This window comes from Nematolebias whitei, chromosome 7 (assembly GCF_014905685.2).
Source record: "Nematolebias whitei isolate Nwh7 chromosome 7, NemWhi1, whole genome shotgun sequence".
Taxonomy (NCBI): Eukaryota; Metazoa; Chordata; class Actinopteri; order Cyprinodontiformes; family Rivulidae; genus Nematolebias; species Nematolebias whitei.
This window is the reverse complement of record NC_056504.1, coordinates 7239183-7311271: the sequence shown is the minus strand read 5'-3', so window position 1 is coordinate 7311271 and position 72089 is coordinate 7239183.

Genomic DNA, 72089 nt, shown 5'->3' with positions numbered 1-72089 from the left:
ACGGTCACAATGTCACAAATCACGTCCCATAGATTATATTTTCTGTCACCCTGATCACTCTTTAAAGTTTGCTATAGATCTTTTCTGTAAGTTTCATTCATTCTGTCTGCTTTGGTAATGTTTGTTTATGTACGTGAGTTTTAGTTTGTCTTCTTTGCATGCTGGTGGAGGGTGACGTCACGGTTGTTTAGTTTTGTCTTCACTGCAGCCATCAGCAGCTGATTGAACTCAACTGGCTGCACCTGTCTCTCTCACCCTTTAAAAGCTGCACGTTTTCTCCTCTTCGGTGCCCGGTAGTTGAAAACAGTTCTCTGCAAGTAAATACCTCACGTTTATGATCATCCCTTGTCCCCCCATAGCCTTTCATGTTCCCTTGTCATAGTTTACCTGTCTCCTGGTTCCTGTCCTGCTCCTGGTTCCTGTCCTCCCCTCTTGGCTTGACCTCCCGGCTCCTGGACCCACGACTCACCTGAACATCTCCTCTCGCTCGACCCTTTGGATTATTACGTCTCCTGCTTTCAGTTCTGACCATCGCCTGCACGACAACGCCTCCTCGTCTCCTCCTCCGGTACCTCCTATCTTCTTCTCCCCGGTTTTGGACCCTGGCTTGTGTGACCACGTCTCTTCGCTCAACGGACTCACCACCCACTTGTTGCTGTGGCCAGCTGCAGCCCCTCACCGGACTCAGCCTCTCCTAAACTCATCCGAGACGGTTAGTGGTCCTCCTCATTCTGACTTTTGCTCTCCATGTTCTCCTGCACGACCACTAACTGATCTCTGCCTCAGACTCATTCCGGAACCGGAACCCAGAACCGGTCCAATCTGCGACATTTCACCTTGAAAATAAATATTATTTAAGTTTGACTTTTTGTGTGGTGATTTTGGTCCAACTGTTAGGTGGTTCGTTACACACAAGTCTTCTCCAGGTCCACAAAGCACATGCACACTGGAGAGGCAATCTCAAATGATCCCCTCAGAAACTGCAAGAATGACGATCCGGTCCACTGTTCTATGACCAGCCACATTAATTTCAAATTCAATAAAATTTCAATTCAGTTTATTTATATAGCACCAACTCACAACAAAGATATCAGGTCACTTTACAGGAACATTCACATGCATAGAAAAGCCAATTAGTAAAGTTCTCTAAGCCAGCAGACGCATTGAATCTTTACTTTGTCGCAGTCTCCCATCCTGAGCAAGCACAATGCAACAGTGGAAAGGAAAAACTCCCTTTTTTAAAAGCAAGAAACTTGCAGCAGAACCAGGCTCAGGACAAGCGGCCATCTGCTTTGACTGGTTGGGTTTGCGAAGACAGGAAGGAGAGACAAATGAACACAGAATGGCAGGTCCAGATGTAGGTGCAGATGTACCTGAAAGACAGAAATGCATGTCAAGGATATTAAAAACAAAAAATACAAAAACAAAACAGGTTGAGCAGAGTAAGTAAAGACAGTAGCAGAGTGGAAAAATGTGCTCAGTTTGTCTTCCAGTAGTCTAAGCCTATAGCAGCATAACTAAGGGACAGTTCAGGAAACACAAGCCAAACCTAACTACAGGATTTATCAAAAGGAAAGTCTTAAGCCCAGTTTTAAAACTGGACAATGTGTCAGCCTCACGGACAGAAATTGGAAGTTGGTTCCACAAGAGGGGAGCCTGATAACTGAAAGTGCTGCATCTCATTCCGTTTTTAGAAACTCTAGGAACCATGAGTAAACATACTAATTACTAATAACGTTACTCTTCCTAAATTTGAGGCTTAACAATTGCTCAGGGTTTCCTTTCCAACACCCCGAAGAAAACTTTCCACGGAGGACAAGAAATGTGATCCACAATCCCACAATGGCTGGAACACACTCTGCAGTGTTTCCCCAACCGTTATCCAAGGAGGGTGCCCCTCCCTGTCAACAGAATCAAGCGCCTTGCCTACCAAAATGTTCTTCACCCACAGCTCCCCCCTGTCTAACTGCTGGCACCGATGAAGCGCTAAGCTAGCGGCATGCAGTACAGATGCACTAGCTAACACGCTACTGACATAGCGCTCCGCCTCTCTCACGCATCCTAGCCCCCACCTCGACAGCTGCCGGCACTAACGTAGCACTAAGCTAACGTGCAACACAGAAGTGTCTCCACCCCCCTACCCCTCCATTTAAAAAAATGAAGCAATGAGTGCCCTGCCTGCCAAGGCAAGTGACCTAGGGATAACACTGGTCTGGTCCCCATTTTTAAAAATGGAAATGATCACCCTGGTCTGCCACTCCACAAGTGTTGTCCCAGTCTTCCATGCGACACTGAAGTGATGTCAACCATGACAGCCCCACAACTGCTAGTTTTCAGCCTTTCAGGGCAAATCTTATTCACTCCTGGCCCCTTTTCACCAAGGCAGTTTTAACTACCTCTATGATCTCTGCCATGATAATGGACTTGCCTTCTCCCAAGTCCTCAGAGGTGGACTAGGTGGCTGGATTAAGGAGATCCTCAAAGTGCTCCTTTCACTGCTCAACAATATCCTCAGTCTGGGTCAGTGGTTCTCCACCCAAATCAAGCACAGCCTGGGACAGGGCTTGCTTTCCTTTTCTGAGTCACTAAACAGATTGCAGGAATCTCCTCAAGGCCAACTGGAAGTCCTTTTTCATAGCCTGCCCGAATTCAATCAGGAGGCAACTCAAATGCAGATCCAAGACATGGGATAGCGAAATAACTAAAAGGTTCATTAACAAAGATACTACAGGACTTACAACTGGCCTGGCAAAGTACTCACTTGGAACAGTGAGGAGGAAAGGAAAACCCATGCAAACAAAGATAACGCACTGACAAACAGTGAAGAAACAGGACATATATACTGTATATACAGACTAGTCGAGGAAATGGGGAACACCTGGGGAGAGGAAACTGAGCACAGCCACACAGAGGAGGAAAACAGGGTGGGAGAATGAACTGAAACAAGAAAACCAAAAGGTAAGTGATAAACCAAACAAAGAAACTCATAATGTGACATCCCATGCACAAGTTTTTGCATCTGCAACAGTGTGAAAACATTTTTTTTTTACAGATGAAAATAAACATCGAGTAACTTTATATTTTAACCTTGAAAGAGTTTACACATCATAATGATTTTGGAGCAAATTTTACCAAGTATAATTTTAGGTACGCTTATTCTCAAAACCTCCACACAACGTTTTTAGCCGACATTTTTCCTTTATGTAATTTTTTTAGAAAATCCAAGTCGTGTGGACATGAGTTCATAATGCTTCTTAAAAATAACTAGGTGTCAGTGATACAGTAAAGTAATAAGCTGCAGGAGAAACGCTTCACTGTCACCTTTCCTTGTTTATATCTTCTTTCTCAACCAGGACGACCCTCAGATAATTACAAGCAAATTCCCGCTGGCTTAAAATCTTTTCTTTCTCCGTCTTTTCTCTTCTCACTTTCTGTCTCCCCTTTGATTTTCTCGGCTCCACATGTCAACACTGTCAGGTCCCTTGGCACCGACAGAGCTATCCGCTGTTGCACCCTCCCTCCCTCTGCCCTGTCCCATTACAATGACAATAACAGATAAGAATATTTATTATGTTGGCTCACCACTCCCCGTTCTTACAAACATCTCTCGGGGGAGCGCCTCCTCACTATCATCCTCAAAAGCTACAGTTAACAGAAAAACACACACACATCCACCCTTGGCCTTGATGCTTTTCTTTATCAGTCCAATGAAAGAAGAGCCAGAGCATGAAGGCGTCTCATCTCCTTTTCTTCTCTCTCCCCACCTTTAATTTTCATCTCTCTTTCCCTGCTTGTTTCACAGAAAGGGGAAGGAAAAAACGGGGGGGAACAGAGGGTGAGCAAATGAGAGTGGGACGCTGGCTTGTGATAACTGTCATGCAGAATGGACATCTCCCTTGTTTATTGGCTTTTGAAATTCAATCCATTGTCTGGGATGGGAAGTGATAAAGAGAGTGGAAATACAGACACTCTTATCATGCCAGCTCAGTGAAAGAAACTTTTCCCCCCCTCCTTTCTCCAAATGCCTCATTTTGTTGTGTGGTATGCTTGTTGTTGGGTGCGTATTGCCAAATCCGAATAATGGTGTCTGAAAAATGCATTCATTCAGCTGATAATTTGAATTCGGTTATGCCACTTACTATTGTGCTGCATGGTTGTGTGTAGTCATCACATTTGGAGGAAACACACAATTGAAAGCGGTCACACTTGTCTCACAGGCTTTTATTAGGATGTGTCCTATTCAGAGGACAAAAATGCCCTCGTTACCCAGATATGTTGTAGCTTGGGTTAAACTCTTTGTGAATATTGTAGCCATTTTGTTGACCTCTCTATCTTGACTCAGAATAAATGTCAGACTCATCGTCACATCTTATCTAATTTTCTTTAGAATAATTATTGTATTATCTCAAGATTACTAAGTTAGTTCCATCTCATTATCCCACCAAAGCCACTTGTTTTCCTGAAATATCATGGTGATTCTCATTAAGGTAAACAAAATTTACAAGGGAATCCAAAGACTGTCTCGTGAAATTCGCCGGGGTTCTTAAGCTATCTACTTGAGTCGCAGAGGTTCACATTCTTGTCTCAAATTTTGTACGAGTTCCAAAAGAATTGTGTGACAAATTTTCATTGAAAGTCAGCTGTTGTGGGTGTCTTAGATTAGTTTCAAGAGTGCATGGACTCTGTGATTTGTCTCCTGCACAGGAGCTCTAACAAACAAATTGATGATAACTAACTTATACAAATGACTGGACTAAACTGGGGGTATTGTGGCACAGTTAGTAGAGCTGTCTCCTCTAAGAAGGTTACCATATCGAATCCCAACCCGGGGGCCTTTCTGGGTGGAGTTTGCATGATCTCTCTGCACATGCATGGGTTATCTATGGTACTCCAGTTTCCTCCCACAGACCAAAAACATGCAGGTTAGGCTGATTGGTAACTCTAAACTATCCCTGGGTGTGAGTGAGAGAGTGAATGGTTGTTTGTCTCGTTTGTCTCTATGTGGCCCTGTGATGGACTTGCGACCCGTCCAGGGTGTACACCGCCCCTCGCACAGTGATTGCTGGACATGGGCACCGGCCACCCCCGTGACCCAAAATGGAAGAAGCGGGTAAAGATAATGGAAGGATGGATAAATGTTTTTGTAGAATCTGGTTCATCAGATTTCATTCAATTCAGTTTATTTATACAGCGCCAAGTCACAACAGAAGTTGTCTCAGGGCACTGAACAGAAACATTCATATAAAAAAATATAATTTAACATTATCTGAGGAGCAGACTGTTTTGAGTTTAACTCATCGCAGAACTCTCATTAGCAGGACTTGGACTGTGGACACGCCTCCAGAATCGGTCCTGAAGTGCAGGTGCAAATCCAGGCTGAGCTGAGCCAGGCTGAGCAGGGGTGTGCAGGGCTGAGTAGAGTTGGGGCTGATTAGTAGCAGTGAAAATGGGGCATATGTGCAACCTTTGGTGAACTCACGACCTGTCCACGGTGCTACACATTGACTGCTGGACATGGGAATCAGCTCCCCGTGACCTGGAAAGGAAGACGCAGGTAAAGAATATAGATGGATGGATGGACTGACCCAAATTTAACGTTCTTTGTTTTAAAAAATGTATTCCAATATATAAAAATCATATATTTAGGGGTATCTCCAAAGGGGTATCTTAGTCCGTGGCGATCGCAGTAATGAACCAGAGAACTGTTTCATTCTCTGAGTTCAAATGTTAGAAGCTAACTGCTGAGAGATGAACATGTTCTATTTCGTATAGGCTTCGCCCTTTAAGAGCTGTCGCTGATGGGTTTTATCCCGTTATGCGAAGCATCACACTGGGTTACAGTAAGTAACCAATGATTTTTGTGCAGGGATGAGTTTATGGCCAAAATATGTTAACAGAGAAAATGTGTCATGTCATGAGATGCTTGTGCAAGCTGGAATACGGAACTAAGTGTAAGGATAAGCTAAAGAACATACATGTGGTCCCATCCCAGTGTTAATCCAGTTATTAGGCTGTGACGAAAGTCCTTGTTGTCCACACATGCATTGTGGGTTAAAGAGGCACTAAGCAATTGTTAGAAATCAGAGGTTAATGTAAATGTATTTCATTAAGGGTGGACACAAAAGGAATACAGTAAAAGAAAATGGTTTAAATTAGGTTTAGTTTAATAAATACAGTTCATGAGTTCAAAATGTAAACTCAGGGTTAGCCCTATAAACTGTATACATATAGACAGTAATGTCATTGGTTATAATAGAGATGTTTACAGTACTACTATCATGTTTTTTAGTATAAGTGTATTGCGTTCTGGTGGTTGTAATATTGTCAGAAGTCTAGTCTGTACATGATGAGGCAGTGTACAGAGACACACACTGACTACACTTCTGTTAACCTTTTTTCTATCCTTACCATGTGTTTTTTTGTCTTTCAGGTACACCTGGACCTATACCTGGACCTATACCTGGACCTACCATTCTGTGTTCGTCTGTCTCTCCTCCCTGTCCTCTCAACCAGCCGGTCAAAGCAGATGGCCGCTTGTCCTGAGTCTGGTTCTGCTGGAGGTTTCTTCCTTTTAAAAGGGAGTTTTTTCTTTCCACTGTTGCCACTGTGCTTGCTCAGGATGGGAGACTGCAACGAAGCCAAGATTCAACTTGTCTGCTGGATTCCTTAGATAGAGAACTTTACTAATTGGCTTTTATGTATGTGAATGTTTCCGTAAAGTGTCCTGAGACAACTTTGTTGTGATTTGGTGCTACACAAATAAACTGAACTGAACTGTATTTTTCTGTTCTTGCAGTTTTTGCAAAAAGTAAATGTGTTGCACAAAAGATGACTTGGCTCATCATTTTCTACAGTGCAACACAACCAGAATCAGATGCTCACAGATTCTCTAGGTCAGGGGTGACTAAGGTTGTTTTCACACCTGATAGTCCGGTAGACTCGGTTCGGTTCGGGACCAATATTCATGACCTTTTGTTACATTTGAGCTGGTGCGTTTGCATTCACACTGCACTGTGCAGTCGAGTCAACCTGTTGAACCAACCTGTTCCCCCACTCGTCTGTGGGGGCGCTGCACCAAGAACTACTGAAAGAAACGACACAAAAACCTCTGAAGACACATCTTCTTATTCTGTAAATAAAAATAAAAACGAAGTGGCATCAAGTTTTAACAGTTTTAGGAGTTATGTTTTGTAATTTTTCAAAAATGGACTTAGCATGAGCAGAAGATGAGACGGAGAATATTGTTTTTCACACAAGGCAGCTGACGGCTCCATATGAGGTCAGAGAAATGCGTGTTTGTTTACCCTGCGGAGCGGGGCCTGGTCTGTTTACATTCATACTGTACTCGAACCTCGCTGGAGTTCGCTTCTACCGGACCGAGACCTAGGTTTTAGCCCGGGCCAGAGTTCACCTTTTTGTTTCGTGACAGAGTTCGATGGCGCGTTCACACCTCCCTAAACGAACCAGACTTTCAAGGAAAACGAGCTAGAGTTCGATTAAAGCGATTAAACAGGGCTGGTGTGAATGCACCCTAACTCAAAAGGGGACCAAAATTAAAACCTTTTTCAAACTATGGGCCAATTTCAGAAACTACATTAACTCAAATCAGATACCAAACATATTTTCTTGGTCACAGGTTCCTCAACAAGAATGTGATTGGTCTCATTTGATGTTCTCTATTGTACTTTCAACATCATAATCAAAGATTACTGAAAAAAATTTAAGAGATAGAAGTATTCTACATTTCACAAATCATCTTGGGAGCCAGATAAGAAGTCAACAAGGGCCACATTTGGTCCCCGGGCCTTGAGTTTGACACATATGCTCTAGGCTATTTCATGCAATGATTCTGTGGAATGTTCACACAGACCACACCGTCTTTAAGCTCTCTCTGGCCGTCCATGAATCACAGACTGAGCCACTTCCTGCACAGACGTGTTCTTTCAGAAATGATGTGGGCAGTGTGGAGCCAAAGGAGGCGTGGAGCAGAACTCAGCCAGGTTGAAGTAAAGCGCAACAACTTACATTTGTATATAGGATGTCTCCCTCATGTTAATTACAAAAAATGTGAATTGAGGCATCTTAGCTCCCCTTTGAGGTTATTTTTTTTAAAAACTAACTACAAAGTTGCTGTAGTTGACAAGTGATATTACTTCAACAATAAATATGTTTTTTGTTTAATCCCATCAGCTGCAGGTCGAACAGTAAAAAGTCACCTGTTCATCACATTACAGAGTGATGCAATGCATTCTACTTTTTCAAATCAGCTGTGTTGCCATCACTACCTCACTTGGTGGCACAGAACAGAAGTGCACCAGTGGTGGGCTGGCTTTGACCCCCCCTTGCCACCTCAGCCCATTCAGAAGCCACACCGAGAAGGCCAGATTGCGTTTCTGTCCCAGACTGAGGTGTCTGAAAGAGCCTTCTATTTGCATTAAAACTGAACCGATATTTGTTGATGAACTTTGACATTTAAGCCTCAGCTGGTTGAAACAGACGGCAGCACGTCCTGAGGATGATTCCACTGAAGGTTTTTTAAAAAGGGAGATATTTCTTTTCACTGTTACCTTCTGCCCTGGGCTTGTTCAAAATGGAGAAATATGACAAAAAGAAATTTCAACATATTCAAGTGGTTTCTTTGTCAACCTGCTCTCTGGCATTTTGTGATAAATTTAGAATCATCTGTATCTAACTGTATTTTAATCTTGACATGTTTTGGATTAAACTGGACTGAATGTAATTTGATTTGGACTTTTTGTAAAGTGCACTGACTGATATTACTTTTGTTTGTAATTGGTGCTAAAAGAAATGGAATAGTATAAAGATAAACAAAGATATATGGTTTAAGATAACTAAAATGTGTTTTTAAATGTAAAAGAAGGCTCGTTTATTAAAATATTAGAAGTAAAAAAAAACAAAAAAACCCTACAGCTATTTATTTAATGATTAATAACATGCGGTTGCTGCGTGACCCAGCATACTGTCTACTGTTTGTTCTACTGTACTGCGGGAGTTTTGTTTAAATTCAAAGATAGTTCAAAGCCTTAGCTGACGGCCAAAAACCTTCTTTGAGCTTCTTTTATCTACAAAATACACGAGCTCACACACACAAACAACAAAGCCAACAAAGACAAAAAAAAAATGTAAAAACAAGTGGAAAATAGATAGAGTATGTAAGCATAAGCAAACTTTTGACCGATACTTCATAAGAGATGGATGCAACTTTTGACTCAGAATAGAAATCAATACAGAAGATCCTTAAATTTGTTATCTGTAACGATGCGTTCTCCAACCCTGTCCTCAGAGCCCACCGCCCTGCATGCTTGAAATGGTCCCTGCTCCAACACACTTGATTAGAATTACTGTGTGATTAATAGGCTGCGGCTGAACTTGACGACCTGCTCAGGCGATAATTCAATCATGTGAATCAGGTGTGTTGGAGCAGGAAATATTTCAACAAGCAAGATTTTATCCTGCATGTTTAGATTTATTCTTCTCTAACACATGCTATTCAAATGACTCAATTTGATCCCCAGTAATTCTGCAAAAGCCTGTAAATCACCTGCTCATTTAAACCAGTTGTGCTGAAGGAAACATCTGAAACATTCAGGGTAGTGATCCAGTACCAGCGCGGTCTGTTGACCTGAAACAGTTTTCAGTTTTCAGTACCCCCAAGGACCGACAAGGTCCAAAACACCCCAATAAAGTTCTGTAAAATGAAATCTAGATTTACAAAAATCCAAATATGTCACCAAAATGTGAAAGTCAGAATAGATTATTATAATATTATTATTACATTTTTGGGGACTCAGTTCAGTGTTTATGCACTTATAACTGAATGTAGTAATGTTAAATCTCAATCAAATTTAAAGCACACGCTTATAGCTAACTACGTGATAAGGAATTATAATAAAATTACTATATTATTTAGGAAAGAAAGCTATAACCGTGTGAATATGTACATTTATAAACCACAATAAATTCCAGTTGACGGTGAAAATGTATACCAGATTTGTTATTAACCATAACACAAACCCAAAAGAGAAATATGCGCTTACCCCTTAGTTTTCATCAGTCAAGCACAAAACTAACACAAATGGCATTCGTAACTTATTTGGCATTTGTAGCTCATTGAAAAACAGCAGTATGCTAAGTGCTGGCAGTAAAGTGAAGGTGCCATTGACTTACAATGTAAAGTACTGCAATAACATAGAAACAAACATTGTGCAGTAAAATTAACTGAATACAAATAGATGTGTTTATGACGCAGTTTGAACTTTTTTTATCAGTTTCTCAAAAGTTATACAAACCTTTCATATTTGGTTTACAGTATTATTGTGTACCTCAGTTTTAACTGCTATATAGTACAAACTAAGTATTGAACTAAATTCATAGTAATATAATTTGCGTAAAAAAAAAGTCTAAGTGATAAAAGTGGAATAAATATGAAATATAAAAACTCTTATTAGAAATGTATTATTTTAAAAACAGTTCATATGTGGTCAAGAAAATCTAGTTTAAGCAGGCTGAAACAAGCAGTTGTCATTTTTACTACGTTCCTTGAATGTTACATAAGTTTGTTTAAGGGGTACATGCCATATGGCAAGATTCAAAACATACTGTTTGAGTTGTGCTAAGTGTCAATCTTGTTCAGTTTTGTTTTGTATTGGATTAAGCATTTTATTTTGCCCAATCAGATGGGGAGTGGGCGGAATTAATGGTGCGCTGCATGAAATGTGGATCAGTGTGAAAACCAGACAAGGCAGAGCGCACAGCAACACAGACGTGGGACAACAACAGAGTAAAGCTGTCCATTACAACGATTAATGCAGAGCTGCCAACTGTAACGGACTTTAAGAAGCATAATGGACCAGGAGCTAATCTTTGGACCTGCTGGTCGAGTTAGAAGCTCCCCATTCAGCTGTTGGGTTCCCACCTGCGAGGCTGCTGCCAGGAAGGATCTCGGTGTTCGTCTGACATCACCTGCCTACTTTATTCAGTGCCACGTTAAAAGGATCTCCACATCTATCCTTTCCTGATCCAATCTCGAACTCTGAAGGATTTGCGAGTACAAAACTAAACCAGTGCACGTGCTTTTTATTTTATTTGCTCAGTGAGGGAACGAGCTGTTTGTTTTTAGCTCCCACGCACCCAAGCATCGATGCAGGCCTGCACCAGTTTATTTTGGGGTTGAGTTTTATGTTTGAAAAGCTTTAGCTGCAATTTTAAGGGGTAATATGGACGGCAAATATTTGGGTAAAATCAATAGAACTGAAAATACTGTAAAAAGTTATTTTTGTTTTTATTCTAATTTGTGCAACAAATTAGTTACTTTATTTACTTTTTTCTCACTAAAAGTGTATTTTAAATTTAAATCAGGCATCAATGTCTTATTTGAAAGTTACTTTAAGTGGTTTTTTTTTGTTTTTTTTTTGTATTCCAAGGGAGTGTAATTAATATAAACATACAATTTTCAGAATTAAATTCTTAGTGGGTCAAACAAGGTATAAAGTTATGATTCCATGCTAAGTGGAGGCACCACCATTAAATTAAATATAAACAGTAAGTTGTATATCCTGTAAGCTGTTAGTACGGCTGTCTTTAAAATAATGGTCCGAGGACCCTGACCAATGTACCACATTTCAATCTAACCTATTTGTTAACTCTTTAGCTGCATGGTACGGGCACTAGAATTGAACCTTCAATAATTAGGTAGTCTTCATCATCCATATATGTTTGCTTTAACTATACATAAGTAAGCAACTTAGAAAGGCGGGGCTAAAGATCAATATTTGTTGACAGGTGGGAACTTCCATATTAAAAATGCTACACAAAAGCTTCCATGGACTCAGTTTTTTCAGAACTGCAGAAGATCTCATCTTGCACTAAAGACTACGTTATATTAATCATCAGTATCGCATTGCTTCACCAAAACCCCCATGAGGTTATATCATCCACTCAGCATGCAGCGATGAATATTTAACCATTTACCTGTGGGGATGAGAAACAGAGGAACAACATACAATAAAATATTCATGGATACATTCAAATAGACAACCTAAGAAGAGTGTGGACGTGCATAAGCAGACATATTCAGTTTACACTATAAATAAATTAACAAATTATGCAATGTTTTATTTTCAACCAGCCTTCTTCATTAATGGTCAATGCTGAATTTGATTTATTGTTCCCAGTTTTTTTTTAAATGCCGGTGTAAATATGGATTATAAGATAGGTTTTGTTGACCTAATCTACTTATAGTGTAGACGCCTGAAAAGTCTCTGATAGACTCAAGTGGCTACAGTTAGCATTAACTTCCTATGTAGGGAAAGATCCCAGTGGGAATAAAATAATCTACCCTGCTTATTATTTATTCCATGTAAACAGTGAGGTTTTCAGCAGACACAATGATTTAAGTGAAAAAATAAAAGGAAAGTAACAACACTCAGTCTTCTCAGTGCCGGAGGCCTGCTATTCCCTTCCTGTCTGCTGTGGGGCTCTGTCGCACAGCAAATAACTCCCTGCTCTCTCTCTCCCCCTCATTCTACCTTACCCCTCAGCCTCCTCGCACTCTTCCTCTCTTCTCCACTCCCTTTTTCTTTTGTCACCTATCCTTCTGATCAGGGAGACTTTTAGTGTCTTTCTCACTCATGCAATTCCTTGAAATATCCCTTTTGACTTTACCAAGATCAAACTGACTGGATGCTATACAACAAAAGGAGCAATAATATATATATATATATATATATATATATATATATATATATATATATATATATAAAAGGTGCATTTTTATTGATTGACAATCATGTTTTAGAATACGAACGCCCTAAAATTATTTTAATTATTGATTCTTTTACAAAACAACTTGTTGCCGTACTAAGTAGAGTATATAAAAGAGCTGATGACCTTTCTAATTGGTTGTTAACAGAGAAGAATTAAACAAAAATCCCTTAATGTTGTGTCTGGCCTTAAGGTATTGTGTCACAGTATTGTAGCGAATGGTGCAGAGTCAAGAGGACTTAAGTATTAATTACCCTATTATTACATAGGATTCAGTATATCGGGCCAGGCTTTTGTGTTAGCGCAGGCTGTGGAATTAACAGAGGGCTGCATTAATCCCCTCCTATTTTCCACATCAGCTCTGGCACATCTAAAAAGCACGGTCCGTTCAGGCGTTAATTACATAAAGTTCAACAGTGTGTGTGTGTGTGCGCGCGCGAGTGTGTGGTAAAAGCCATTTGTTTTCCACACGACATCAGAAATACATTAATCAATTAGTCCTAGGTGATAAACATACACAGCACACCATCGTGTTTCACATGGGACTCCCAGGTTTCAAGGTTGCTGCCGTCCACTGACAAGCATGCAGTCCTATACACACACACGGAAAGATACCGTAGTGTAAGCACACACACACATATCTAATTAAAACCATTGTTGTGCATAGATCTGATTCTATTTCAGTGTGGTTAACAGTCCTTCATGGATAAGTAATGAGCTGGTGCAGACAGAGGGAGAGCTCCTCAACCCTTAAACTCTCCAGCTGAACTGCAGAGACTCCTCCGAGGGTTTTAATGGCAACAGCTTTTGTCTGTAGCAGCAGACTGAATGTGACTGTAAAACAAAACTCCAAATCCTTCCTATCACAGAGTTGTGTCCTACTTACATTAATCATTTGCTAATCGCTAAGTGGAATTACAATTTGACAAATACAAATCAGTGCTTTAATTTTCGCCTGCATGCTGCGTATACACCAGGGACGTGAAAACTAACCAGTTTGTACTGATTTATGGACAGGTGTGATCACGACAAAGCGCATCAATAAAGCAGACATGAAAGTACAAAGTACACCTTTTTAGGGGGAAAAGCTCAATCTAGATGCATCGTTTTTATGCCTTTGACTAGATCATATTTGATTAATTAATTATTAGATGATGAATTTGTTAGCAGGTTAATTTCTGCAGTTGAACGTAAGATAAGTGGAAACTGTGTGATTGTGTTTGTGTTGGACTCTTCCTCTGATTCTTGCAGTATAGCAGCCTTACTTTTTTAATAGCGTCACCTACTGTTAAGCAGGAAAACTGCAGCTCAGATGATCGTCCACCTTTCAATACATAGGTCAATAATCAGTTTATTTTGACTGTCACAACTCGTATTATTCAAATGATGCTTTTTACTCACAGCTGCTTGTGAATGTCAGTAAGCCTTAACGTTCCCCCCTTTTGTTAATGCAGTTACAGTATACAGACCCCTTTCTGAAAGGTTAACTTATTTTTCATTGTTCATAAACAGAAAATGGATTTTGCTGCTCGCTGCTGAGTTACTGACAGTGTTTACAGAAGTACATCTGCTGTCTCAAAGTTTTTCATATTGCACTATTCATTTTATTTGGCAAATGTAAGCAAGATGTTACCAAAATGCACAAAAATATTGATCAAAGTCCATTTGTTAAAGGTTATATATACTGGGTAAGTGATAATTCATCTCATTAATTTGCATTTGATCATTCTTTCACTTTATTATATTGTACTGTGGGTGGCACGGTGGCGCAATTTATTAGAGCTGCCACCTCCCAGAGAGAATGCCGGCCGGAGGGCCTTTCTGGGTGGAGTTTGCATGTTCTCTCCGTGCATGCGTGGGTTTTCTCCAGGTACTGTACTCTGGTTTCCTCCCACAGACCAAAAACATGCATGTTAGGCTGATTGGTAACTCTAAATTGTCCCTAGATGTGAATAAGAGAATGAATGGTTGTTTGTCTTGTTTGTCTCTATGTGTCCCTGTGATGGACTTGTCGAGGGTGTCTCCCGCCTCTCGTACAGTGATGCTGGATATGAGTCCCTTGTGACCCAAAAAGGAAGAAGCGGGTAAAGATAATGGATGGATGGATGAATCAAACCCAACAAGGGCTGTGTTGTGTCCTGTTGAATCAGTTCATACTGCTCATGTATCTTTAATGTATTTGTTGGTAGTGTTTCAATATGTGTAGCAAATCAGCTACAAACCAGAGGTGCACAACCCTGAAATACATCATAAGCAAGAAGTTTCCTCTACTTCTAAACTGACTCAGGGAATACAAGGTTGTAAAAATGATACAAAAGTAACATTTTTATTTTTCTATTAATGGCTGCCTACTGCCACTTAAAGAAGGATGAATTGCAGTTGCAGTTAAATTACTAAATTAATAATTTTAGCATTTGAAGAAACATCTACCTTTGATGTGAGTGTACTGGCTATAGCATGCTGAATTACCTGTAATTTTATTGGTCATGGACTATATTTAAAAAGTGCATCGATATCGTAGCATCTTTCAGAACTGAACATGGCCTTGTGTTAGTTATTTCCCTGACAGATGTTGAAATAATAAAAAAAAAAAACAATAAAACACCAATCAGGCACAGCATTAAAGCAACCTAGACAGGAAATAAACAAACAAACAAACACTGATATCTCGTTACAACGCAAAGCTTCACTGAATAATCCTGGATCGTGGTATTCATGTGAACATTACTCTGCCATTTACCACCATCTCGACATTGTAGACCAGCTCTGGCCAGCAGCCTGACTCACTGGAACAATCCACTGGTCCCTGCCACTAAACAAACTGACTCATGGATGATTTTTACAAACAACACTGACACCTCACAGAATGTATGGCAGTGAGAGATAAGATTTTTTTGACAGAAAGTTGAATGGTTCACTTCAAATATGACCGGATCATTTCTTTGACTGCTTAGGTTGTCAAGCTTTAACAGGGATCAATCTTTATTTCAATTTAAATTATTAGTATGCTTTTTAACAATAATTTTAATTGCAATTTCAACAGCTTGAATGATGAGCAAATACATTCTGACTTCTCTAATACTTGAGCGAGTCAAGCTTTTTTGAAAGTCTAATACTATGTAAAATATCTTTGTAATTTCCAAAGTAACATTTTCTGTTTCTCCAATATTGTGAATTTTCTTTAACCTGACCTGAAATATTTGCTGATGTAGTGTGTTTTGAATGTAGACCATTTCTTGATAGTAAGTTGTAGACAAGTAGTTGCTAACAGGCTAATACTCTACTAGCTTAGCATTTAAACAAATCCTTTTTTTTTTGGGGGGGGGGGGGGGGGGTTTGAACACATTTATGTGAAAAGCTCATGGCTGATTCAAGACAAATGTGATAGCAAGCAATTAGCCCGATCTATATCATCTGCTGCCTTGTATGCTAATGTTTTGAATTAAGATGTCATCTGATCTGTTAGCTCTCAGAGTATGTGTTGAGGATAACTTCCAGCTACTACCACACCGACGTTTACCTCGTATTCTGCAACAATGACTGAATTGTAGCCATTTTAGCATTTTCTTAGTTGTAATAACTATGGTAGCCATTTTAGATTTTGTTGATGAGAAAGTCCCTCAATTCAATCTTTCAACCCACAACAAACTTCTTAACCTACGTTCCTCTTTTGATTGAATACGCTGTGTTTTTGTTGCAGTACAATTCTACTGTGGGAGTTCAGTTCCCTCAGCTTCTTGCAATTCCAAGATGGCACCAACAAGCCACACCTGTGGTTCATCTCCTTGATGAGCTGCAGGAGTACAAAAGGCTGCAGAAGACCTCCTTTCGTCGCTGGAGCATTACATGCCTTACGGTAGTAGTGTTTCTGGTGGTTCATTCATCTGATGATGAATAAACTTACCTTGTGCTTTTACAACATTAACTTCTGCTGCCTTCCTGTTCCTGGACTCCTGCTGCATGACCTCGAGCCACCATTGGGACTTCCTCAGCTGTCTCCTCGCCTTCCAGACACTTGTCTACCTCAACCTGGAACTTTACTCGGACGTCTTCCTTCGCTCACTGGGACCATTGGATCCCCTGCTCCTTCGACAATCCACAACGTTTATCACTGTAAATAAGCACTGGTAACTTTTACCTGGTTTTGAAGTCTGTTCTGTCCATATTCTCTGGGTATTCTGTTAAACCTTACGTCTACGCTCCTTTTCCATTAAACTGTTGAAGAAAGCTGCTAAAAATAGCTTTCCCCATTGCTGCAGTGAAGTTTTCATCCATTTGTAAAGACATGCATTTCATTATGTTGATTTTATTATGTAATGTTGCAGGCCAAACACACGCGTATGTGGAGGCGATGCATTAAAGTTGCTACATTAAGCTCTAACTATATACTTAAGACTTACTGCACAGCATAAAATTAAAATCTCTTCTGAATTTAATTGTGTAGAAACTATCCTGCTCTTAGCAGGGCTTTTATTCTGAATTACGTGCATGTGTACCACACGCAGCAGCTTTCTGGTCTGATCCATCTTTAATGAACTATTGTAGGATTAGGATGTCCAGTCTAGAAATGCTCATCTGAATTAAAAAAATAAATAGAAATGTTCAAAATCTTAATGTTTTAATAGATCATAATAAAATCTGGTAGCTTTTTGTCTTATTTATTGCTTCCTCACAGCTTACACAGTGAACTAGACATAGTTTTGTTCAAGTCAGCCCCAACTTTGAATTGGATAAGAGGCTTGATTTATAATTAAATTCCTGTTTTTTATTAAAAGAACTACAACTTTCAGTTTTTCCCTGTAAATACAGAAAGGGGCGAGATAAACGCTAGCAGGTATAATGTATTGGCCAACATTTTGCCTCCACTCAGGTAGAATTAGAAATTCAAACAAGTGTTTTATGGCCTCTAAAATTAGTACAAGTCCCTGAGTGATGGATGAGTTATTGGTAAATTTTAACCATTAGATAGTAAATGAAGAACACCCATGTTCCATTAGAAAATCCAACAAAACAATTGTTTTCTTGATATAACTTGGCTAAATATTTGAATATTACAATTTTAGTAAACTATAATGTGATTTTCTTTGTCCATGTGAGGTGATCAATAGCACCAACTTTACACTGCACGTTTTGTGCACACTTATCATTTTAAAATTCAGCTAAGAGATCACAGCATGGATAAAAATATGCATGTCCAAGAGAGATAAACCATGACAGGGTTGTAATTCAAGAAAAGTGCACGCTCCTTTAGGAAGGAGGTTTTGTTCTTGGTCTGAGCGAGCCTGATGGACCCTGACAGGACGGCGTGGAGTGAATTCTCTCCTCGGGTATTGACAGCAGAGCTGTCGGAAAATAAAACAGTACAACCATTTGAATGTCTTACTAGTAGCAGAGATAGAAAGTGTGACTTGAGGCTGTGTGAACGCCGAGTCTCTTCCTTTACCTTATTTTCCTCTTTCGGTGCCTGTCAGAGCAGCTGGGACACTTTGATCAGAGTGTTATCTGCACTGCTGCGGCCTAATCCGTGTATTTGCTTCAAGTCTTAGCTGGATCACCGCGCTCAAATCAAAGCACTGCAGAAGCAGACCAGGAAAGGACAGAAACATGCAGGAACACACATCTAGAAATGCTCCATCATACAGAAAACCCCTTTATTCTCATACAGACACAGAATATACACCTATAGTAGAAAAACTTGTAAAATATACTCACACTTCCACTGACAGCAATAATACTACTCATATTCCTCAGAAGTTTCAATAACAAGATACTGCCACTTTTTTTTGGTGGGGGGGTGGGGTCTAATCTCTATTTGAATGAAAGGAATGGCATTCCTTGATGCATTCTTTGAAGGAATGTGTATCACACACAACCTTTCAGGACAAGGTTTTAAACTAAGATCACTTTGTGAGGAGCAAACAGAGTTATTGGCATTTTGGTCAAATCTTTAAAATAACGTTATCGCATTATAACCCTCTCATACAATCGGCGGCTGTGGCTGGTTAGAAAAGTCGTCCTCCAATGCAAGAGTTGGGGGTTCGAATCCACCAGCAGTCACATGTCGAAGTGTCCCTGGACAAGACACTGAACCCCTCGATGCCTCCGATGTGTGTCCCATCGGTGCATGAATGTGATAAAACTCTGATTAGTCTCTTTAGAATGTTTTTTTCAATTTGTAGAGATCTAGTAGAGAGCTGTATGAACGGGTAAATGAGGACACAGATTGTAGTGTAAAGCGCTTTGAGTATCTCGATAATGTAGTGAACCTGATCTGACCCTGATCTGACCCTGATGACCTCAAATCTATCAGATGGACAGAGACTGTTATTTTCATTGATCTGAATACAGTCTGAGCCATCTGGTGACTTTCTTTCTTGAATTAATCAAGCAGAAAAGACAATTTTTATAATCATTACTGTTTTACAAATGTTTGATAATCAAATTGTGTTAGTTCCATTCAATGCTTACAGGTTGGAAAGAACTACTCATTTTTATTTTACATAAACAGTAAGTAATGATTTTTATTCCTCATTCAAAGAAGAAATCAGGTTAATATGCATTTCTTGATTTTCTGTCTGAAATGAGCTAAGTAATGTAAGTATGTGAAAGGTCGAGTCTTGGTCAACTAAAATGTTTACTGAGAAGAAATGTCATGTTTTACTATTTGAGAAGATACAACAGCGTGAGACTCCACGAAGTCTGGTCGTCTGCAATAATCTTTTCTGTATGTTGAAAACAATCCTTGACTTATGATAACATCTTACATCACAAACCACACCTCTCTTTCTGGTACATCCACGAATCAGAAAGCTCTAAATTGAACCGGAAGTCGACCCATTTAAAATGTGGCAACTTCCCAGTTCATGTTAGAATGGTGAAGAGTTCTGAAGGAGTTCTGAAGAGAATTCAGGAGAATTCATGAGAGAGTCTGGAGTCTGATAGTTCCAGAGGCTGAGGAGATGAAGAACTAGAGAGTTGTTCAGAGTTCTTGGATGCAGAACGCGTTCAGGATGATCCAGAGACGTTTGGAATTATAATTTCTGTTTGAACGACCCACGCACGACTCTCGAAGGATTTCAGCTGCTCTCAACGGAGACGCTGAAAGGTCTGGAGGATTCTCTATCGAGCTGATCTATCATCAACCAGGTAACGGTCTCTTCTTCGACTAAAGTGTACCGGAGGCGAGCTGAGATCTGATGAAGCGTGCACGTTCTGGTCAAACAGATTAATTCCCTCACATAGTTCTCTGTAAGATAAATCTCCATGTCATCTTAAAACTCTCCTCTTCCTCATAAAATCAGTACAGATATTTTAGAAATATCTGAAGCAAAGTCCTCGTTCACCGCCGAGTGATCGATGCTCATTTTCTGTGAAACTTGTCTGTTATTATTTTCATATTTTGCCAAATTAATGTAAATGTTTGATGTTAAACTTTGATTCTGAAAATAAATGACCGCATTGATTTGATGGGTCAAAGATAAATAACGTCTCTCGTTACATTTCTGTTAAATTCAAGGCACGACATTACACAGTCAGAAAGATGAGGAACTCGTGAAAAAGTATGCATATATCTCATATATTTGTCATACTACAACTAGTGACACGTACCCACGTGACTCACTACAATAAGATAGAAAGGCGCTATATAAGTATTTACCATTTATTGTAATTCAAACTATGTGTTGGCAATGCCTCAGTACAGTGACAGTCCTGAGCAAAAATATTAGTGGGACGGACATTGATATCCTAAATCACTAACCACACATTTTTTTTTTTACCAATTGTGTTACATTTCCTGTGTTTGAGCTCTCACATCAGGTCTAGGTAGAAGTCATATCAATGTGCTAAAACTAGCCCAATGTGTCTACAGGTCAGAAAATCAGACACCCCAAAATAAACTTTTGGACATGCCTGTTCAGATCACTGGCCGCAGGTTCGATCCGCTTGATGAACGTGGATCGTTGAACAGTACTGCCACACAAAATAGTAAAAGATCGAGGACGAATCGCTAAAATTCCACGTAAAATTGTCAAAATAGTTGAAAATACGCAGAACAAAACAATATACAGCAAGCTCAGTAAATAAGTAATGTACTTTGTTTATTAGGAGGAATTACTTTGTGGGGTGAAGGATTTTTTTGTTCCCATGGACCATCTGCTGCTACCTCAATATCTATAATTGGACTTATAGCTCATTTTTGTAGCTAAAGTTATTTAGCTGTGGTGTCCATTTTGAAATGGGTTGGCTCCTAAAGCAAATTAGATATAGATGTACATCCAGCTGGAGATAGACACCAAATTGGATGGATGCATGGATGTCAATCAAATGATCAGTTGCTAGAAGTTTTAATAAAATCTGTACAGTGGTTCATGAGATATTTTGCTAACAGAAAGAAAAGTCCAACAGTTAATTTCAAAGTTTAAGCAAAGATGTTGCACAATGTGTAGTTCTTGCATGTGTTGGATGACTTTCAGCTACTACCACACCACATTTTAGTTCAATAATCCTGAGTACTAGTCATATTTGTGTTGGCTGAGCTGGCTGTGGCAGCCATTTTGATTTGTGTTTAGTCCAAATGTTGATGCACTTGGTTCGTTAAAATTCATCCAGTGGTTCACAAGATATTTTGCCGACAGACAAACAAAAACACCATCGCTCCCCTTTTGCTTTTCAACGGTGGAAGATAATAATGACCACATTAAGCTTTAATTGCAACACTTTTTTTTCAACATACCCCTTCTGAAATACTTGTTTACCAGAAAGATAGCTCAGTGAGGTTGTATCAAGAGGTGCCCTGTAAAAACAACAACATAGTTTAGTCTCTCACAGATTACTAAGTATCACTAATTACAATACAACTGCCTTCTCCACATTATAAGACAATCAAAATATGATGATCATATTCAACAGCTCCTTGTAATTTCTCCTATTTGCATCCTAATGGCACTCTGAAGCTATTAAACATCTCTCAGCAAAGAGTCCTGTGGATTATTTCACTATCAAATAACAAAGTAGCCAAATATCTTGCGCTCCGTGAGAATTTAATGACTATTTCTTATGAAACTACAGTTCTGCCATTGATTCTCTCCGGAGTCATTCTGACACTCCAAACTGTTCGATTGTTGAATGTTTCATACTTAATGTTCATTGACTCTTCAAGCAGACGTCATGACTTTGATTTAACTTCATACCAGTTCAGATTTGCTCCCAAAATTTAATCCACACTCACAAAATGAAAAGAAAATCAAGTCATTTGACAAAATGTGAACGCTGTAAACTCGTGGCAGCTTGGAGTCTCATCTTGAATATTTTGACAGCAAACTCTTCCATGGATTCCACTCTATTTACCAGATAATCCTTATATGCTTTTGTTTGACTTCTCAGTACTCACACAGAAATATGGCACAATAATGAAATATCTCGTAGAGACAGGGTTCCCCTCTCCCATTGAGTGAAAGTATATAAAGAGAGAGGTGCTCGCTCTTCTCCTCAAGCTTAAATCAGTCTGGCTGTGAGGGATGATCTTTAGGACGTATTATTGGGTCTCACAGGTTAGTGGTAATCCAGACAGGATTATGAATTTTCTGGTTTAGTTGCAAATAACTTTTTTTTTTTTTTGTCTGAAATTTGATTTGAATACATGTTCTTCAAGAACTCACGCGAGCCCACTCAAATTTATCAGAAACTGCTGCTAAGGGTAAATTTTACTGAAATTTATTTTTTATATTTTATAGTTAAGCACTAAAAGGATTCAGGTAAAGTCGTTCAGTCAATCGGCCCATCATCAATATTCTCACATGGACCATGAAAGTAAAAAAAATAATTAAAATTATCTGCTGTTTAACATAAAACCAAATGAAGAAGAACCTCTAAGTGTGAAACCACCAATAGGCTACTTGGCACAAGTCTTCAAATCATCTTTGGTTCTAGGGCCAGCTGTGGCTGAGTGGTTAGAGCAGTTGTCCTCCAATGCAAGAGTTGGGGGTTTGATTCCACAAGCAGTCACATGCTGAAGTGTCCCTGGCCAAGACACTGAACCCCTCATTGCCTCCGATGTGTCCCATCAGTGTATGAATGTGATAAAACACTGATTATTCTTTGTATAGGTATAGTAAAGTGCTGTATGAATGGGTAAATGAGGACACAGGTTGTAGTGTAAAGAGCTTTGAGTAAATTGATAAGAGGTGCAAGTACAAGTACTGTCCATTTACCATTATAATAATTTTCCACAAGAACAGGCGTCACCAATCACCTGGCCAAGTACCGGTACCTCAAATCATTTGGTACTTGTCCGCACTGAAATAATATTTTCCTCAACAATTTAACAATTTATGAAAATGGTAATATACAGGGTTTATTATTTTTATTTCACTGACCACTTCTGTTTATGGTTGACTCAGTCTCAGTTTGTAAAAACCAAAATTTGCTGGATAACTTTGGATCTCTTGGATGAAACTGTGATGCTAAACAGTTTGTGGGCTTCTGCACATTAGCTCAAATAACTCCCATTTCTCAAAGAAATGTAACATTGGCCAATCACCTTTTAATAATTTCTTTTCTGCTCAAAGTTTAAGGTGATTTCTGGCTTTGTAAAAATCAGGATGTCAATGATTAAATGCCACTTGGTTCTTCAAGATGACAGTTCCTAAAAAATGGTTTAGATTACTGGAAATTCAGAATAAAAACCTGCACATTTATCCACTTTGCACTTCACCCCATAGACCTAAATCCCTTAACAATTTCTCAATTAAAAAATGCTTTACCTCAAATAGAACTGCTTTAACAGAAACTATGCATTACATTGTGCATAGTGCACCATTTCACACTGTGCATGTAACTTTTTCCATAGTTATTTGTACAGTGTTAACACATACAGGCTGCACTGTGTGCTCTGGTTAGTTTGCATATTTTCCTCATGCATGCATAGGTAGGATTTTTCCAGATACTCCGACTTCTTTCCACAATCCCAATTCATGCGTGTTAGGTGAATTGATTATTATTAATTGGTTTAATGTGTAAGCGAATGAGTATTTGTCTCAAGTGTTTATGGGGCCCACAGGGCCTCGGTGACAACATGTCAAGGGTGTACCCCGTCTCTTGTCTGCTGGTTAAAGAAAATCAGCACCACCTCCCTGCAACCTTAATCAGGATTACGTGAACAAGAAACAAGTGTTAGAATCAGAGAGAAAGCAAACAGGCACCAATATGATGTATACAAGTGATCATCATGTTTGAAAAATCATGATCTATATACATTTATATTACCAAACACATTGTGTTTATAGGGAAATACAAACACAACGAATAAACAATTTATTAAAATCCAACACCATCTTTGAACTGTTGAGCTGGACTGCACATACTTTATATTTAGAAAGTGGATGGTATGTACAACTCACCCTGTCATTTCATCCATTAAATACACCGCAACAACAACTGAACCAAAAGCAAATTTAAATTAAACTGTGTCCCTTAAAGGACAAATGTAAATTAGAATATTTTACATGGGTTTTCGCCTTTCTGTTAAAAACAAACACGTAGTATAAAACAAACACACAGGTGAAATGCTGATGATTATTTAGACCAACCTTTTGATGGGTATCTCATGGGCTTTCTGGTGATAATGAGAGCAGTGCTCAAGCAGACGTTGATGCTGAGCTTTCTGATCCCTCTGAGACTTCTGTGTTAATAAATGAGTTCTCCTGCAAAGCAATGCTGCTTTAAATCCATGTATTATGTATGAGGCATAAGAGAACGGCACTAAAAAGGAGGAATCATCTCAGCACATATAACTGCCAGAATCCAATCTCAGCTCCATTAGTGCAGGACAAATCCTATACAGTGGGACAGGGTCTCCATACGTTTCCATGACGGAGCTCAAGAAGCCATTATGGAAATGAAAGGGGACAAATCACATGTTACAGATCACTGGGTAACGCAGGAACAAAAGCATGGTGCAGTACACTTAGAGGGGTTGGTTTGACAAAAGAAGCCTGGAACCTGCACGGTTTTCTATGAAGACTTCTAATAAACTCTCACGTGTGTGTGAGTGTGGTGGTGGGGGGGTGGCATCAACCGAGGATCCTATTAGCTGACAATTGTGTCTTCTTGTATCTACAAATGATGCCGCTCTGTTGTTCCGCAGATCAAAGATTACAACTCTCCTAAGTTTTCCATAACACCGTCATCCTCCACATGTCATACAAACGTGTATCGGCGTGGCGTCCTATTTGATCACGCGTCAACACATTAACGCTATCTCCGAGCAAAAACACAGAACTCATTCTGAGTGTGCTTAGAGACACAACTACTGCAGAAGGTTATAGTGGAAGACAATTTGTCTGTGTTTTCCAATGAGCTAGCATCCCCCTCTGAGCGTATGCTCCATCACTGTAGATAAAGATCCTTACAAACAATCTCCCAAATGCTAATTGAGGTAATTAAAGCCGCAGCATCCAGAGGAAACAGGTGCAGGTGGAAGGCATTATTCATGTCCCTCCTGCCCTTGGAGGTAACCCTCTCAATCTAGTGAGGTAAACAAGACAGACAAGGGTGCAGTTTTCACTGTTTTCTTTGTAAAGGTGGGCACACAAGAAGCTTTATTTCCCACCGGTGTAACAAAGTCCTTGCAAGTTTGTGTGACAACAACAGATAAGTAATTTTCCCTCTCAATGCCAATATGTGTTCACATACACGTTTACCTTGAGCTGTTTGTGCAGGAACTTTATTAATACATGGACTTTGTGAAATAAACCTACATGATTTTGCTACAGTGTATGGTTAGTTGCTGGATTTGGGACACGGCACAAAATGCCACATAATTCTGAAACTATAGAAAGTAATCACGTAGTTATTAATTAATTAAAGTTGCTTATTTATGGGTGAAAAAGGAGAGGTGATTTTTCTAGCTATCATTACTCCTCCCCCCTTCCCTCCCACGTTGCTTGTCTCAAGACTGTCCTTTCATTTGTCTAGACTATTTTTAAAAAAAATGCAAATAGGTTCAGCCTAAATGCCAGTGTTAGGAAGTGATGGCAGTGGGGGTCTGAAATCATTACAGAAGACTTGTTTATATCAGACAGTGATTAGATTAATACTCATTAGAGAATATTTGTGTCTGAACTCTTCCTGTGGCCCACAGGCAGCCAGGCAACAGGAACCATGGCAATTAAAAATAGGAAACTGTCATCCTCCATCACCCCTTCATGAGGGAAAAACTCACACAATCTCCACCTGTAATATACACATTATTAGAAAAGAAACAAACTCTCTGTCGGATCAAACGTATATTAGATTATAATCTCTAACAAATGAAAAACGTAATGTAATGTGAAGTTTTTGGCTCACTATTCCTTAGCATCACGTTCAGATTTCTTGGACACAAAAAGTTCAACTACACGGCCGACAACACAAAAGTCACTTTACTGGTTTACTGTTGTTTGTCATTAATAGAGAACTGACAGTAGTGAGAATATATTTCCTTCCTGTGCTTGCTTTTTTGTAAACAAAACCAATGGACAGAATAAAAAGATGAAGAGACAATGGGGACATGTCCCTGTGGACGTGGGTTTGGGGACACATAATATTTACTAATGCATCATTGTGAAAACTTTTTATTTAATATGACTGGAATAAAAAATACCTGTTCCATCCATCCATCCATCCATCCATCCATCCATCCATCCATCCATCCATCCATCCATCCATCCATCCATCCATCCATCCATCCATCCATCCATCCTGCTTGTTCTAGAGTTGGATCACTGGGGCAGCAGCTTGAGCAGGGAGACCCAGACTTTTCTTTCCATATCCATCTCTTCCAGCTCTTCTGGGAGGATTCTAAGGTGTTCCCAGACCAGCCAAGAGACTTAGCCCACCTGGCATGTTATGGGTCTTCCCCAGGATCTCCTCCTAGTTGGGCATGCTCTGAAAACCTCACTAGGGGGAGGCGTCCAAAGGCATCCTTACCAGATGCCCAAACCACCTCAACTGGTTCCTCTTGATGTGGAGGAGCAGCAGCTCTACTCCGTGTCTCTCCCATCTCTCCCTATACCCCAGGGGTCTGCAATCTGCGGCCCTGGAACCACATGCAGCTCTTTGGTCCCTCTGCAGCGGCTCTTTCAAGCTGTGACTAAAACTGACATAAAACTGAATTTATTGGTTGTTATAACAACTACAAGGGCTAGTTTTAGCAGTTCTCCTGTCATTTCTTTTGCAAATATGTGAACACTAGAAACATTATAAGGAGTAAAACTCACTTTCATTTTACGCCTCATTTCATCCAAGATACTTAATTTTCTACAATAAAAACCCCCCACATAGGTCTGCATAGTTTTAGTTTTTAGAAATTGGGCAAAAACAGTTATTTTTTTCCCTTTTTTACAAGAATCCCGTCTTTTATTTTATCTTAAAATGTAAAAATATCAATAAATGTTAAAAATCATTAGATATTTTCAGTTTTATAATGTCACCTCTACTGGCCAGAAACGCGCCCTCCAACAAACCGTGGGCCACCGGTTGATGAACACAGTTGCAGGTATTGTAGTGAACTCGGCCTCCGACCAAAACCTGCCTTTGAAGACCTTCATGGGACAGGAACTGTTATTTCATTGATTTGAATCCAGAAATACAAATTAGCTCATCCAGAGACTGTCTAATTGTATCCTGAATTAATCAATTGAAAGAACACTCTTCTTTTTATATTATCATTACTATTTTACAATATCTTGATAATCAAAAGTGTGTTTAGTTCATATCATTTCTAAATGTTGAAGTGAGCCACTCATTTTAAATCAACTGTGAAACAGTATTAATGATTTTTTAAACCTCATTTAAATTAGAAATCAAGTTAAATGTCTATTTACAAAGTAAATATGCATTTTGATTTTCTGTCTAAATGAGAAGTCATTGATGTCGGTCAAAAGTCAGAGACAGACAGAAAACAAGTTATTAGAACAGACTGTATTGTTTTTAAACCTAGCAGACGGTAAAAAGAGAAACACTGGCATCTGCGTTGTCTCACTTCACCATAACATTTCTTTGTCTGTACTAAACGTTCCTAAACCACCCTGAACCCTCTGTTGACTTTTAATAACCCTCTGATATCACTAGAACCACCCCCTGTTGGTTGTTTCAACTAATCAGGAAGTCCCAAGTGACCGGAAGTGAGAACTCTTTAAAAGTTGACACTTCTTGGAACTATTGTAGTCTACTCAGTTTTCAGAGTCTTCTCCGTCTTCTCAAGTTCTTCTGAGTCTTCTTGACTCTTCAGTCTTTGATGGAGTCTTCTCAAGCCTTCTGGAGTCTTCCACTTCTGAGTGGAAACTCTGACGGACTCACAGATACTTGCTGTGAATCCACCCGGGCGTAACGGCCTACAACTTCGAAGGGAGCTGAGCCTGTTTGTTGAACGGAGTAAATCGACACGACTTCTGACAATGACCAGCCGCTCTAACCGGAGACACTGGAAGGTAGCGTTGAAATGGACCCGATACCGGAGCTGATTCATCTCCTGCGAAGGTAACGAGTCTTTACGCGCTAAGTGTACCGGAGGTTTGAGCTGGTGCTGGAAGAAGCGTGCCAATTCTGGTTAACTACATACACCTTTCTCCCTTCATCCATCTTCTTTAAACTCCTTCATTCCTTCCTTTAAACTCTTCTATTTTGCCAGTAATCTAGATGCCTTCAGAAATGTCCTGTTGTCTTATTAGTAAAGCGTGCCAAGTTTTATTAATCAGAACCAGATCAGCTAATCATGTGTACATGTTTTGATGTTAAATTTTGATTCTGTTAAATAAATGACCGCATTTATTCTGATGGGTCAAAGGAAAAATAACGTCTCCTGTCACTGATTAAACAATACTCACAGTTACCTCGGTCACATGGCATTAATTTAACTCGAAAAAGAAAGAACCCGTTATATTTAAATAATTAGTAGTGAAGGTACAGCGAAGCTGCACCCCACATTTGGTGGGACCTTATGTCCACAGCACAGCTGTCCTTGACACACTACAGTATTGTGGCTCCGGACATGTCAGTTAGTGAACAAAGGGGCAAAGTAGCTCTTTTGATCATAAAGGTTGCAGACCCCTGCTATACCGCCTGTATCCACAATCTTGATTTGGAGCACTAAGAGTTTGACCACAGATGACAGCAGGTACACAGACCTAAATAAAAAAGGTAAAAAAAGGTTGTTTTGCAGCTCAGCTCCCTCTTCACCACAACGAATTGGCACAGGGTCTGCAATACTTTGGAAGCTGCACTGATCCGTCTGCCCATCTCACGCTTCATTCTCCCCTCCTTCATGAACAAAACCCTGAGATACTCGAACTCGTCCAATTGAGGCAGAACCTCACTCCTGACTCAGAGACAGCAAAACACCCTTTCCGACTGAGGACCACAGTCTTAGATACACCCATGCTAATTTTAAATAAATACAAATTTAATTGAATCTTGAAAGATTGAGCCATTCTCCTCTGATTCTTCAAAATGGCTCGATCCACTCCAGTTGTCTGCATTCCACAACCCTCCACTTTTTTCTTCCCCCATTGCAATTAACCACTTTGTGAAGATTAATGTACAGCTGAAGACATGCAAAATATTTTTTCTTCACTCAGACTCAAAGATGTTTTCACTTTTTCTCCACTGAACTGCTGCTGACACGATGTGTTTTGTATAATTTAAATCATCCTAACAGATATATGTCTCACGTCTTTATTTCCATAAACTATAAAATCATTTTAAAATAAAGACCCAATACATGACTTATAACAAACTCCAATGTAATATTTTAGATATGCAATTATATAATTTTCTTCAAGGTTGTTTTAAAGAAAAAAGTGTTTTTAAATAAATGCTAGTTATTATGACAGCCAAAAGCAGCTTGAATGCTACTGATTGTCTACTAATGTAGCCAGACCCTGACTGTGATTCTAGATAACGTTAACTCTAAATCATCCCTAGGTGAGAGAGTGAATGGTTGTTTGTCCCATTTGTCTCTATGTGTCCCTGTGATGGACTGGAGACGTGTCCAAAGTGTCCACCGGCCTCTCGCACAGTGATAGCTGGCTATAGGCACCAGTGACTCCAGTGACCTGAAAAGGAAGAAGCAGGTAAAAAATAATGGCTGGATTGCTTGATAGAGCTTTAAGTTGTGCTTAAAAATAGCTTTATAGGTTTTAAGAAATAAATCCACATCAAATTGCTGCTACATGGCCCCACTGAAATGGAATGACACCAGTTAGCAGGACAGCTCAAATATCTGATTATAGTAGATAAAACTTAGGACAGAAAGCAAAGCGCTGCATTTTCCACTTTCTATAATGCAGCATCACACTGAATCTAAAAATAGCATAGCTAATAAGAACATTACATGTTCTCCATGAGCATTTCATCTTTATAATGTCCTGTTTTACATATCTTGAAACGCTTGTGGAGGAATAATAATTTTGATGAGTGTCCAACATCTGCAACTCAGAGTCCCCCACAGTCTACAACATACACACTCTGTCATTATAAATGAATAAATGTAGGCCTGTTAAAGAGACATTTCATCATTTGCATTTGATTCTACAGGTTGAGATCATTAAAATAAAGGAAGGTTACTTTAATGTGTCCATTCTCGGACAGATTGACACAAAAGGACAGACTTCAGAGGTTTGGCCTCACTCAGAGACTAATGAAATATAAAAGTGTTGGTTTGAAGACAATTTAATTATGCCTGTCATGAAGCTCTAAGCTCTGTTTGTGATGGAAGAGGCCAAACTCTGATCTCCTCTGCCTGAAAAGGAGCTCCTCAGATGTTTTGTAGTTGGATGGCTGCTGGGGGCTCTGTGAGGATGTGAATCAGCTAGTTTTTGTCTGGGTTCCAGTCTGTCTGTCACTTGCTCCTCTCTGCCTAATTAGTCAAATGCTTCTACCAACTATTTGCTTCTGTATTTCCTCTTTTATTTCCCTTCCCTACAAACCCTGTTTCTAGTAAAGGAAAACAATTAGGATTCTAAAGACGACATTCTGGACAAACGGCATCAGAAGCAACTAGAACCATTGCATTTCTTACAAAAATGCAGTGCAGATGCTTATTGCTGAAGAAATTAATGAAAAACATCTTAAATTAGCTAAAAACACAATGGAATGTAGCTGAAATGGAAGAACAAGCCTAAATTATCAGAAGAAAGCAGAAAGAACACATAGTTCCAGAATTGCGCTGCTCAAGGTTGTAGCATGTCGCATGTTGGAGCAGCTCTCTTACATTCATTCTGAGTTTTTGCTTTTGAAGACTTTAATTACTCTTTTTTTCTGGATGTTAATAACTTTTTTCAGATGATTTTCCTCTGGTATCAGATGCTGTTCCGCTAGAAGAATTTTTACTGAAAACTTTTTTTACTTTTGGACATTTGTTATGATGCGTAACCATGACAAAAAGGTGGTTTCTACAGCTGGGAGCAGCTGATTAACATCTCAAAAGCTCAAAAAATACGTCAACTACAGCCCCAATCCCAAATGAGTTGAAAAGGAGGTGTCGTGGATGCATTCCCATCTACCTGGAGGCAGTGCTTGCATGCCTGACCATAGAGATCTTGGGTATAGCGGGAAACGTGGCTCTTGACAGCAGGAGGATTGAGATCGTCCCCTGGCACCTGCAGTTAAGTCTGCAGCGATGAGGCACTCGACAGGCTGCTGGGAGAAATGACATCACTCAGAGAGGAGTTCTGCCTGGCAGTCAGGCAGTCCTGCAGCCCAAGAGGATCAAGAGCTCTGCTGGGTCTGGGTGGACGGATCGTCATCTGCAGCCAGTTTCTTCAGATTGACTGTGGGATGGACTGCTGCAGATCCTTCCTGCCCAAAGCCATCAGCATCTAGAACAACTCTTAATGAAACCAGGACGATGAGCTACAACAACAATGAATTTCCCTTTGGGATCAATAAAGTATTTTTGAATTGAATTGAATAGTTGCTAAATTATGAAGAATCTATGACTCTGACTCTGAAATAAGCAGAAATGAGAATAACAATTAGGAAATTAGCTAAAAAAGCCAAAATTAGAAGAAAAAAAAGCTGAAAAGTAGCTGAAAAGGCAGAAAGAAGCTAAGTGGAAAAGCTGAAATTAGCTAAAAAATGTGGAATTAGCTGAAAAAGCAAAATTTAGCGCAAAAACAGCTAAATAGCTGAAATAGCAGAACAAGCTATAAATAGCAGAAAAAAGTTGAAAGCAGTGTAACAAGTTGAAATTAGCATAAACAAGTTAATTAGGCGGCAGCACGGTGGCACAACTGGTAGAGCTGCTGCCTCTCAGCGAGCAGGTCCCTGGTTCAAACCCTGGTCCAGGGCCTTTCTGGGTGGAGTTTGCATGTTCTCTCCGTGCATGCGTGGGTTTTCTCCGGGTGCTCCGGTTTCCTCCCACAGACCAAAAACATGCATGTTAGGCTGATTGGTAACTCTGATGGGTAACTCACTTGTCCCTAGGTGTGAGTGAGAGAGTGAATGGTTGTTTGTCTCGTTTGTCTCTATGTGTCCCTGTGATGGACTGGAGACCCGTCCAGGGTGTACCCCGCCCCTCGCACAGTGATTGCTGGACATGGGCACCGGCGACCCCCGTGACCCAAAATGGAATAAGTGGGTAAAGATAATGGATGGATGGAAGTTAATTATGCTGAAAGAAACAAAAATTACCACAAAATTTTTTTAATTGAAAACAGCTGACACTAGCTAAAATGCTCAAAGAAAGTAGCAGAAAAGGTCGAACAAACTTAAATTAGCAGAAAGAAGCAGAAAGAACGTTTGCTGAAAGAAGCAGAAATTAGCACAAAAACTGAAAATTATCTGAAAAAAGCTGAAATTGGCAACAAAAAAAACTGATGAAAAGAAGCTAAAAAGACAGAAAGAAGCTGAAATTAGAAGAAGGAAGTGGAGAAAACACATTTTTGCTGTATTAGGCAGAAAAAAGGTGAAATGAGTACACAAAATGCGGAATTAGCTGAAAAAGCCTAAATTAGCATAAAACAACAGTAGATGAAACAGCAAAAAAAGCTGAAACTTACAGAAATAGGCTGAAAGGAGCATAACAAGCTAAAATTAGCAGTAAGAAGTTAGAAGAAGCACACAAATGTTGTAGTTAACAGAAATAATCTGAAAGAAGCACAAAACTGCTGAATAAACAGCTGAAATTAGCTGAAAATTGCTGAAAAAAAGTTCAACTTTGCAGAAGGAAGCTGAAAGAAGCTGAACCAGAACAAAATGTGAAAAGAGCAGTAAAAGGTTGTAACACATCTAAATATCTGAAGGAAAATGAGCTAAATTTATTTTCTATTAGAAAAAAATGGCAAAAAAAAGGCTAAATATTTCTAAAAGTTAAAGTTGCACCAACACCAAAAGCCATAGCAGGATTGTCCTGAAAGAGGTGAACGTTTTGAAATGTGATTTGTTGAAATTGCTTAAAAACTGTGGGACGAGAATTGTGCTGAAAAACGTACGGAAGAAAAATGGATCACAAAAGCGTGAATGCTTCATAAACATTCACTCAATAATCTGGGACGAAATAAAAACTTCTCATATTTTCATGTGGATGGGTCATAATTTAACAGCTGCTACCAGGTCATTAATGAAATAAATGTTTTGAGGTGAATTCTAGTGTCATTTTAAAAATGACAATACTGGCACAAGAAGAGTTGTTTATCTTCATGCTTTAGCTTTTTAGCATATCATAGCAGATTTAAATAAAGTTTAGATTATACCAGTGACGAGAAAGACAATCCGCAACTTTATCATATTGGTATATAGAAGTTGTTTGGTGTAGCATCTTAAGTGTTGTTACACGGTGAAGTGCCTCTTGGATCAATAAGCTTTTAACACTGAGCCCATAATCACTTCAAAGCAGGAGTCTGTTAGAACAGCATTTTTACAGAAAAAAACGACTTGAAAAAATGTGATGATGTAAGTGACTGACACGAGGAGAAATATAATCAACTTTAGGCAGAAGTTTCAGTCTGAATCGGGGTAAGAAGCTTAAATGTTGTATGAAAACTTTATTTCTCGACCCTGGAGGCAGCGGTTTCTTCTTTCTAAGAGTGAATTAGATTGAAAGTCAAAGAGGCTCAGGCTGCTGTCGATACTCATTAGAGCTGGCCACTGGCCTTGGGTTAAGACCTGTCCCGCTCTGCTGTCAGGCTCAAACCGGTGTGGACACGTGTGTTCACAGCACTTTTTCTGCTGCTGAGATTTACCACAGATTTGTAAAAAAACAAACAAACAAAAATAAAAAAATAAAACCGATGTGGACAAAGCTCCTTAGTAGTTTTAAGTCTGTGACAGTTGTGTAGTCGGCTGGTGTGAAAAATGCTGCTGAAGGCGAGCGTGTATTCCTGCGGTTCAGAAATTAACGAAAATAAATTACCCAAACATTTAGTAGATTTACAACTCTTAAGGGTTTCAGTATTGGTCTGTCAGACAGTTCACCCCTTTGGAAAACACTAAATGATCCCATGTACTGAGTGTAACTTAAACATTCTAGACAATGACCTGGTTTCACTGTCTCTATGCTCCAGTAAGAATGGTTTGTAACAATAAAACACAACAAAAGTGCATATATGCAATGTGATGATTTGGCAACGTGACATTTTGGTGCAAACCCAATGAAATTAAAAAAGTTACCTTTGGTTGTTATTCTTTTATTGTACTATGTAGAGATGCGATGTTGACCTGAAGGGTTTGAGGGTGACACAGCTGGTTATTACTGTTGTCTCACAGCAAGAAGACCACAGGTCTGACTCCTGGATGAGACCTTTCTGTGTGGACACGTTCTCCTCGTGCATACAGGGGTTTTCTCTGGGTACTCCGTTTTTTTCTCACAGACCAGTTAAGATTATTTGGTAACTCTAAATTGTCCCTAGGTGTGAGTGAAAGAGTGAATGGTTGTTTGTCTCTGTGTGTCCCTGTGATGGACTGGAGACCTGTCCAGGGTGTCCCCCGCCTGACTGCTGGAGATAGACACCAGCTCCCCCACGACCCAGAAAGGTAAAAAAGATGGATGAATGGATGTTGCCATGTATTCTTGATAATTTATAAGTGACCTAAAGAATGAGTTTCAATGTCACTAAGGTGGTGATTTTTAACTTACAGGGTGTCACTGTGACAAATAAACACAGTCTGCTCAAATCTCAGACATTTAAAAGTGTTTGAACACTACTTTGCAGAGAGTGGTGAAGGCTGCACAGAAATCTGTTGGAATCAGTCTCCCCACCATCACAGACATCTACACCTCCAGATGCAGGAAGAGGGCCACCTGCATCATGAAGGACCCCACCCACCCAGCACACACACTTTTTGCCCCACTCCCCTCAGGAAGGAGGTTAAGGAGCATTAAGTGTAGAACCACTAGACTGAGGAACAGCTTCTACCCTGAGGCTGTTAGACTCATGAATCTCTAACTAGAATAATCACTGTGAAAAACCATATCATGTTGCTGCTGATCTGTTTCATGTTGCTGCTGATCTGTTTCAATGTTGATGTGTTCATGCGTGCACATCTGCTCACAGACTCATGTTCATGTTTGTGCTGATGTTCAATGTTTTATGTTATGAGTGCTTAGTGTATATTTAGTTGATGTTTTTCTTAGTTCATATCTTAGATGTTATTACTGTTTTTCTTATACATTTTATTGTTGGATGTAACTGGGACCCTGTGTACATAATTTCGCTCCACCACATGTACCACATGAGGTGCGAATGACAATAAAGAAACTCTGACTCTGACTCTCTGATAAATACTGCTGTCAGTTTCTCAGTGAACTGCTAATTTGACCGAAGTACACATTTTTGTCAGTAGAACTGCTTCAGAAGTGCTACAGCTAACTGATGCTGCCACCATTCGTGTGTCTGACATGCTCCGTGATGAATATGTGTTGAAGAACTTTGGCTTTCCTGCTGAAGATGTCAGTCTGAGTGCAGCTGGTTTCCAGATGTTTCAATGACAACAGAGTCACACTTTAAATGAAGTTTGTGGTCACAGTTTTCTGGATGAACGGTGCGATTTCCTCATTAGCTCAGTCGATAAAACATTGTTTCTTGGATGTAGAGAAAGTTTAGAGGGCAAATGTAAGCTGTACTTATCTTATTGAAGTGCAGACACAAGGCAGTGATAGAGATCTCGGTACAAACTCTGAGGTTGGTCCACTGGGTATAACTAGACCGTCCTCCTGCTTCAGCAGATATAATTAGCTTTGAACTGGGAATGAACTGGCAAACAGTGTTCTTTTCTAGTCTTTCTTCCGGTTCTTTTTCTCCTTCCTATTCCTTTTTTTGTCTGCCTTCTTCTCTGAATTGCTGCCAAGTCCTGTTTGCTGCGGTAATTAGGAACCAGAGCGGACTTTCACGACTCCATTATGAAAACAGCACATGGTCCACTGGTTTATTGATAAAGCATTACGCTCTGCTGCAATACTATATCGCAATGTACATGAAGCCTGCAGCCTTTCTCAGGTGGACATAGCACCGCCGGATGAAATATAATAATGCTATAATAGCTTTATCTCATACTCCACATAAAACAGGGCTGAAGTGTTGGAGCACAGCACGCCAGCTGTATTAGTCAAATTTAGTGCAAAAAGGGGACAAAACAAAGCAAACATCAACAACATTAGCTGTGCCGTGTTCTGTCAAATAGAGAAAATGACCACAAGGGAAAAAAATACAGCCAATCTAATCTGCAGTAGACAGAGACAGTTGAGAAGGTAATTGTGGTCATCAATATGCAAGGACAGCTATTTAAATGTGTTGCTGAAGCTCCAATCAGGTTTCTTGGGGTGCTATGATATTTAAAAGTGACACGGGTGACCCTCCACATTTACAAGGTGTCATCATGCATCAGTCAGGACGGTGTATATCAAAGCTGCCTGTAATGGTTTGCTCACCAGAATTTATATTTCCAATTAAATCTGCAAATTATATGATTATCCTCTGCACCTTGCCAAGGCCATTTTGGAAACGGATTGTGCTGGTCATTTTGTTTTTTCTACAAAGATAATAGTGCCCGTGGAAAAGCTGCTTACATGATAAGAATTGTAATGACTTTGGCCTTGAGTGCTCAAATACAGAAAGACACACATCTCTGTAGGAACACTGAGGATGTTTTTTCCTATTGACTAACTGGTTTATGTTTGCTTTGCAATTGTATTTCTCATAAAGTAACCATTGGATTTACATCTACAATGTTAGTTTTTGGAGTAAAATGTATTCAAGTTGATCATCACAGCTAACAAATATAAAAATATTATTACGGATCTGACGAGCTGGACTTTCAACGGAATTGACAAAATCTTTTCAACAAAACGACAGGGTCCTGGAGAACCCTCTTGCTCGGCTGAGACTCACCATGGGGGGCCCACCAGAGATCAGCTGATGTGTCTCTCAGCTTAGTCTCAGGAGGACGCTCAAGACATTTATATTTTGGATTTATGATAGCAGGGTTCTGCTCTTTGGCATCGGCGGGGCTCTCTTTTATCAACTTAAAGAAGACATCGGCAGCAGTTTCGGCCATGGCAAAGCTTCCGAGTCTGTGTTTGGTACGTGCTATGAGGACTCAAAATCAGCTGATTAACGAGCTAAACCATAAGATGGAGGCGATTTGTGAGAATCGCAAGCCACCTGCAGCTTCTAGGACTTGACAGCATGTGGGATTGACCTTGAGGAGGCTCATAATGTGGATCAGTGGAGTGGATTCCCATAAATTTGGCCATTTTGGACAGAGAAAGTTCCAGCAGGACTCAAGGCTGACGAGAAAAAAAGACAGTCTGCCTGAAGAAAATCAACAATTGTGGCTTATCTGAATCTGACTCCTCTGTTTGGCCTCGGATACGAGCCGACAATCATATTTCTCCTAGGACACGAGTACCTAAGGACAAAAACTCTGTCTATCACAACCCCCCCCAAGAACTTCTGTGCAGGCTTATCAGAACTGCCGTCTGAACAACATCATCAGGACTGTGGCCTTTCTGAAAGTGCTCATGGACAAATCTCAACGTCTTGACGTCAAATGTATATGTAATCATGTTTATAAATGTGCTTGCTGGTGGAGTTTTTTTTAAGTCTCAGATCGTGTCCTGACAGGACAAGATGTGAGGAGTTCTTTTTTTGTAATATCACTATCCATTCTCATGGTTGCTATCCTTTTTCTTTCTAAAAGTATTCTGATAAAGAATAAGGGGCTGTGCTTTTTAGCAAAAGCTACGTTCACTCCACCCATTTTTCAGACGACTGTACAAACATAATCTCACTGTATTTCAGTACAATGATAATAAAGCTTATTCTCATTATTCTGATTCTGGTTCTGAAAAAAGGTAATAACTCAGTCAATTTTACAAAATGTCCTTTTGGCTGCTTCCTTCTTCAGGGGTCGCCACAGCGAATTAATTTGCACGAAGACTTGGCAATTGTTTTTACGTTGGATACCCTTCCTGACACAACCAAATACCACCGAGCTACCACAGCCCTCTGTGTGGAGCAGAGAGCTTCCATCTAAGGTGCTCAGAGGAGCAGATGGTGGGGGTTAATGGCCCAAATAATGAGTTCAAACGGTGTGGCAGGCGTTGTGAGTCATCCTCATTATATACTTCCAGTACTAACACATATTAATAGATCTTTGCCTGAAATTAAGACATTTACAGTGGGAGTCAACGCTGTTTGTGTGTTAGCAAAATTTTCTTGAACCACTGGACACATTTTAATGAAACCCAGAGAGTAACCAATGGATGGAAATCTACAACTAAGTAACTTTTTCAGTCAAGTTAAAATAGCCTCCACAGTTAATGACTTTAGCCAACTCAAAAATGTCTTTAGTTCAGTCAAATATTACAGATGTTGGGCTAAAGTTTGATGTGGAGGAATTCACAACACATTCTGAGTCTCAACACATCTCGCAACGTCTTGCAATATTGCATGAAACTGTACACATTCTTATTTTCAAGGCGATAATAAAATGATAATGGACAATAAGCATTCTTTAGGATTTTTCTGTCTTGCTTTATCTTCATCTTTTCATCAGAAATCAGATTGTTTACTCAAATCAATAATTACCAAGAAGAAATTGTAAACAGTTCTGAAAGAATAATTAAAAAGTTGCAACTGTTTAAGTTAAATTCTTAGCCAAGAAGGTTTTGTTTCTTTGCATGTTCATGTCATTAATGTGGATGTGTTCACCTCTTAGTGGTGTGGCACAAGTATCCAGAATTTTTGTTAGATTTGTGTAAGTGGAGTTTTTATATATATATATATATATATATATATATATATATATTAAGATCTATATATATATATATATATATATGTAAACAAGGAAAAACAAATCAAATTTTTTTAAATATGTGTCAAGATTAGTGCAAAACATGCCTTAAAGAATCCAGCAGTAATATATGAACACATTTACACTTGTTTTTCAGGTGTGCGATGTTTGGGAGAAGCTGTTTGCTCAGGCTCAGGTAGTTCTCTGCACTGATGGGAGGGTGGTGGACGAGGAAGGTCCAGGATGTGAGGAGGTCCTTGAAGATATTGGAAGCCTGCTTCTGAGGGAGGCTCAAGTAGCTGCCACTCAAGTGAAGAGCTGACAGTCCTCTGAGCTGTATTTACCACCTGCTGTAGGTTTCTCCTTCCTGCTGCGGCGCAGCTGAAATACCAGACTGTCCATCCGGGAGTTCAGACGCTCTCTGAGGTGCAGCTGTGGAAATGACCGAGCAGCTTTTGAGGGGGTTTGTTGCATTTCAGCATTCTCAGGTGTAAAAGACTTTTCAGCCTCCTGAGCTGTTACGGATGCACGTAAGGTCATCAGATATGAGGATTTGTGAAGGTATGATGTAGTTGAAGTCCTTCTCCCGGCCAACCCACATCTCACTGTGCTGTGTTTTCTTGTTTTTTAATTTCTGAAGTCATTTATTTGTATTTCTTGACAAGGCTAAAATACTTTATTTGCACCCTGTATGCAGGATGATCGTTACTAGTTCTCAAATTCACTGCAATTGTATTATCTTGAAGTTTGACCGGTGTGTTGAGACTGTTTGTGAAAACTGCACGGAGTTCAGCAGCACATGGCTTCAGCGCCCAGATGGGGACATGGTCAGAACCAGCATCTTGTTGCTGCCGATGTATGAAAGAGCCCGTTTGACTTAGAAAGGCTGGAGAATGAGCGTGTGATCACTGTTTTTTTCCATTCAACCTTTACTTATGCAGGCTAGCCTCATTGAGCCACGGGGACTCATTTACAAGAGGGACCTGTATATACAGGGGTATCTAAAATTTGTTGTTTCCAACATAGCTAATGACATTTTAAGGCTGTGTGTGTGTGAGAGAGAGCTATGTGTTGGGGTCATGTTTAAAGTAAGTGATGACTTGTCACATTTGCATGAGCTGTGTTCTCAGAAACTGTCACGCACCTTTAGCGTTTTTATTTGGCATCTCTAATGTCTCTTTACAAGGCTGCTCTGGCACTACTTCTAACCTCTCTGTTCAGTAAGCTGGTTGCTGCAGCTCAGCCTCGGAGCAACACTCACACATTGTTGTTTCAGAACACTTTGATCATCTTTGTCCTTACAGAGTTGATATAGGAGAGTATGGAGCCAGGATGTTCCCAAAAGTTGTCACTCAGTGTTGTTAAATAAGCCCTTTGGTGCTGATGAGGCATTTTTCATTCACACAGGCACTGTCCTGGTTTAGAACTTGATCTTGATGTTCAGGGTCTTGGAGAGGGGTGTCAGTAGAACATGGTCTGACTGCCCCAGATTAGAGCAGCGATAAGAGCAGCAGGCATCCAATGTACTTATGTCCCTCTGGTCCAGTGGTTTGTTTACCTTTAATGCAGTGTCAATGTTCCCGCAAAATTTAGATACCGCAGTCCAAGAAAGATAATTCAGATCTTCACTCAACTCTCAGTTTCACATCACAGTGGTTTTCTGATAGAAACATTATGTTCCTTGCAGAAGTGCCCTAAGATGCACTGGAAGTGCTTCAACTAACTGCAGCTGCTGTTGAATAAAATTATTGTGCAATGCAGAAAAAATGGTTGAACAATAGCATTTGCATGAATTACTATAAATATTTGAGACTCAAGTGGTTTTGGGACAGTAACAATTCAGTTTAGTCTTGGCCTGTTGTGATCTGTGTCTTTTTGGTTATTTTTCATTGATTTAATTTAATTTCTTTATAATTATTTTTTCTTATTTCACCATGTTTTTGTTGTTATTTTGTTAGAGCTTACTGGTATTTAGTTTGTCTTGTTTTCCTGTAATGTCAGCCTTCTTCCCTCGTCTTCAGTCCATCACTTGGACCTGCTCCTCATGTTCAATAGCCTAAACTGTTCATTGTTGGGTTCCTGTCTTTGTCCAGTAGATCATTTTGTTTTTTATCTGTCTATTTTCCTGTGTTCCTGTTTGCCTGTTCCCTGCATGCTCCTCATGCTTAGTCATCTTTTAATTTTGTTTTCTGCATTATTATTAAATTTTAAGTTTGTTGTCAAACCCTCATGTTCGAGTCTGAATCCTTGGGTCTTTTTTAAACCACTTCATGACAAAGACCCGCTTGGATCAGTTGCTAGCTCATTAATCTGGTCAGAATAAATGGGTCCTTCTAAACTGTGATTCATCAGATTAGATATTAATTGTTAACTTTTCTGCAGAACCCCAATTTAAAAGATCGATGCTGTCATTTTAGGATTAAAGTAGCTTACTCTTTTGGCTCAGTAAAAACACAGTTTGGGAGCCAGTTTAGCTTAACAGAAAGCTCAAAGCTACCATTAAAAAGCTGCTGGAATCTGCATTGGTCATTAAGAACTGAGTACCACTGACTGCAGCTCCTCTCTCCAAGATGGCCGCTAATTACCACCAGCTGTCGACCATCCACCTGATGAGGATCTGCACTACTTAAGGCTGCAGTCGAGTGCTACTCTTCGCTGGAGCATTAGCCTTTAATGGTATTTATGCCTCCGGCCTGTATATTTACTGAACGTAAATCTACTTACCTTGTTTCTCTTGTTCCTAGTCATCCTCCCTCCTCAGTCCTGGTCCAGTCCCAGTTGTCCAAGGTCCAGTCCTTCATCTTTTTGTGCCTTGCCTCCAGCCAGTTGCCAGACTCCCTGGTCCTGCCTGACAAGCCTGGCCTCTCATCCCTAGAGCCACGAAGCTTCATGAAGCACTGAGGCTTTCCATCAAATTGCTCGACTCATGATCCGATGCATCATGGTGCTTCATTTGTTCTACTGCGCCATGAAGTGGACTCTAAATGTAAAACTGGTAGATGGTTTATTATAGTATAACTGGTTTGTGAAGCTTTAAGTTGAATAAAAGAAAAAAATAATAATTTTTGTGAGGACCTCAAATAAAGTTTAAATTTGCTCTGCAAATGATCTTAATCTGTCTTTATGATGATGGTGATGATGGATTTTTCTGTCTGTCCCTTACATTTTGAATCTCGTGCATACAAACAAGCCAGTTCCTGAATCGCTCAAGTGGTACGGCCCGCTAGCGAGGCCTCGAACATCACTTGCATCATCAATACACGCCTCGATACACGCTTCACATAAATCCTCCTGGATTACGCAACACACTCTTCAAAGTCTCGACACAGGACACATCACTACCTGGAGCTTCCCTTGGATCCATTCGGTGCCTTCTCACCTCATCCAACCTGTAAGAGAAAACATTTACCAGATTATTATTCCACCTGAACTATATAGGCAAACCCACCTGACCCATCTCCTTCCTCCTCAGGAACTCCAAAGGATCAACTGTAACTACAAAGTACTAAAACTCACCTAAATACATCAAAATATGAATTTGTTTTGTTTTCTGAATCCAAGGGGCATTTGAACGCAATGCTTTGACCTAAGGGATCAACTGAACCACGTTTACTTCATAAACATAACTTATAACACATGAAAATTGATCAAAACGCCATTGATCTACTGCAAACTGAAAGGCTTCCTTTATTATTGTCTTGTGTAGACGTAAACCCACAGGCTTGTGAGGCACAGACAGTCAAGTCACATGAAATACATGTGACTTGTTGTATTTTCACCACAGTGGCACCTATTATTAAGCACACAAGCAAAAAATAATATAAATGTATCCAGTCTAATCTACTGAACAATTTATCTTTAGGAGCTAAGTCACTTTGCCAGAACATGATGGCTGTAAACAGAATCCGTTGAGTACGTGCTGAAGTTTCCGGTGTGCGGCTGAAGTGAAAAGCCTCATAGAAAACTTTTTTTTATCTTACAGAGCCTCTCAACACAGCTCTTATTTATGCAACAGGAGAGATTCATCAAGTAGACGATTTAAATGCTCAAGTGACTAAATGACAAACTAGTGAAGAGAAACATCTTGCCATCCTTCACGATGATAATCTTCTCCGTGCTAATGCACATCTCAACATCCTCAGCAACATGTCAGATTGTAGTTTATGACAAGTATGGATTGCATAACAGCAGCTGGCTAATCCTCTCCATATAGGAACATGAGCATATCTCTCCTCTAATCAGATTCGTTTGATGCTTTCATGGGACTCAATTTTACTATTACCATTAGGTTATCTAGATGAGCGATGTCCTGAAAATTAATTCATAGGCTTAGGGGATTTTTTCTCCCATATTTCCATAAACAGACATGAAGGATGAGTGAGGACGATGACGAGCTCGAGGCAGAGGAGGTACAGGGGGTGAAGGTGTTAGTTTGTGCCACCTGTTGTTTGTGCTGTGTGTTTCCTCACTAAATGATGCACTTTTTATTTTGACTCTCAACAATGTGGCTCTTCTTAGACCAGTAAAGCACTGGAATGAACTCCAGATATGAAAAAAGGCGTGCGATGTTGTTCGCAGGTACATGGATGAAAGTCTATTTTACTGAAGGATGAAAATTATTTTTCAGATGAAAATGTAAACACCATGAAGTTAAAGCTGAACGGATCCATTTTGATCTACATATTTTACAACTCAACAGCCCAGAAGAGGCTGTTTTAACCTTCACTATGAATTATATATTATTTAAAGTGTATAAAACAATTATTTACTGTTCTGGAAATTTAGGGAATAAAGTCACTTGCCAAGGTCAGAAGGGTTTGGCAGAAAAAATAAGGATTTTTTTTTAACTGTGCATGTCTGATGTCCAATTCAGAATTAGAAACAGATGTTACAAGAATTTGCTACAAAGTCCCTTTTCCTTATTTTGTTCCTATTAGTTAAAGTCAAAGTCAAAAGTCAGTTTCTTTATTGGTCCTTCGCATCACATGTGGTACATGTGGTGGAACGAAATTGTGTACACAGGGTCCCAGTTACATTCAACAAAAGCATAAAGTGTAAAGAAAAACATTAATAAGATATAAAATATGAACTAAGAAATATGCTAAACTAAAAATACACTAAGCACTAATAGTACAAAAACAATACACCAAACAACAGTGTATTGTTTTACTTGGTTTAAGATATATAAAAAACAGTGGTTAAAAAAAAGACTTGAACACTGTCAAATGTGAATAAATTAAATGTACAATCTTTTATGATGAAAGTGCACATGCAGTGCATTACTGGACATGGCTCTGTGAATGTTCCCTTTGGTTCTCCTCTGTAACAATCTGCAATGCCACTTTTGTTACATCAAGTTAAGCTTTAGTAACATTTATGCACCCGTTTTAACAAGTTTGAAACTGAGTGGAGCAACAAAAGACCACAACAGCAATCTTAATTTAGGTGCATTGTTGTTGAGCTGCTTTTTTTACTTTCTGAGCAGACTGTGATCAAATAAGGCCACTGGATCAAATTAGCAGCCTAAATTTAGAGTGTACCCTGTAGTACGATCACAGTGGTAATACAGCAGCATGAAGCCTTGATTCCCCCTACAAATGAGGAGGGCATAGCAGGAAGTGAAGAAAGTGGCTTTATGAAACCAAAGTTGATGAAATTATTGTGCACGTTCATGAATTGATTTGGTGGAGGCAGGTGAGGAAGTGCCTCACCTGTCATCATGAGAAGTAAATACTAACAGTGATAAGAGAAAATACATTTGACCAGTTGACTTTTAAAAAAAAAAATTTTATTCAACCTTTATTTATACAAGCTAGTCTCACTGAGCTGCGAGGACTCATTTACAAGAGGGACCTGGTCCAGACCGAACATATAAAGTACAGACAACAATAACAATAAACACTTCTATAAAAGTGTTTTCTGATTTATTTCAACACTTCAATGGTCAAAATTGCAGCATTTACACGTTGCTTGTTCAAACAATACCATGTGAGGCAGTGTAGTGCTCTGGTTCACCTCTGGGGGCGCTGTGTCATATACACTATATGAAGTAGGTGGTTGGCGCACGCCCATTGCTGTCTCTCTTTATATCGCTAATATACATGTTTGATTACATATGTGCTGCACATGCTGATGTTCTACAGTCTGTCTAATATATGGAATGAATGTGTGTGACATATTCCTGCTTTCTAATCGGTCATAAATGCACGGTGAAAATACACAGGGTGAGGCAGAAATTACCTTGCCGCACCAATAGGGGGCAGTGCTGCCCCATAGGGACTATGAAACAGTCTCTGTGCATTCTTCTGTTACGTCAAGGAACAAGGGTGAAGCAAATGGTACATTCATTCAAATTTGTTTGGACAAAATGGAAGATCATCTAAAAACTAAGGATTTTTCTAAACTAGATTTTCAGTCGAAACAGAAGGCATTAGAGAGAGGAAGAAAAAAGGCTAAATTTATTTATTAAGTTTATTTGATAGGGACTGACACAATAACATAGACAAACTGAATAAAGCAGCAGTCTCATGCCTGTATCATGGAGCTTGTAGCGTGAGCTAATTTGTAGCACTTGTCCATAGATGGGTTTTAAAAACAGGATATCTAAGATACTACTAGGAAGTGGAATGGTAATAAAACAGTAAAATAATTAAAATAATATCATCAACATAGAGTCATACACATAGAACAAATGGATTAAAACATAACAATAAAATGGGAACATACAATGATGCCATCACATAACACATTATTATTATTATTATTATTATGGTAGCTGGTCATGTATTGTATTCAGCTTATAAATCACTGCTTACATTAATCTGACTGACTCTGTGTCCTGCATTTGGGTTCTTCACACAAAGTTTTTTCAAGTTTTCTGCAAAGAGCTACAAAGTCTTTCATAGCCTCTTCTTCCTGAACACTGAGGTTATCGGGTTTGGGAAGACAATGGTGGAATCAGAAAGGCATTTGCAAGTCAAATAGATTTCAGCGGTGAGAACAGAGAGCCTGTACCATTCCTAAAAGATCCTTTCAGTACGGCAAGGTGACATCTTTTAAAAGTGTTTGGCAAGAAATATAGAATTGTGGACCTTGCAATTAAAGCTAACCCTGGCAAACCGTGCTGACCATTCCATGCGTGAAAAGCAGTTTCAGCCTTGCATAAAGCTTTCAATTGAAAGTAGAGATTAGTCTGCATGGATTCAGGGTAGATGTGAGATAGAAATGTCATGGCATACCTTGTGTCTCAGATGGCACATCTTTGCAATATGCTGCTTGCACTTTAGAGGTCTTCACTTGCTCTGAAGTTGTAAAATTGGAAAGTAAACCAGTAATATCTGAGGTTATTTCAGGCAGAGCTGTAATCATTTTTTTCTTTATCTACATCTCCACCATAGATAATCTAAATGTCCAACCTGAAGGCTGAACGGAAAGACTAAGATTGTGCGAAATGATAAAACTCGAGGGAGAAGAGGTTTAGAGTAAGAAATGTAAGAGGGCAGGTGGCGCACTAGAGATTTGATAGATTCAATTTTATGGCTAAGCAGAATTTGAAAAATCATCACATAGGGGATAGAGATCACGGCAAATCTGCCTCCTGCACATTTTTTCTCCCGATCTGAACACGTTGCTCAGAAATGAGACACAATTTTCCCTGTCCCTGAAAGCCTGCAGAACCCAAGGTAAAAAGAGAGCACGTTTACAGCAAACTGTTTTACACGCTTGGTTGTGGCAATAAAGGATTAGCATCCACAGATGAACTAACTGACTGGATTAGTGTTCTTGTTGCCTAATCTGGAGATAGTGGAAAAGCACACACGCGCTCACACACAAACACATGCACAAAACGAACAAAACAAGGCAGTCATGCTTCAGATTGGATCACAGTGCATCGCTACAAAAATTGTTTTCTGTGATTAAGTAGTCAATGAGCATGCTGCTTATTTTCCCGACACTTTCCCAGCAAAGAAATAGACCAGCAGGGCCCCAGTTATTTCTGCCAGCACATGACAGACAAGGCAGTGGGAGCCCATATGTATCCGAGGTCAGCCACTATCACAAGCTAAAAAACATGATTCTGTTCTCAATCTGATCCCAGCGGATAACTTGTGTTTGTCGCAGTGTGTGTGATCGTGTGTGAAACATGATTGTACACCGAAGAGCAAACATCAATTCAGCAGGAAGAAACAGATGAGAATGTTCCCGTCTCTGTTTCCTTTCATTTCCATCTCAACCTGTTGGTGTGACTCTTTCCATCCTACCCTGTGTAACCATGGAGACGTGGTGAGTAATTAAATATCCTGCCTCCCTCCCGGCTATTCACATAGTACCACCAATTAGCAGTTGCTTGGTTTGTATGGATTGATGTTTGGTCCTGGCACGCTGCAGCACATGTTTGCTTTTTGGTGTTTTTCTTTTTCACAGCATGTGTTTTTAGACAAATGTGACGGAGAATCTGAGCAAATCTGGCACTAGCAGAGCGAGAAAGGGTTGATCTGTGAGCAAATTACACACGGCCAAGTGCAATACCACAAATAAATGACTGCGCGAGTGTTTCTTATCAACGGAGTAGGTTGGTTTGTTCGAGTGTTTGCTAGTAGCCCACTAAGTTGAATATTTTGCATGTTTATTCAGTGATCCAAAGTTGATTGGGATGCGGTGCCATTTTAAAATAAAGAAAATGACTAAGCACTCACTGAGATGGTTTTCATGCTTGATATCATGCACCCATTTCCATTTTGAAGTTTGCAACTCCACAGTGCTACTTGAACTAGTAACACTATCATTTTATACCTAACTACGGTAGTTTAAGCCAGTGTTTTTCAAAGTGGGGCCTTCAGGGGCTGCCGGGGTGCTAGGAGGAAGAGAATAATATATATGTATAAGTAATTTTTTTCAGCAGGAATATAATGCAGTGTTCAAAACATGTTAGTTAATAACAGTTGTATTCTCAGCAGCTGTAATAATTAATTGAATATAGTGAATAAAAGTTAAAACATTCTAAATGTTGATGCTTCTTTACATATTTTGTAGCATTTGTTTGTGGGTTTGTTAGGGGGATCTCGGCCAGAAGCTAATGCTGTTTGGACCTCTCTTGTAAATGAGTCCCGGAGGCTCAATGGGATTAACCCGTATACATAAAGGTTGAATGAATAGGAAGCCATGGCATGGAAAAGTTTGGGAACCCCTGCTTTAAGCAATAGTTGTACTAGTGAACCAAAATGCAGCACTCGTGGTCCAAATGTCTCACTTGCTTGGTTTTATAGCACAATTGACCAATGGATGAAACTAGTAGACAAACATGTCACACTAGTTACCTGGTGAGCATTAAACCTCTAACATTTGAACAAGTCAACACAAAACTCAAGGCCCGGGGGCCAAATGTGGCCCTCGTTGACATCTTGTCTGGTCCCCAAGCTGTTATTTTAAATGTAAAATACTTTTATCACTTTATTTTTTCAGTAATCTTTGATTATGATGTCAAAAGTGCAACAGAGAACGTCAAATGAGACCAATCCAACTCTTGTTGAGGAACCTGCAACCAAGAAAATATGTTGAGTATCTAACTTGAGTTAATGTAGTTTCTGAAATTGGCTCTTAGTTTGAAAAAGGTTTTAATTTTGGCCCCCTTTTGTAAGTGGGCTTGACACCCCTGCTCTAAATGCTTCACTGGTTATTCTAATTCACAGTCCTGCATGATAATGATGTTCTACAACACCTCCTTTGTGACAAACTTATAAAGTCAGGCATTCGTTAGGAGAATGTGTAAAAAAACAACCCTCAACATTTGTCTTCCTGGTGTTAAGATGAGAGGCAGCAGGTGTTTTAGCGAGACTCAGCAGGTAAGACACGTTTATGCCCAGAGGTGCTGCTCACGTTGATGGGACCACACGCACAAAACTACACAAAAACAGATGGATTAAAGTACGACAAAGTCTGGCATGTTACAGAGAGGAAATGTCTGTCTGAGATTTAATGTACTTCCTTTAAAAACGCTCTTTTCCGTCTGCTGAAGGAATCTAATGATGTTTTCTTGCCAAGATGCTTTTCAGAAAACGATGCTTGCAAATTTGCATTTATGTTTCACAGCAGAATTCATCACACTTATCGTGCTGCAGAAACATTTTTAACTGCACGAGCACAATGATGTTCTGTATGCATATCTGTGTTCCAGAGTTATGTTTTTTAATGACGCTTTCTCTGTGGGTGTGTGTGCTTGTTTTTTTTTTTTTTAATGCAAGTGTGTTAGGTTTTGTGCCTTCAGCAGTCAGCTAGCCCTGACCTCGCTGACACAAAGTCTGACTCGGATCCAGGTAGCCTCCAGCACGATCATGCTCTGCCTTAATAGTTTTTCTTTGTCTTTTTTCATTTCTTGTTGCTTAAATTTAAGACTTTTTGTTCCAAAGTCATTCTTGTGTAACATTTTGTCAAACTTTGTTAACAAGCATGAAGTAACTTGCAGTGTTTGTATGGTGTTACATCCATATTTGTTCTTTGTGTTTACTGGCTTTTTTTTTTTATTAGACTGTGACAAGGAGTAAGGAGTTTATGCATTAAACAGTTTCAAATTAAAAATGTAATTCATGGGCATGTTCAATAAAAATATAAGAAGATTTTTTTGTTTTACTAAAGAGTGATCTTAACAACAACCATCTTTAAAAAAGGTTAAGCTCAATATGTTTATGTAATGTTATTTGCTAGTTTTACCATATTGTGACATCATGGTATGGGCACTGGTACAACTTTATTATTTAATATTTATCCATCCATTAATTATTAACTCACACAGAATTGTATGCATGCATATGCTAAATTCATTTTTTGTAATTTACACGTTTTTATTTTTGAAATACTTAAATAAAGTGTCATTTCAAATTTTATTCTTGCAGAAAATTTGGGAACTATGTTTTTTTCATAACTGCTTTATTTAATAGATCATTTGCTTTAAACAAGCCTGCTGTTTTAGATATTTACCTCCAAAACAGCTTAAGCTTTGCCTGGTGACACTTGAAAAAACATTAGCATGTTTAAGCTAATGCAGTGCTCAGCTGAGGAAATGTTTTATTTGTATAAATGTCTATATTTTTTGCAGTGTACCATAGAGCATTGTTTATGGTGGGCATAAATTGCCATACATCATTCAGCCATAACATTATGATCACCCATCTAATACAGCCTTGCACTGTCAAAACATGGGCGTAGTTAGGTCTGCTTCAGTACCAAGTATAGCACAGACCAACCTCATGTCTTGATTAAGTCTTACCTGCACTCATCTTTCCAGGAACGGTTCTGTGTAAACGTTCATTTCTGTTGCATCAGAACTCTCTGTATCACCTTGGACACATTCCAAGACCCCACTCTCTCCAGAGATCTTATCAGTAGAGATTGTTTTTATGTCTTCTAAGACTCACAATGAACAGGACTTTTGGAAGATTGCTGGTTCAACTCCCGGTACTGACAACATCAAAATGTGGGTGGGATAGGTGAAGCACCCACACCTGTCTCCAACCTCATTTGCTCCACTCTGGGCCCTTGAGCAAGGCCTTTAACCCCCACCATCTGCTCCCTCGGGCGCCCTAGATGGCAGCTCTCTGCTCCACACAGAGGGCTGTGGTAGCTCGGTGTCTGTGGTTGTGTCAGGAAGGACATACGGTGTAAAAATAATTGCAACGTCTTCATGCGAATTAGTCCGATGTGGTGGCTACTGAAGAAGGGAGCAACCAAAAAAAAAAAAAAAAGTGATGAAATCTGTTCAGTTGATGGGAAATCTTTAGAAATGTGAAAAATGAATATTGATGATTTTATGTGTGAATTTATCGCATTGTGTCTTAAAGAAGAATGTCCAGTGAAAAGTGTCAACATAACCTCTTTTGAACAAGAGGAGTTGAGATTCATCTGTGCAGACCCCAAGGTCAGGAATCTTGAATGTCTGACAATGTTTCGACATCTTGTTTTGATAAAAACTTCAGGGAGATCGTGGCCATAAGTTCAGTTAAAAAAAAAATCACTTCAGATATTTTGTCATTCTCTATCTCCTGACTCCATCAGATGTAAACTCCAGACTCATCCACAAACAGATTTTTTAAATTCTGTACGTTGTGAGGTGCAGCCATCATGGAACTTTATTTATAATTCCTTTTATATTTAATATTATTTATTCCCCAAATATTCCACAGATGGTTAGATCTTGCCAAGACCTTGAGTTTGTATTTTACCAACCTTCCTAAAACCAGCAAGTTTTAACATTGGGAAAGAGTGCCACAGACCCCCCTCATTTACACATTTTAGTCACCTTGATTTTGGCCACCTCCTCCTTTACTGACTCAGAGGAGACTGTAGATCAATTTCAGCCTCAGTTTCACTTTGGTCATTTAACACTTGACACCAAGGTTAAAAACGGCATTTCAGGCCCAGCAGAAGAATGTTGTTCAAAGGGACTAAAATATTGTCCTTGGTAAAGATCAAAAACAGGGTTTCCCAGCAGAACACTGGTCAAGCTCACACTCCCTGAGTTGACTTGCTTTTATTAAAGTGCACACATGTCAAATGTAAAGCCCTGTATAGCTCTTGTTAACATCTTATCTGGATACCAAGTTTACATATTTAAAGTAAAATATTTTTATTGCTTCTAATTTTTTTTAAAACCGAGCATACTTTATATAGTGCAATCATGACGTGTGTGTTCATTATGTGTTCAAAATGTGTGACGTGAAGTCTTTAACGGTTTTTTTTATGCCATTGTGATGCCATCAAGATAAGATAAGATAAGATAAGATAAGATAAGATAAGATAAGATAGAACTTTATTGATCCTGGAAATTGTTGTGCCAGAGTTTCAGTACAAATGAACATACAGAAGGAATCACACAAGATAGAAAAATAACAGAGAATACAAAAATACCAACAATTAAGGTCCAGAACAGGTCAGTTGCAGACAGAAACATTAAACACGAATATTAAAGTGTTTATTGTGGTGCAGGATACATTTTACTGTCCTATGTGTAGAAAGGGGGAGGAGTTGAAAAGTTTGATAGCCACAGGGAGGAAGGACTTCCTGTGTTGTTCTGTGGAGCACCTCGGTGGTCTCAGTCTACGACTGAAGGTGCTGCGGTAAGAGTCCAGGGTGTCATGCAGGGGTTGTGACGTGTTTTTCAGGATCTGGAGCAGTTTCCTCAGCATCCACTACTCAGACACCTCTGTCAGAGACTGCAGATCCACTCCCAGAACTGAACCAGCTCTCCTGATGAGCTTATTAAGATGGTGTTGTTTGATGCAACAATGAAGTCCATGTCCAGAAGTCACTGTGTCAGAGGTGGGACACACCCTGGACTGGTTGCAAGTTTATCACTGGGACACTGTGGGGATTCTACCTCTTCCTGTTGGTTCCTGTGTCCAGGGCGGTGCCAACAAGGAGAAAGTCATCCCACTAACAAATGACAGGACTATAAGAGGCTGCAGAAGAGCTTCCTTCCCTGCTGGAGCATTACACACCTTCTGACATTTTTGCTATCGGCCTCCTTGTGTTAATTCTCTAACCTGTCATACTTACCTTCTCCTCGCATTCTCACAAAACCTGTTTCCTGATTCTCCAGTCTTGGATCCCTTATTCATGTCTGTGAATCCTCAGCTCTATACCTGTGAGCTACCATTCCTCATTGTGGATCTTCTCCCGCTGCTCTGTCGCCATCAAACCACTTGCCTCCTCGCACCAGTCTGAAGATGCGATCCACTATATCTCAGGGTGTTAGATTGTGGAATGATCTGGAGGTTGATATTAAAAATGCCAAAACTATGTACATATTCAAGAAGATGATAAAAATTTGTTTAAAAAAAAAAATTAAGTATAATGTGAGTTCATAAAAATTGTTTACAGTTGATCTTATATTTTAGCTAAGTTTTTTTTAATTATTTTTTATCTTTTTATTTTTCTATTAATTCATCTTGCTTTTGTATAGTAATTTTGTTTGGAATATATTTTGGGGACAAGGGGCAGATATTATAAGAATTCATTCTTCTTCTGCTGCCTTTCATTTTATTTCTGTGATTGTATATCTTTTTTCTTTTCTTTAAATTGTATTATATTTGTTGTTTGGATGAAATGAAATGAATAAATAAAACATACATACATACCACCTGTGCTCCTTCAACCAGGACCTGACTAGTCAGGAATCCCCTGCCCTCCTCTCTGTGCTACCTCACACCCATCGACCTTTACAAGGTCAACAATCTGCACCATCTAACAGTTCCTCACAGTTCCTGATGCATCTCCTTCTTCCTCAGGTTTCCCAGGGTCTCCAACTGTACATAATATATGTATTTTTATTCCCTGTAAATAAATCACTTAATATCATAAAACTGTTTGAGTCAGTCACTGCTTCTCCACGTCGAGAGGAGCCAGTTGAGGTGGCTCGGGCATCTGTTTAGGATGCCTCCTGGACGCCTCCCTGGTGAGGTGTTCCAGACACGTCCCACCGGGAGGAGACCCAGAAGAAGACCCAGAAAACGCTGGAGGGACTATGTTTCTCGGCTGGCCTGGGAACGCCTAGGGATTCCCCCGGAGGAGCTGGACCAAGTGGCTGGGGAGAGGGAAGTCTGGGCCTCCCTACTTAGGCTGCTATCCCCGCGACCTGACCCCGGACAAGAGGAAGAAAATGGATGGATGGATGGATGCTTGAGTCAGTTATCCTTAGTCTGTCCTCTCTGGGTAAACACCTCCATTGTGAGACAGAGACAAATGAGACAAACAATCATTCATTCTCAGTCAATCACACCAAGGGACAATTTAGAGTTACTAGTTAGCCTAACAGTTTTTAGTCTATGGGAGGAAACCGGAGTACCCAGAGAAAACCCATGCATGCTCAGAGAGAACATGCAAACTCCACCCAGATAGGTCTCCAGCAGGGAATCAGTCTGTTTATGGTAAGCGTTACATTTCAAAAGGGTCTGAAGCAGGCTCTGAGAATAATCATTGCACAATATTTCTGGTTTATTCTACAAATAAGTCAACAACACACTAACAGCGGTGCCTGTCGACTTTCTTCCCAGAACAGTGCTTCCGAAGCTTGGACACATCACATTTTCCTTCAGAGCTGGCCACGACCCCTGGGGGTCATCATCTCAGCTGATAGGATTTTCCTATTCTAACCATATGACCAGCTCTCAGCCAATTATTACCTCATCCTTGAAATATGATTCAAATACCTGTGTCTTGTATGTTGGTACATGCAGGCGTGCATTTAAAAACTCCTCCCTACCGGAAACAAAACCTGAAATCAAAGGATCTGCGTTGTTTTAACACTTGAATTTATACTACAAACTTCAAAAATAATCACACGTATCAGTAAGATAATCTATCATTTTGATAAAAGATATACTTCAGTGGTGTATAATGTATGTGCAAGCAATGTCATTATGTTAGTACATATCCTAGGATTTTGTTGCTTTTGCAGGAACTCTACCTCGTTCACCAAACTGACTCATCTTTGTCCACAGCATTACCGTAGAGCTTTAACCAAATCAGTCTGAGTCATTTTAGTCTGCAGCACTTTTTTTGTCTAATTTTTATCTGGCGAACACACGAATTGGCCCATTTATCGGCAGTCTGCCAGAGGATATGTAGGATTCAGGTTAAATAATCCCTCAGGGTTGTGAGTCCTGATTTAGTGCTTATTTACAGATCATTAAACTGTGTGAGTCAGTAACCAACCAGTCCTAATGTCACATTCATGGTGTGTTCAAAATTTGTGACGTGAAGTCCTTATTTTTTTTAGTCATTGTGATGTCATGAAGATGGTGTCTTGGTGTGACTGTGATGGTGTTGTTTGATGCAATGTAAGATGTCATGTCGTACAGAAGTGGAACATTCAGTTAAACGTTAAAGCCAAAAAAAACCAGTTACAATGTTTCAGTAATCTTTGATTCTAATGCAGGAAATGTGACAGAGAATGCCAAATGAGACATAAAATTTATGTTGAGGAAATTGCAATCACGAAAGATGTCAAGTATCTCTTGGAAAACTGATTTGTCTGCGCAAGTGCGATCTATGTCTACCTCATGTATTTCCACCTGGCTAGATGTTAATATGTCGTTGAAGCAAAACTGGTCGGTGAGTAACACAACATTTCTACTAGAAACTTTGAAAGGTATTTTCTGAAACTGGTTCCAGAGCCAGAGCCATGCGTAGAGGTGAGTCAGACTATTTCTAGCCGGAATCTCTCAACCTCACACACCAGCTCAGGCTCATTCCCCACCAGTGAGGTGACATTCCACGTCCCAATAGCCAGCTTCTGTAGATGAGGGTCAGACCGCCAGGGTCCCCGCTCTCGACCACCACCCATCCCACATTGCATCCGACCACTTTGGCCCCTCCCACAGGTGATGAGCCCATAGGAAGGGGGAACCACGTCTCCTCTTCGGGCTGTGCCCGGCCGAGCTCCATGGGTAAAAGCCCGGCCACCAGGCACTCGCCCGCGTGCGCTACCTCCAGGCCTGGCTCCAGAGTGGGGCCCCGGTGACCCACGGTCCGGGCGAGGGAACATCGAGTCCATTTATTTTACTCATCATAGGGGTGTTTGGGCTGCACTTTGTCTGGTCCCTCACCTTTGCTCGGGCATCTGTTTAGGATGCCTCCTGGACGTCTCCCTGGTGAGGTGTTCCAGACACGTCCCACTGGGAGGAGACCCAGAGGAAGACCCAAGACACGCTGGAGGGACTATGTTTCTTGGCTGGCCTGGGAACGCCTCGGGATTCCCCCGGAGAAGCTGGACCAAGTGGCTGGGGAGAGGGAAGTCTGGGCCTCCCTACTTAGGCTGCTACCCCCGCGACCCGACCCCGGATAAGCGAAAGAAAATGGATGGATGAATGGACTTTGAAAGAACTCAAAATGATCTGTATTACCTGTAGCTCAGTCAGGGAGTGCAGCAACATCTCCACCATCATTAAAACCTGTCGCGGGTCCATTTTGGGCGCTCAGGTTTGTTTACGTTCATCCCGGAAGTAGAACTTCTTCTTCTGTGGGTTTTTTTTTTAAGGACAGTTTACCACTCTGCACATGTCAGTACTTCTGTTCAGAATAAAAGCCCGCTGCATGTAAACGCTCGTCGTAAACTGATTGTGCCCATGTAAACAATACATTCAAATTATTTAATCTGAAAACACTTCAATTTGGTCAAAGAATTTTGCACATGTAAACATAGCTAGCCTTTGTTGCCCATCACTGTTACTGGTTCTTCCTCCACTTTTACTTTCTGTCATTGGTGTCAAACTCAAGATTTTAGGGACATCTGGTTTCAAACGACTCATCAGCAATCTGTGATGTTTTGACAACCTATCTAGGGTGTACCCTGCCTCTTGCCCAATGACTGCTGGAAATAGTGAACAGCTTCCCACAACCCTAAACAGGAAGAAAATGGACGGAAGGTGTCTTTTTGTAGGTCCTGATCACAGCAGACAGAGAACATCCTACAGGAGTTGTTGTGGAGATGTTACAATCCAGCTTTCATGCCACCCCAACATGACTCTTGTGAAAGTTACTCAGACACTTGCACTTAGCTCATACTTTTCTTACAACCCACAAACTTAGGAAAATCACAGCCTACGTGCTGCATAATGAATTTGCCCGACTTCAGGTGCCATTAGTTACATTAAAGATGATCAGTGTCTGTGTGAGAGTAGATGAATAATCTAATTATGTAAAACACTTTTGGCCTCAGAGGCTCTGTGGATAAATGCATGTGCACACATTTGCTGGCAATGTAAACATAAAAAGCAAAAATGAAACCTGAGATACAGCTGAGATCAATAAACCTTTAATTTTGAATGACAATGGAATGAGAACAGGCTGGAAAAACTACTGACATTTCCATTCTGCCATTTTTAGATCTCACTGCCTGTAGTAATAATTTTATGAAGGAAGTTTACCACTTTTGCTTTTTTCCTCTATTTTGAGTTGATGCGTTTTCTTCCCTTTATGTTGATGTCAGATTTATTCTGTCTGGTCTATCATCTTTAAATTGTTTGCCGCTTTCTTTTCGTGTGTGGACTGAGCAGGGGTAGAAGTAGCAAATTACAAATACTCACATTACTGTAATTAAGTAAAAATTTTTGGGTACTTGTATTTTTATGAGTATTTCTTTCAAGTATGTAATTTTACTCATACTTAAGTACAATTTAGACCATGTAATCTACTTGGCTACTTTTAAAATCAGAAGTTGCTGCTGAGTACAGCTGCAATTTGGATTAATTGCCTTATAATCTAGCTGTTTTTGCTACTTTTTTTGGCCATCTTATTTTAATTTGTAAAAAAAAAAAATCTGTATGCCTTTTTATAATTGTCTATTGTCGTCGCTGCTGTCCATTGTTGTCATTATTCTTTGATGAAATCAGGTCTCTCTTGTAAATGAGTCCTCGAGGCTCAATGGGATTAATCTGTCTAAATAAAGGTTGAATTTATGGACCAAAGATTTGGAGAAAAAGCCTAAATGAAGACAGACAACACTTTCAGCAGAGAAAATGAGGAGGTAAAGGCTGAGGACGAGTACGTGGCCGTACCTGGAGGAATGTTTCATGTACAGAGGGTGAAAAGGAGACGGGTCCTGATGCAAACTTTGTTTAATCTCTACGGTGATAGCAGCTTACAAGACTTCAGCATCTAATCTCAAAAAACATATTGCGGTATACAAGGTTTTACCACTGTATGAAATTGCTCTTTTATTGTTTGTATGCGTGTGTTATTAGTTTGTCTAAGTATGCAAAGATCTTAGATATTGTCACAGCCATCGGTTTGTCCGGTACTAAAATAAGACGGATCTTCTGAGCATCTGAGAAATGTGCTTTGAATGTAGCTGTTAGATACAGTAAATCAAACTGAATGACTTCTATTGACAATACAATAAAACATCCATTGGTTTAAAAGTAATTAATACCCTGAGTAGTTTTTGAGAAGAGTACTTTGCACTTTTACTTAAGTATTTTTTTTAATCACACCAGTACATTTATTTGCAATTGAGTACAATTTAAGCAGTGTAGCAGTACTTGTACTTGAGTACAAATTTTCAGTACTCTTTCCACCTCTAGGATTGAGATGCCCTATACTGTCTGTGTGTAAAACATACACTCTTTAAAAAAAGCTTCTTCCAGTTCGCTTGTAATCAGGATTTAAAGACAACGGCAGTGGTTTTTAAAGTCAGGCCAGGTGTTTGAAGTTCACCGATTTCTAGCTGATGCAGTTGATTCAAACACACGGATTAAAAGGATAAATCTGGTGAGTTTTACAGTTTTCTTTTGTACATATAATAATGAGTGCTATGTGTTGTCATCATTGTATGTTCCCATACAATGGCGAAATTACGGTAGTTCTCTGCATTTAACCCGTTGCACCTGAGATGCACTCAGGTGGGGCAGTGAGCAGCTACGTGAGTGCTCGAGGAGCAAATGGCTGGGGATCGAACCTGGGACTTTCAGGTCCTGAGATGGCTACCACATCTCGGGCACTAATAATGAGCCATAATAACCCAAACTCAAGCATATTTTAGTCTGGCTTTCAACTTATTTACACTACCCTAGTTTGTTTTTGGTGACAAACATTTCTCAAACATTAGTAAATCGTATTTGAAGTGGTTCTATTATTGGCTGTGTATTTAAAGCATTATAGACCAGTGTTCCCATCAGGGTGATCTATTTATACTTTACCTTATATAATGAAAACTTCCTCGTGTCATTATAAAGAAGAAGGAAGTTCCAGTCAGTGCAGCCACGTGGTTTACCACTGTGATCTGATGGGAGACTGTGACGAAGTGAAGCTTCAACGAGTCGGCTGATTCCTTAGATAGAAAACTTTACTAATTAGCTTTTCTATGTATGTGAATGTTTCTGTAAAGTGCCCTGAGCCAACTTTGTTGTGGATTGGTGCTTTACAAATTAACTGAATTGGATTTATATTAATTTTGCCACCAATCTGCTTGACGCTGGCTGTTATCTGAATTTTCACCAAACTGAGAAGTAAAAGCTAATAACTACGGTGTTTAAGTTCAGTTTTCTCCACACGTGACTGATTTAGATAATTAAAAAAATTACAAATCTTAGAAAACATGCAAAAAACAAGTTTTAGTTGTGTTTTTTTTAATGGCTATACCACCTGAAACACTGTTAGTGTCATTGTTTATGCATCTTTTTTGAATTGGCACATGTTCTAAAACATCTGGATTCAGTTATTTATTGGTGTGTTTTCAGTGCAAAGTATTACACAGTACACAGAACATACACAGTATAATACATTGCACTCTGTTCTTGTTTTCACAGATCAGGTGTCAAACCGCTGATGAAGTAAAACCAGTACCAGTGCTGTGAATGTTGGCCACAAGTTACAAATTGCATTTGCAAAGAAGTTGTCAAAACGTCTTGCAATGTTCACAGAGGTTCTCCAAAACCTTGCTCAAGTCACAGGGCCTTGGTTTTGCGTCGCTGGCATTTTAAATGTGTTCAGAAAAATTATCCTATGTTCACCTTTCTCTCAAAATGTCAGAGTTTTGTGAGCATCTGGAACCAGTCTCAATTCAGTTTCCACAGGAAGCTGTATTGTGGTTTAGAACTGTGCTGCGTGACATTTTGTTTAATATGTTTTTGAACTCCAGACAAGTTTTCATTAAATTTGTGTCTCCAACTAATCATCTAAAGTCAGAGCCCATTGAGTCTTTTGTTTTGATTTTTAGTATTGGATATCTTATGCATGTGCTGATATGCTTAGAATTTTAAACCTAACCCTAATCTTTTCATAAACTTGGTCAAGCAGTTCAGCTTAATAATCCTCTATAGCTGTGATGCTAAATTTGGCTAGTAAACTGTTAATTTTAGACATTTTAACCCAATCTGGTCTAACTCAAGCCTCAAGTGTCCTGCAGCTTTCCTGAACTTTACATGCACTGTAGCTCGTTGGTAATAATGTAAACACAATCAAGATTTACATCATTTAATAATTGTGTGAGACGTGCATTAGTGCAATAACATCAAAGGACCCATCGGCTCTGGGAGATTTGAAATAAGAGCTTGATTTCAGTCTCTGAAAGAGGAAGGGTTGGCAAAACTCAGATTCTCTGCAGTTTGTTGGATTATTCAGCTACTTTCACAACACATTAAAACTTATCTTTTAACCACAGATTAGCTGAACAAATACAAAATCATATGTTTTAATTGCAACTGTAAGACTGTAATGATAAACATATCAGGGCTTTAGGATGGTTCAGACCCAGATCACAGACTGGACACAAAGATCTTGAAAATGAAACGTTTTCAAACTAATAAAGCAAAGAGGCTCAAATGGCAGCAAATTTACAGCAACGCTAGAGAGAAACGTCCCAGAGGAGTGATGAGAGAAGAACCTGATTGTGGAATGAAACTCCAACAATGCAGAGCTGATGTGGTGGAAAGAAACTGGATATAAAGCAGAGGTAATTGTGGAAGTGGAGGCACCTGAGCTGATTGCTGACTGAGAATAGGTGAGAGTGTCAGGCTGACAGGAAATACACTGGGACAGAGGAGGAATGAGAAATGGCACAGAGAACACAAGGAAGCTAAACAGGAAAAACTACAAATAACAGAAACAAGAATACCCCGAAAAACAAACATCACAATAAAAAAAAAAAATAACTAAAAAGGCACAGATAATGACAAAACAATTGTTAGTATTTAACTTAAGGGATATTTATCCAATGAAAAGCTTTGCCTAATCTCAAACACAACTTTAGTTTGTCAGTTTTGTTGTTTTTGCAATATTTGAGTTCTGTTATATTAACTATTGTAGTCGATATTAGCCATTAGAATAAAGTTATTAAGTTTTATTGTTGCAATGTGCTAACAGTAAGACATGTAAAACATTTGACCAGTTCTATGATTCAAAGTATAGTCATCTGAACTGAACACTTCATTAATCCTGAAGAGAAAATACATTCTTATATTGTCAATTGTTCAAATTAAGAATAAGATGCAAGAAAAAAACAACAACTTTAATCTCTAAAATCTGCCAGCAGCTCCAACCGTTTTATGTTGTTTGCGATCAGAAGCGACAGAAAGTCAGAACATGGCAGGCTGCTTTCATTTGACATCTGAAAAACGGAATCCTTTTCCAGGTCTTTTGTGGCATCACAGAGCAGCGTCTTCTGGACGAGAAGTTACAGAAGCAGCATTAGGGAGATGAGGCAGACTCCTCATATCTCACCACATGCCTGAGGCAACACACGCACAGGAAGAGACATCAGAGAGTTCAGATGAAGAGATAAACACCTGGTGCTGAATTGGAGAGACCCTGACACTTTTAATAGAGCTAAAGTTTCTGTGAGTGGACTGATAATTTGATTATAGCTGAATTTTGGCGACGATTGATTGTTTATGACTTCTTCTTCTTCTTTCGGCCTTTCCCTCTTCTGGGGTCGCCACAGCGAGTCAGCTTCCTCCGTCTCATTCTGTCCTCACTGCAACTACCTCCATGTCCTCTCTAACTGCATCCATATATCTCCTCTTTGTCTTTTTCCTGGCAGCTGCATTTCTAACATCCCATTTTTTCTCTTCCATTTAGTCTTTAGGAAATACATTGAATTTGATTTGATCTTCTACCCATTCCTTTTTATATTACTTTGTGTTGTGCAGTTTTATTTCAAAAGCTATGGCAACAGGAACAGTTCATCTGTAGTGAAATAGAGACATTTATTGTCTTAATCCAAACAAAAATCTTCACTAAAGGTCACAAAACAAATAATACATGGCCCGTAGTCCCTATAAAAAAGGTTTGTAAGATCAATAATCCAGGTGGAGGACATCAAAAATGGTTAAATCGTGTCATCTGGACCAGTTTCTTAATATGAAAATGTGAAATGTGTGGTTCCTATATTTTTTCTTTGGAGGTCAGGTACAGGAAAAACAAAAAAAATAAAAAACACCAGTACACGGGTCACACCATGAACCCAAACATAACATTTAAAGTTGCATTTTACTAACTTACTGAGCAACTGTTTCCTTTAAACAGTGACATTACTGTCATGTTTCAGATTGCTTAAACAGACAAACAAACAAACAAAAAAGTACCAAGCAAGTGAACTCAACAAATAAAAATGTTTAAAGGCATTATTATACATTGGACGTCGTCCTCAAGAAGTTCAGTCTATGTGGTCGAGGTAACGAGCTCGTTTGGGCGACGCAGGATGTCGTGCATCTTATCAGACTTCAGAGCATCATTTACAGACTGGATCATTGCAGGTCTGGTGCTCCAGAGTGAAGGTTTATTGAGAGGAAACTACAAAATAGTCCAAAGTTTTTGTTTTTTTTCATTTTCTTTTTTGTCCTATTGGTTGGCTCCTGCTCCTGTTTTGTCCTGTTAACTTTTGGACCTGTCCCACCCCAATCCTGTGAGCTATATTAAAGTTGACTCCTGTCCTGCCGGAATCCTGCAGGAATCCCGTGACCTGCAGGACTCCTGAAAAAATGTCATCCTCTACTCTGGACATGTCCAAACCATCTCAGTCTGGTCTCTCTAACTTTATATCCCAGTTAAACCTGTGCTGTACCTCAGATGATCTCATTCCTGTAGTGAGTCACGTGGGTACGTGTCACTAGTTGTAGTATGACAATATATCCCCGTTTATATGCATACTTTTTCACGAGTTCCTCATCTTTCTGACTGTGTAAGTCGTGCATTGAATTTTAACAAAATGTAACGAGAGACGTTATTTACCTTTGACCCATCAAAATGAATGGAGTCATTTATTTTCAGAATCAAAGTTTAACATCAAACATTTACATTAATTTGGCAAAATATGAAAATAATAACAGACAGTTTCACAAATAATGAACTTCAAATCACTCGGCGGTGATTTGAGGACTTTGCTTCAGATATTTCTAAAATATCTGTACTGGTTTTGTGAGAGAGAGAAGAGTTTAAGATGAAGTGGAGATTTATCTTACAGAGAAATATGTGAGGGAATTTAATCTGTTTGACCAGAAATTGCACGCTCCGTCAGATCTCAGCTGGTCCACGGTACACTTGGTCGAAGAAGAACTTTTACCTTGTTGAAGTTCATCAGCTCAGTAAGAATCCTTCAGACTCTTTTCAGCGTCTCCGTTGAGAACTGCCAAACCTTCAGAGAGTCGTGCGTGGGTCGTTCAAACAGAAATTATAATTCCAAAACGTCTCTGGATCATCCTGAACGCGTCCTGCATTCAAGAACTCTGAACTCCTTTCATTGTCAGCAACTCTTCTCAGATTCCAACTCCCAAAATCATAACTCTCTTCATGAATTCTCCATGAATTCTGACAAATTCTTCTGAATTCTCTTCAGAACTGCTTCAGAACTCCTTCAGAACTGCTTCAGAACTCCTTGAGAACTATTCACCATTCCAACTCTCTAACAGAACCGAGAAGTTCTCACATTTTAAATGAGTTTACTTCCGGGTTTACTTTAGAGCTTTCTGATTCGTGGATGGACCAGAAAGAGGTGTGGTTTTTGACGTAAGGTATTATCAAAGTCGAGGTCAGGGAATGAATTTGTTTTCAACATACAGAAAAGATTATTGCAGAATACCAGACTTTTTGGAGCCTCACTCTGTTGTATCTTTCCAAATAGTAAAACATGACATCCCTTTTTCAGTAAACATTTAGTTGACCGAAGCTTCAACTTTCACATACTTACGACTTGGCTCATTTCAGACAGAAAATCAAGAAATGCATATTCAGGTGATTTCTTCTTTGAATGAGGAATAAAAATCATTACTTACTGTTTATGTAAAGTAAAAATGAGTAGTTCTTTTCAACCTGTAAGCATTGAGTGAAACTAACACAATTTGATTATCAAACATTTGTAAGACAGTAATGATTATAAAGAATTGTCTTTTCTGCTTGATTAATTCAAGAAAGAAAGTCATCAGATGGCTCAGACTTATTCAGATCAATGAAAATAACAGTCTCTGTCCATCTGGTAGATTTGAGGTCATCAGGGTCAGATAAGGGTCAGACCAGGTTCACTACAGTCCTAATATGCTACATTGTTGTTTATGACTGACTAAATAGTTAACTACATATAAACTCTTAGAGTAACCTTTTTAGTATAAATGTAAAATAATCTTACGCTGCCATTCTTATGAAGCTTTACCCATTCTGCCAGGACGTGGAGCTTGTTTGTGTGTTTTGAAAAGATTTGATGGAGAAGATGCTGTGCTGCTAAACACGGTGTGAGGGTGGCTCAGTGCAGAGGGTGAAGGGGTTTTAGTCTGTTTATGTGTGTGTGAAAGTGCGTGTGTATGTGTGGTTCCTGCTTGGGGGGTGGGGGGTGTCTGTAGGACCTGCCTCTCAGAGTAATTGAAAAATGTGACCTGGAAAATGTTTGCCCAGCGGAGCATGAAAGTTACCTCCACAGCAACGGTGGAAAAGCTCAGCAGCGGCTCTCCTGGCCGCTGACAGGAAGAGCCTCGTATTGGGTGGTAGCTAAAGTTAAAAGCCACTTTATCCTTCAACCACAAGAAGACACATGCATTATTTAACAGCATTAAAGAATCTCAGATTGACCAAGATAAAAAGGCAAAAAATTCAAATGGAATTTCCACCCTAGAGCCGTAAAAAAACGATCTCTTAAAGGGCACATAGTGGGTCTAATGTCAGTGGGAAAAAAGGACTTGCATATTTGCATTAAAAAGTGTGTGACCTTGTACTGTCTGCATATTAAAAGTTTGTGTGAAGTGTAACTGCAGAAGAAGCGCACAAAAACAAGATTTTATTTTTCATCACTCAATGTTTGGTACTGATAGGAATGGTGATACAATATGAAGAAAACTGCATCCTTCCAATTAAGTCGTTGTGAATCCACAGATTTCAGATAACGAATGTTTCAGTATAAAAAAATATGGAAACCATATACTGTACATATATAGAGGTGTAGAGACAGCAGAGGACATAAAGGAGTCATTTGAATTATACATTACAGAAGGGCACATTTCATGTTTTGTTTTGTTTTTTTTCTTTTGCAATGGCTATATCTGCGGGCGGCACGGTGGCACAGTTGGTAGAATAGCTGTTTCTCTGCAAGAAGGTTGCCGGTTCAAATCCCTACCTGGGACCTTTCTGGGTGGAATTTGCGTGTTCTCTCTGTGCATGCGTGGGTTTTCTCTGGGTACTCTGGTTTCCTCCCACAGACCAAAAACATGCATGTTAGACTGACTGGTAACTCTAAAATGTCCTTAGGTGTGAGTGGGAGAGAGAATAGTCATTTGTCTCTATGTGTCCCTGTGATGGATTTGCAACCTGTCCAGGGTGTCCCCCACCTCTCGCACAGTGATGGCTGGACATGGGCACCAGTGACCCCCATGACCCAACAAGGAAAAAGCGGGTAAAAGATAATGGATGGATGGATGGTTCTATTTCAAAAATACTCATTGATGTGCCACAGTAATATAATTTTAACATACTTTTTAGGATTAGTTCAGTTTTTATGCTATGTGGTTCTCAACTCAGGTCAGTTGGACTTTTTTCACCCGTTACTCATTGAGTAAATTTACTGTCAGGTTAAATTCCTTACACAAAAACACATTCATATAATGAATCACTTTCACCCACGAAAGCAAGTTAAATGGACAGGTAAAAATGTTTCCCACTTTTCCTGCGATTCTTAAGCATTTTTAACATGTTTGTGTGATCACATGGTTTTTCACATGGGATCAAAAACCATGGTACGTGCATGACAGAAGTCTTGTCTGAAATTTGGCGTTATGGTTCAACAATACTTGCACAATTATCACAAAGTATTTATTTATGCAATACAATAAATTTTAATTTTACTGAAAAGTTAACCTCACATGGTACTCGTTTAAAAATGTACTGAGACAAAATTGCATTGACCTAGCCAATTCAAATGAATGGTTAAAAGACAAAAAAAAAAAAAAAAAGAAAACATCAGCCTTAGAAAACCATGTTGTTCATGGTAAGATATAATAAAAATGTGGCAAGTTGAGAGTGTGGTTGTTATGATGATGAGTGTGAGGTTACATTAGAGAGTGAATGTGAGCTGAACCACAGTGAACAGTGATGAGAAAAGAGAAGAAATACGTGCATGGATTTATTGTCAGTAAGAGGTCATCTAACAACTAAGCCTCTAAATATTTTATATCAGCATTCATCTCAAATGTGCAACAGCTTGTGTAAAAGTGCATAATAAGCAGGAGATTGCAAGACAGATGTAATCAGTGTGAGCATACGTACATGTGTCGGTAATGATAGCCTATAATCAGAAGCCCTTTGTTTAAAACTGCAGTAAAAATCTTCAGTATCTTCTGTCTCAGGTGTGGTTTTTTTTATTCCATTTCAGCATCACAGACCCAGAATGATACTAAATTCAGACATACAGATGTTTAAAAAACACTATATGCAAAAGCATCTCGCACATTTTCACTAATTTCACTTAAGTAACATTAAGTTGCTTATTTACAGAGAGAATATTATTATGCTTTGTATGTATTTTTTTTATTCATATGTGCACTTAACAACATATTTAATCAACTCTTGACAGCTTTGTCATACAGCATGCACTGTACAGCCTATTAATTCAAACTGAGGGATTTCCTGGTTTTTGTTATATAGTTGTGTGGATTTCCTCAGAGTGTGCAATTTTAGAGCAACCATGGTGTAAAAACATACAGAAGTAATTTAGAAATTACAAGGTCTTAATCAGGACATACAATTTGACTGCAAGGTCTATGACAAATGACAAATTGCACTCATTAATGAACAAAAACAGTTTAAAAGAGGCCAAAACAATGGGTGAAAAGTGAGGACACTTCATGATTTAGTAGCTAATAGAACAATAGCTAATAGAACTGTGCTTAGCATGGCTTCTGGTTCTCTCCTGGCTTCTTTTGTTCTCACTTGCTCTGCGTGTCAGATGTTTGGCTATTCCTCTGCCTCCTTAAGCAATTATGGTACTTGCAATAAATGTAGTTATATGGTAGCTTTGGAGGAGAGGCTGTCTGAATTGGAAGCTTGGCTCCGTACTGGTGAAAAACCATTAGCAAGCCAGGTCCTGGTAGGCAGCACGGTGCCCCTGAGATGAGTTCCCGTTAGCCGACAGCAGGCCGACTGGGTGACAGTCTGGAGTAAGTGTAGTGCTAAGGCCAAGCCCCTAGTTCACCACTGACAAGTTCACGTTTCCAATCGATTTTCTTCAATCGGACACACCCTGGTAGTTGTTAGCTCCATAGTCCAAAATGTGGTACTAGGGACTCCAGCAACCATGGTCAAATGCACTCTGGAGGCCAAAGTGACACTTCTAGAAAGCTGGAAAGAAAATGGCACTCCACTAACATGGAATAACTTTATTTAACTTGGAGAGCTAGCGTGGTAACATATAAGAAAGCTCGCCATAAAGGTAGAACTTCATATTATTCATCTTTAATAGATGAGAATAGAAACCCTAGGTTTATATTCAGCACTATATCTAAACTAATGAAAAGTCCTATCTCTGTTGAGTCATGTATCCTTATAGCTACAAGCAGCAATGACTTCTTGAGATTCTATGTAAATAAAATGATTTCAGTTAGAGAGAGAATTCACACCATCCTTCCTACGATTACCTCGGATTCCCTGTAAAATAAGGCAGCTTTAGAAATGTCTTTAGAACCCAATTTATGTTTGAACTGTTTTTGTCCTTTTGAGCTCTCTAAATGATCAAATTAATAACTTCATCCAAACCATCAACATGTCTGCTAGATCCCATCCTAACTAGACTGTTTAAAGAGGTATTTCTCATAATTTATATCCTCATTTTAGGTATGCTTGATTTGTCTCTAATGAATAGTTACATACCACAGCGTTTTAAGATTGCTGTAATTAAACCTTTACTTAAGAAACATAATATTGATTCAGGAATTCTGGCCAATTATAAACCTATATCTAATCCAACATTCATATCAGAAATTCATGAGAAAATAGTTGCAAATCAATTGTGTGAACATTTGAACTGAAAAAAACGTCTGTTTGAAGAGTTTCAATCAGGGTTTAGAGCTCATCATAGCACAGAAATAGCACTGGTGAAATCCAAAAAAGTTCAATCTGGTCCTCTGGACATTCAAAAAAACAAAAAACAAAACAAAGCAAAAAAATCTAGAAACGTTTCGTCTCTCATCCAAGAGACTTCCTCAGTCTGAGGTGCTGTTTTCAGCTCAGTCTCTTAAATAGTTAAAGAGTCTCTTAAACTGGTGAAAGTTACTAATGATATTCTCATGGCCTCAAACAATGGACTTGTGTCTACACTGGTCCTGTTAGACCTCAGTGCTTCATTTGATACAGTTGATCACAATATTTTACTACAGAGGCTTGAATATGATATTGGGATTACAGAAATTGTTCTAAATGGTTTAAATCAAGAGCAGCACGGTGACACAACTGGTAGAGCTGCTGCCTCTCAGCGAGCAGGTCCCCGGCTCAAACCCCGGTCCAGGGGCCTTTCTGGGTGGAGTTTGCATGTTCTCTCCGTGCATGCGTGGGTTTTCTCCGGGTGCTCCGGTTTCCTCCCACAGTCCAAAAACATGCATGCTAGGCTGATTGGTAACTCTAAATTGTCCCTAGGTGTGAGTGAGAGAGTGAATGGTTGTTTGTCTCGTTTGTCTCTATGTGTCCCTGTGATGGACTTGCGACCCGTCCAGGGTGTCCCCCGCCCCTCGCACAGTGATTGCTGGACATGGGCACCAGCGACCCCCGTGACCCAAAATGGAATAAACGGGTAAAAGATAATGGATGGATGGTTTAAATCATATTTATTTGATAGATTCCAGTTTGTAAATGTAAATAATGAATCTTCTTCATACAACAAAGTTAGTTTTGTAATTTCTTAGGATTCAGTGCTCGAGCCAATACTCTTTACTTTATATATGCTTCCATTAGGTAAAGTTATTAAACAGCACGGGATACATTTTCATTGTTGTGCTGGTGATACACAATTATATTTGTCCATGAAACCCAATGAATTCAGTCAGTTACTTAGAGTTAAAGCATGTGTTAAAGACGTAAAGACTTGGATGACCCTTAATTTTCTGCTTTTACGTTCAGACAAAACAGATGTTTTGGTTTTTGGACCTGAGCATGTTAGCAATAAACTTTGCAGCCTTTCGCTTCCTCTGGATGGCTTTAATCTGGCCTCTTGCTCTAATGTTAAAAATCTTGGTATTATTTTTGATCAGGATATGTCTTTTAACTCCCACATTAAAAAGGTTACCAGGTCCACTCCCCTCCACCGGTGTAATATCTCTAAGATTAGAACCATCTGGTCCAAAAATGATGCAGAAAAAAATAGTCCATGCATTTATCATGTCTAGTCTGGACTATTGCAATGGTTTATTATCTGGGTGTCCAAAAAAAAAAAAAAAGTTAAAAACATCTTCAGTTGACCGAAAATGCTGCTGCCAAAGCTTTATTGAGAGTTGATAGGATTGATCATTTTTCTTCAGTTTCAGCTTCTCTCCGTTTGCTCCATGTCATATTTAGAATTGAATTCAAAATCGTACTTCTAACATACAAAGCTCTCAACAACCTAGCTCCATCTTATATTACAGATCTTATTGTTCTGTACTTTCCTAAAAGAGCACCTCACTCTCATACTGCAGGTTTACTCATGGTTCCTAGAGTTTCCAAACGTAGAATGAGAGGCAGAGCTTTCAGTTATCAGACTCCTCTCCTGTGGAACCAACTTTCAACATCTTGTCTACTATTAAGATTAGACTTAAGTCTTTCCTTTTTGATAAATCCTATAGTTAGGGTTTCCTGAGCCGTCCCGTAATCATACTGCTATAGGCTTGGACTACTGGAAGACAAATTGACCACATTTCCTTCCTCTGCTGCTGTTTTTACTTGCTTGACTCTACCTGTTTGTATTTGTATATATTTCTATCCTTAAACTGTTGTGGAAGACTTTTATCTAACTCGTCTTCACAATTGTGCTTCAGTTAATGGAGATTTGGGATATTCATTCATATATAGTTTTCATTTTGTCCTGACTGTTTAATGTTTATGTCGGACATGTTTTCAGATCTTTACTTTGGCTGGGCAGCTGCAACACTGATTCTTTTCTCTGTTGTCACCACTTGGCTTGTTGTAAACGTGCACTTTTTCTTTGAATCATTGTATGGTCCAGTTTTTAGCTATGCTTCAAAGGTCAGACTGATTGCTTTTCATCTAACTCTAGATTATTTTAGTATAAAGAGGAGTTCAGAATTGACTCATTCATTTCAAGATGCCAGGTCTTGTGGCTGCCCAATGCCATTGTGCATAACAGTTAGGTCCCCTAGGCCAGACGATAGCACTGCTACGTAATCAGACACAGCACGAATGGTCTTTTCACGGTTTTGACAAGGTCTTCAGGATGACTTTGGCAACAGAATCCTTATATGCATGATAGAGAGCAACAGGTCCACAATGGGTCTTGTTTTGTTTTGTTTCACCTTCCATGGTAAGGTTGTGATGTTTTAACATCATGGTGACAATGTATTGACGTTCTGGGTGGAGAATGGGGGTGCACATTGCCAGCGTATTCATGTGGAGTCCATGCGCACCAGCATGGATTGGGCATCAAAATTTATAGCAGGAATTGTCAAATTGGCTTTATGCCAGAGCTGCAACTGTGAAAAGTCTTGCAAACAACTTAGGACAGATGTGATAGCCATGACGATAGTGTTGTACCTGTGTGGCATGTCCTTCTAAGCCAGGGGTGTCCAATCCTAGTTGTCAAGGGCCACTATCTGTATGCTTTGTATGCTTCTGTGGCCACTGTATGCTTTACTTGTTTCCCTGTTCCAACACACCTGATTAAATTGTTGAATTACCTCTTGGTGTTATTCAGAAGCCTTTTAATCACCTATTGATTCAAATAATGTGAGCTGGAGCAGAGAAACAATTAAACATACTGGATAGTCGCCTTCTAGGACCAGGATTGGACACCCCCGGTCCTGGTGTGTGAAAGCATCCTGATGCAGTCTGAGAGAGTCATGTCAAGGCGAGTGCACAGAACATCATGAGAGCACAGGAAAGCATCTTGGCGAAAGAAAGGTTCATGCTGCCATTCATTTTTCTCCAAATTGAAAAGTCTTTTTCCTGATAACCTTTCAAACTGAACCATGTAAGTGAGGCCTTAAGACTCTGAGGTCTAGTTCATTTTTAGTTCATCAGTTTTTTTCTTCCATTTTCTCTGAAGAGTGGACCATTCTTTCCTGAAAAGATTGGCAGCTGTCTTGAATGTTTTCAACTTGAAAACGATCTTTCTTTCTGCAGAAATATACTCTCCAAATTGTTTGGATATGACTCCATCACTTTCTTCAGACTGATGGGCAGAAACACTCTCTTCTCTAAGAGCATCGTTGATGCCTTTCCTTCCTGACCTTATATTAACACATCTCTGAACACCCCAAAACAACAAAATGTAAAATACTTCATTAAAATGCTTTTGTTTGCTGATGATTTGTTCCTCTAATACATTTGATTAGCAGCACCTTATTAAATCTTATCAAACAGTTTATTCAATATATTATATACTACTGTATTTCAACATTTTAGCTCTTTTTTTTGTTAAATACTGTACCAGTATAAGCTGACCAAGAGGAAAGTGGTTTTTTTTTAGGGCAGTATTACCTAATTTCAAAGACTACTAAGTATCACATGAGTTTCTAATAATACCCTGGTATGTAAAACCTGTCACAGAATGGTAAGACATATCAGAGTGATATATAATTACACCTGACTGTAAAGGAACAAAAATAAGAACTCTTTAATAAAATGAAGTTGGAGGTTGGATATCACTCTCCCACCTCATAATTAGAGAGCTCAAACCCAACACCTGCTGGTTGTAACATGATATTTATAGGAAAAGGGAGACCTCACAAATTCCTCCTCCGTCTTGTAATATGTATTAATGTAATAGGTGCACATTTAAAAGACATTAAAAGAAGATGAAAATCTCATAATTAAATATCGCAGGACAGTCTCGTTTACATAAAGACGGTGAGTAACAGACAAACAGTTTA